Raw genomic sequence first — 72,089 nt, 5'->3', positions numbered from 1 at the left:
TCATATCGATCTATCCGATCAACAGCATTATACATTCATATATATATATACACTTAAATTAAAAAGTATTGAAAACCGATCGCGTGATCTTAGTTCGCAAATTCAGTATAATTCGCATAATATATTCAATCTTTATTCTCAACCTTTCACTGATTTCTCATTTCACGTACTTTTTGGTTCTGCTTTGTTTAATTCCGGAAATCCATTTTTTATCGTATAAACCGATCATCGACGCCGATGAAATCGGTTTTATACGCCCCATTCTCTTTTACCCCAAACCATTGATTCAAACAGAAGCGAAATATTTAGAAGCACAAATAAAAGCAAACTGTGCGGATGAAACTGAAAGCTCTGCTGCGTTCTTGCGCACCGTTTGCCTCCGTAGCCGCGGGGGAACAAGATTAATTTTTCCTTAGTCGTAGGAGGCGAAGATCGGGAGTCCCTTGGGACAAATGCAGAAACAAAAGGCGGTGCGGCACACGTGCATGTCAATGAAAGGCAATTAAGCCTTGTTTGGCATATTATACGCCGAGATCGGGGGCGCGGGACGCGCGGCAAACACTATTTGTCTCTGGATACACGCGAAGGATCGAGCGGTGATTTATCCCCGAGGGTGAAAGCCGGCAATTCGACGAACTTTTTTCCTTCCATAGTCTTTTTTTCACCATGTATCATTTATTTCGTTTAGTTTTCTTACTCTCCTCGCTGCACTTTTTCATCCCCCGCATGTTCGCCTCTCTCTCTCTCTCTCTCTCTCTCTTTCTCATGGATCGTGAATCCAGCGTAACCGGAGCAAGGTTTTTGTCCACGAACACGAGATTTTAGATCGACGGGATTTATACGTCGAAAATTTACCGCTCTAAACGTTGACTACGGATATTTTTAAACTCACGTTTTTTATTGTCAGCATAATTTAGGCAAAATTATAACCCGATGAATATGACCCGGAGGTTAAAAACACCTGACACCTATTTACCCACACTTTTTCCGCACATTGTACGAACCGGTATGATATATGCTTGCAATTAATTTCCAATACCTCAAGGCACCGTTAGAGACGAGAAGCAAAGAGACGCGTAATATGGGGTCGCTGTTCAAGAATACAATATGCGAAACAAGGGCATCGATGATTTATTTCGTACGAATCTTATTAACAGTTTTTTTTTTTTTTAATTTTTTTTTCGTTCCTTTTTCTTTTATCGCTCTCTTCATATGGTCCTCCTTCGATGTTTAATCGAGACCGTTAGATTCACCTGTTGTTTGACTACCTTCCTAAATACGGGTTTGTCCCATTTACATTTGACGATCGTTAATTCCTTATCCTGTACTTCACACCAGCCATAACGCAGTTTCACAACAGAAAGATGATTAAAAAAAAAACAAAAAGAAAATAGAATCACATATTTTCGCCGACAGATTTGAACAGAACTTTGAAGCTTGGTCCGATGACCTCCGCATGTTTGAAACTCAAGCTTTTCGGAATATTTTATCCTTGCTTGAAATCCATTCGCGGATTTCGATGTGTAGTAACTTATAATCAGTGTAACCCAAGAGGGAATTTTTTGACTGATGAAAGAATCACTTCGTGGTCGCGAAACAATACGAGGGATGTAAAAGTCGATGGGTGGCGGCATGTGCTCTGTAGGTACAAAAGCACCTGACGATGATTCCTGAAGAAGTCTGCCAGCCGCCGCGTTTGGACTTGGCCATTACCTGTAATTAACCATGACGGGTACGGCATTATCCATAGATTTATGCACTAATTACACTAATTAATTTATCCACACGATACCCGAGGCTGATATTTCTTGCGCGAACGTCGCCTGTGTGTATGTAACAAAATACGCGGTTGACGATTGATCGGTGACGACGAACCGGTGCGATATAGCCGACCGTGATCGGTGCCCGGTTTTTGTCTCCAGCCCGGCTTCGAGCCTTTTCTAAGGCCAGAGGCTCTCTGGATTTCTATCTCATCGACAGTGAGACAATAGTGATTAGCGGTGATCAAGGACCGGCATTGACTGTATGCCCGCTTTGATCGATATATTATTGACGCTGGGTTGGGTTGGGTGAAAGTCCCGATACCGAGGTGCGTATGTATTCTTCCCTAATAGAATTAACTACCGCCTATAACCCGCGACGTCGAGACTGTCTATCACGGCAAGATTTTTATGGTACCCGCGTGATAATGATCAGGTATACACATAAAGAAGCTCTGCGGATACGTGTAATTAAGCCGAGGCTATTGTCCGTTCGTTTTAAAAATCACCTGTGATAATAGGTCGGTAAAAATTCAGCGTCATGCAACGTCCGATACGCCGATGGAAAGTTGAGAAGAAAAAATAAAACGTTTGACAAATTTCAAGAGAAAGCCGAAATGGCGTAGGAATTAGAAAAATGAAATAAAAATTACAAAACACGACGCGGGTACTAACGAAGACGTCGCTTTGTTATGTTATGATATTCTGATGAAGTGTACCAGCAAGCTATTAACCGCGTCTCGTACTCCCTGTAATTTGATCATCATGCCTCATAGAATTTACGTCTCTCTTTAAATTTTACGGAGAATTATCCCTAGTCGGAGAATATAGCCAGCTGCACAGCGTACCGTGCATTATCTTCACGCGAGACTAAGGATATACCTGAAAGTATAGTATTGTCGTAGGTTCTTAAGGTTCGTCGATTTCATTATTTTTCTTCCTCATCGCGGTCATGATTTTTTGTTTCTTCGTTAATACCAATCTGCAAATGAAAGATATTGAAAAAACAAACGTTGATTTTCTAGCACCAATCTAATTCAGTGATGAAGCGAAAACTATGATTTTGATACTCACCAGTCAGTTCAATATAAGAATTTCATTGACGGTAACCGAAATTTGAGAAGATTTCCGCAAAGTTACTTTAATGACAAAAAAAATAATTTTGACATCGATAATTTCAACCATTTGTACGTGGAAACCTACTTCAAACGTCAAAATCGATCATATCGTCTTACGAGTTGAATAGTTTTCTTCATTCAATAAACACACCAACATCAAGTAGATACCACTTGATCGCTAAACAGCTGAAACGGTGTCGACACGAGTGTAACCTATGCGTCAGAGATCGAACACGAGTTAGGCAAAATATAACGACCTACGACAAAAGTGCGAACGGTATTCCAAGTGTACATGTGTAGGTACATGGGTGAAGACCGATACGTAAGAGTAAAATAATCGACACGTATCCGGAGGTAGATAATCTACGGGCGATATTTAAACCGCCCGAAGTGTAGCCGTAAAAAAAAATATACATATATGTGTGTATCCCACATGCATGTAAAAGGTACGTAACGCGTACAATGTCCGAAGCGCGAACCTGTAATCTTAATGCATACCAACGTGTCAAAAACGGGCAGATTGCGATCTTCGCTATTGAATTCCAGGCTATGGGATGGTGATCTTTGATCTCAACTTTTCTCAGCCGGTAATCAGTGGTAATCGTTTCTAAATTTAGAGGGGCCGAGGGCGGAAGATGGAGGGCAAAAAAATTGGATCACGGATCGGTTGCCGTGAGAGCTGGGAGCGAGGAGACGATCCTCTTATCCTGATCGGTGCAGCACCTCGCCAGGCCGAACGCTCCTCAACAATCGGAGCAAAAAACGTTAATTTCATTATTGTTACCTAGAACCGCGGCGGTGTGGCGAAGATCCGAGCACAACGCGATGTCGGCAGGCGATTTGGAGCCCCCCAATTCCTCTCTATGTGTATGTGTAACACCTTTTTGAAACGCGGACCTCGGCCTACCGAAACCTCGTACCTTCCACACTTGTACACAACGCACGGTCAGCCACTGACGCCTTGATTTGTTGGTGCAGATCGAAAATTAGAGGTTTAATTTTAATGGCCTGGGATCCAAGCACTTCGATACACTATCCTTCTCGTAGGCGGTGTTTGGCCTGACCTTTTTACTCCTTGCACACTTTGAGCCCGGGTACACACGTTCGGTTTCACTCCTCTTTTTGTGTATACAAGTTTTTCACTCACTCATTTGATTCCCCCTTCCCATTCTCTCTCTCGCTCTCTCTCTCTCTCTTTTTCTCATCATCGTAATTCTTACCGTTTCGGTTAATCATAAAAATTAGTTCGGCAGTTTGAAATTACAAACACTAAAAGACCAAGAAGAATATGAAGAAGAGGAAGAAGGAGGAGGAGGATGGAAAAGAATTATACCTACGACGAAATGAATGTGTAACACAAGGCTCGTTAATGCCGTTTCAAATCCGCTGATCCGTGGCTGAACGTTTTCGGTCTGTGATCCATACCCTACGTGAGAGACCATCGGGAGACACGCCTCTCGTGTGGGACGGCCGTGAGTCGTAAGTCGAATTACAGGTGATTCAGGCGGAAGTGATTTGGAGTGTAGCGGCAAGCTCTTGTTACGACTTAAACGCGGCGTAATCACATTGTTTGATGGTAATTGTATATTAATAGATGAGAACTGGGTCTCCTAGGCTATGCTCGACTCTTAACCTGCCTTCACTTGCGCAACGCGGCTTGAATTGCTCGCGGATAGAAATGGGAGTGCTCCTCGCGATGTTTTGGGCTCGGTGAAAATTGCCGATAGGCTGATTTACAGCCCATGCTCGAACAAGGTGCTACGATCGTCTGGCACGTATTTCACGTCCGGGAAATTAACGTGGAAAGAGTCCAAGGTGTCGGATACAAGCTGGGTAAAGGATGAGGGATGCTCTGCTTCTACTCGGTGGGATTGAAATCAAACCGTTTCCTATAATTAAGTGATTCCGTTGCTAAACGGCCTGGATGAACGACGCTTTCAGAGGTATGATTAGCATCCTATACCGATTCAACGTGGAAACTCTATTTGTACCATGAATGATGTAACTACACCAAGTGACGCGGTGTTTATAACCCATTAGGTGGACGGCCTGTGGCGAAATCGATAACTGCCTTTGGACAGTCCGATTCAATGCCTGATCGATAGCGCTATCGAAAACTATGGGAGTCTTACAACTGCTATTGAAGAAACCATCCACCATCGGCAATTATTGTCCAATCGGGATCTTCGTAACATCATGACTTCTTATGACGATTGCACTAATTCTTCACGTTTCTTTCGAACCATCAAAGTGCAAAAGTGCTGAATTCAGGACACATGAACACTTGTTACGGCCAAAGCCAGGTGAGATCCAAACAGATGTCTAATGATGACTACCGTGTCATTCCTCGAACATCTCTAGGATTTGGTGGCAGCAATCTTCTATGGTAAAATTGTTCATGCATCCATTAATATGTGCAGAACGACTCGTTAGATGGATCTTTGATTCGTATCAATCATTTTCTGTGTCTGTAACAAAATTACGTCTATCAGAAGTGAATCAGACAAGCACACATGTAACATACTTATATATATATATATATATGTATGCCAGTGTCGAGGACTTTTTTTACATCTTTGAAGGACGATTACATCCGATGGTCTTTAATCGCGTTGACCAATTTCATCAACTAAAAAATAGCTTCAGATAGATCAGATAATATGCTTAAACGGTAAATCGAATGAACACAGGAACGTGAGAAAGCTGTGAAATAGGAGAATAATTTTGTAGGCACAAAACGATTACCAGGAGATGACGAACTGATAACTGCGCTATGTTGAGCCCGCTGTTACGGTTCTTACTTTTGTTTATTCCTGCCAATAACGTTTCTTTCCTATTTTTTGTGTCGTTTTTTTTTTTCAACGTTGGTTCGAGATGGCTGCATACGTGCAGCAAAACAACGTCGATGGTCAGTGTAGCAAAGGCGCGAGATCGCGCGACGGGGCCATTCTAATATCAAGGACTCGCGATGGCGATGGATGCGCGCAAGAAAGGAGCCAGAGAAACAGATGCATGCGACCTATGACCTGGCACGCTGAAACCTGGAGGATATCTGACTCATAACGTATCCGCGTGCGGGTCGCTTGCTAGGTGCACGGATAATGTGTGTGCATGGAATCGAAGTTGGTATACATGTATGTATAACGTGGGGGTCGCATGCTAGATAGCTAAGGCAATTTACATCGTAAGCAATCCTGATTTTCCGGATTCCTGTTTGCTGATTGAAAGATAAATCGGCAACGCTCCTCTCTCTCTCTCTCTCTCTCTTTACCTTCCTCCGTCTCTTCCACTTCCCGTGATTCTACGACAGATTATTATTTATATTCCGATCACCGGATAATTACTGATATACCTGCCACGGCGGTGCTGCTCAGTTCTCACTTTCAGCCGATGGATTGTTTTTTTTTCCTCCTTTGCTGCTTGTTCTTCCCTTTTCTCCTTTTTCATATATTATATATATATACACATACACCACTGTTTAGGTATTTGCTCATCACTTCATCTCCCCGCGCAGTTTCAATGCCGTGGGAATATAACATCATGCAACGTTAATGCTTCTGATCCTCATAGCAGCCGTTCGTTTCATACTCTTTTGACGCTTTTATACGTATATGTAGCTGATTGCTTCACTATCCTTAATTGTCCCTCAGTCGTAAACTGCAACCGGAAATCCCAGCTACAAATTTAATAAGTTACTTACGTTACCATACGTTTCGTCGGACATCATTATACTGAAACAAGGCGCAATTTAATCCGTGATTTGAACGTCATCAAGCTGATCTCCCTTCACAGCCACAGTATTACAAATGTCAAACGGAAAGGTCTCGCGTCCCGACAGCGATAGTTCTTCGATCAGAAGAATATCGCAAACGAGTATCTCTGCAAAAATATTTCATAATTAATATTACCGACGAGTTAAAAACCTTTTCGAGATTTCTATCGGTCTTACGAAGACTGCAATCAACTTCAAATGAAGAGGTTTCAACCAATACGTCTGCTGAAATTTATTATCGTGAAAATTTCATTGAGAATCCATCAAAATTGTTACTGTTCAAACCACTTGAATTCACTACGAGCAACGAATCGCGATCCATAAGTGAAATTCAGTTAACGTTCATGCCACTCGAAGAGCAATCGACGATGATGAATGGGAGATTTGAGACGGAAGAGGAGACGACCTCGTCAGAGTGGGAGCGATGATTTTGTTATGCCTAATTACAAAAAAGCCGAAGCTATAAGCGAGACGCAAACCTGCTTTGTGGATATGTACGATCCAAACGGAGTGACGGTGCAAATATTGACGGTGGTGGGTAGGTGATCGGTGTGATCGAGGATGGATCGAAATGAATGGTTGTGGCCGATCGCGAGACATGATCGTTGCACAATCGAATAATAATTGTAATTCACGTTGGAGATAATGAGGTTGATCGCGAACAGAGAGTTGTAACGTGGATAAGGCCTCTGCAGCTTGGTCTCAGCGTCGATATCGAGTGGCGACGAACCGCTACGTCGTCGCGACGCCAATAGGTATACGAGGATAAAGAAGACCAGCTGGCCCGAGGAGAAGTACTGTGACACCGCGAAGTGTGTATAACATGATTCACCGTGGTGTGGGAAGCATCCTGATCCATACTCGAGATACCGACTTTATCGTACGGATCATCTTCCATCATCGAAGGACACCTCCATCCACCGCGTTGGAAAACAATTCGCATCTATACAGGCGCTAGTGTAGGATATTGCGCCGATGACTAGATCATGGAAAACTGTGTCGTGACTCGATAAGTCATATCATGTAGTCGAACGACTTCAGTGGCAGACACTGGAAACCTTACAAACAAGGAAACAGTCATATCATATCAGTGAATTGTGCACGACATTTGGACCCATGATGTCTATAGTGTAGTTCAATTCATACGGGCCTTCTTAAAAAAGCTTGCTGTTCTTCTGATGCCAAATTCGCGGTGAAATTCAAGTGATCGAAAGTATGAGGTGAAAATGTGATTGCAATTCCCTTCTTGGATACCAAGTTTAGGAGAAAATTTACTTCAGGCAATAAAGTCCCGCAAGCTTCGTCGGTCGTGTTTATGTTGTATCAAGGTTCTAAGCGTAAGACCACTTCAAAATCGTCCCATAATGAACGTTGAAATCGATTATTAACCACGACGGTTAATTCTCGGGGGAACGATTTTTCTTTTTCCTAACTACTTTTTATCTTGTTTTTTGTACCCCGTAAATCAAGAGGCGTGTTAATTACGCGATCAACCTGACCTTACAGGTTCTTATATGCTAACGTTTCTGAGCACAACGTGCCACAGCGCCTTAGCGATTGTGAGAATCTCTTACGCGGATGTATAAATGCGATGGTAAACGGGTCGAACAACATCGTCACGAGCAATTGGTCCATACCCGACCACGTGGGACAAATTTGAGTTAGATTTCGAAATTCAGTCTACGCAAATATCGTTGTATCCTTTTCGAAAAAGAGAAAATCTGGTATGCAAACGGGGAACCATCGCGAACTTTGCACCCGCAACAACGAGATTGGGATCTCTTGTTCGTTAAGTTTGGACAAGAAGGTTGCAGCGGCATGATGCAGGTCGAGGGTAGAGATCAGGAAGAGAGAGAGATGGAAGCGCAGATAGGAGGCGGCGAGCGAGAGAAAAGAGCTGCCGCGGCTGAATTATCCGGAGTATAAGGTATATATGCGCCCGGGGTTTCCGCGCGTCCTTTCCAAACCACTTTGTTACGCGTTCCGGGCTCTCTTATGGTTATCTCGTCTCCCAGGGTGACGAGGCTCGGCTGTCAGCCGCGTCCTGGGAACCCTGGAGCCTGATTTTATCGGGGGCTTTGCATATGGCCGGTTCGCCGCGAGTGTCACCTAGCCGTGAGCCTAACCATGCGAGCGTGCAGGTCGCGTTGGAAACGCGCGAAATCCAGCCGATGTCGAGAGGCCAGTTTCTCGCGGAAAACGATTAAGATAAAGGTTAATGTAGCGGTAAATCTTTCATCAGTGCAGTGCGACGTTCCAACGAAAACTGGCTCCAATATCATCGTACAGATTCGTTGTTCGGTTCCCACCTTTGCCAACATCTAAAGTTGCGTCACCAAGGTAACATACATTTTATCAATCATATTTGACCTGAAATCCACATGGCTATTCGGGCATCAAATGTGCCCATTCGCTTGATCCGCTCTCTGCACCCCGACGTAGACGTATGAGAGTAATTTTTTAACGAGCCTGCACGCCGCGAGTCCAGCATCCTTAAGCGCCATCGCCGATGTTTGATAATCTCTTCGACCCGTAGAGCAAAGCGTCGTTAGTATCATCAGGCTACCGACGCGTTAGTGGTTTTTTCCTCGGTGCCCGTATTCAGTCTCGGAAATAAATCTATTAAAGACGCGTATTAAATGTTGCTTAGGACAAGAGTCGCGTCGAGAGTTACAAACGTACAGTCCGGGCTTTGAATGGCAAGAATATTTCAATGAGCACAAAAGTACGCATTCGATCCACGCGGTTCTCAGAACCGCACCATGCACTCCGTTTCAGAAGAGCCTGGTACGTGTCTCTATTAGAAGAGCCTTAATTGACGCGTTTCGCTTTGAAAATTCAATCGATATCACACCTCTTCCTCCTCCTCATCCTCCTCCTCTTTTGCCGGTGACCGTAATGTTGCGCGCAGTTATTGCTCAAATAATTACCACCAGCACGAGCATCGGGTGTTGGAGGGACCTACGCGTAGAGCATTGGTGCGTTAGATTTCGCCTAGTCATCTGATCCCGTCAGTCGGATTGAAACCGCCTTTCTTGGTTTGTTATGTGATCACTTCATTCCGTACAGCGTGCCGGATGATCGGCGCAGGAAAAACGGAGGAAAAACGAGAACCGCCATCGTCGATCCAACGGAAAGTGTCCTCGCCACTCTCACCTCTGGATCAGCATGTCGTGCCCATGCCGTGCGGTATGCGTGGGATAGACCTCGCGGGGCGTGGTCCCCGGTCGTTGATGCGGAGGAGAGATTTCTCCGGGAATTTATCGTGTAAGCGAGGAAGCCCCCGCCACAACGTGAACTGTGTTGATGACGGGTTAGAGCTGGCGCATTATCTGCGTCGCCCGGGGACACGAAACATACCGGCATGGACATGCATGGACAGACCAGGATGGACCAGCTAGCCGTCCACCCCGTCTTGGGTCCGGGAGCTTTGAGCGTCGCCGACCAGCGCGATGAACTCGAGGCGAGCCTGCACCTGTTGGGCCTCGAATCTCAATTGGGTTTGGCTAGGAAAGGGTTTGGACCGGTGGCGTCTCCTGGTTTTTAAACGGCGGGTGGGTTGAACGCTCGGTAAATAATTTCTTTGTGAATTTTTACGACTCGGCGTTGTAGAACGCGTCACGTGTCCAAGATCGGTTGATAGGACGATCACGTTATTCGTACCGGTGAGAGCATTTTCATTTGACCTATTGTCTTCTTCCCGCATCTCGTATCTGTGTCGGTAGACCGCGTAGCGCGGTCCGCTCCGAAGGTACTACAAACTCATGGAAGCAACAACTGCCGTACAACGAGCTGATGAGACCTTCACTCTTGAACTCATCGTCGATTCACTTTCAACGATTTATTTTTATTCGTGGTCTCGTTGTTTCTCGCATCTTGCCTACGATATACATGCACACGTCACTTCTAAACGGATCCACAGGACGGTATAAACCACTTGTATACACGTTCGACGTGACATTTATACTCGCTCATCATCATAACCAAAAATGCAACGGCAAGCCTCTGAGGCTACGATGCGTTCTTTCCTTCAACGCACTCTCGAGGGGAAAGGATTTACAGTCGGATACATGTATACGTTGTCGAGGTCGAGTATTTTTTTACTTTCGGGATCCACGCGGTCGTCGAGTCGACTGATTGGTTTCTTCATTCAGATCAATTTCCTGAACGGATTAAACCTGCGTCTGGACTCTGATTGACCGGGAAAATTTCAGTCACGAGGAACATGTGGCAACTACGTGAGGAAAGCGAGTATCATCCACGTATAATGAAGACATATATAATCGGAAGCATCTGTTGCTCTCGATATAATTCTACATGCACCGATGGGACCATTCGTGTTCTTGATCTCCGTTAAAATCTGATCGCGGAATAGGTGAACGGGTTATATACGGACTACCATAACTGGATCGTTGTAACCGGATCATCTCCACGAGCATATCGAGTAGGTACTATAAGGAAGAAGCACTTTGTCCAGGCGGTGGATAGGCATTTCTAATAAACCCATAAAGCCCCCCGCGATTTGAAGTAGCAAGAGAACAATGGGGAGCGAGGCATGAGGTATTCCGATCACTAACGGTACACTTGACAAAGACACCCACGACTTACTCTTGCCTAAGGTCATACTGCTCCGGGAGTCACGGTAGTAGCAGCGGGAGACGACCGGCTCCATGAATGCTGAGCGGCGATGGAGGGAAGAGCGGAAGAGTCGGTCCTAACCTCGAGGCAGGTTCACCAGGTTAACCTTGATGATTAGAAAGCAAAAGGTCCCCCGCGCCATGAGATCTCAACTTCTTTGCACGGCGAATCACGACGAGATTCACGCTCGTTCGTATTGGCGATTTCTGCACCTGCAACCACGTACTTAAACGAGCACTTATCACCGATCAAACCAAATTCACAGGTGCATTGCGGCGGTTCCTGTCCGTCCAAATGGAGATTCGTCCGATGACCGTGTCGTCCAACCATCGGAACAACGACAGTCGACATCCAATGACAGAGATGACATTACTTGGTCGGTTTATCGCGACTCTGTGACCCGGTCATAAATGGATCCTCGTGGTCCCTTTCCACCGTGATCATGTGTGTGCAGAGCTAATTGAGCGTATCTCCCACTACTTTTCGGGTAGGTACCTTTCACTTTTCCTACACCAGCTGGGGCTTTGGTGCTTCTTCACGATCCCCAGTGTCTCTTACCGGTTTGCATATCGTTACATCCACATAAAAGGGGTACAAATGTCAGTACACTTGGAAAGCCAGAGGCTGTTTTCGACTCTATGAAGTTCACGATATTGCTCAGGTTCGGAAAATTGGAACTGTGAAAGAAATGCGCGGCACTGTATTCCGCGCTGCGATAAAAGCTGTGTAACACAAACGTATTACAGTGACAGCGTGTCATCGTTCGGCGGCAACGTGACCGGGATGCTTAATTAATTCGCGTGTTATTCGCGGTCGCAGTTTTAAGACCAGGTTTCGCTCAAGGCGATGTAATATTCGGTCAGACCCATCATGTGCCCATCTATCCGCTGCCTACCTTTTCTCTCGGTACTAATTCATTCGCTAGACCGCACCGGGAGGGCCGTTTAATATTTGTGGCCCGTCAATGTGCCAAGGTCGGAATGCAAGTGGGGGCGGTGCTCGATACCGATCGTGTTGATCCACGGCGATCCTCAATACATTTAAATCACCTAATTTACTCACGGCTCTCCGTACCTGCGTCCAAAATCAACCGAGGATTCTCTCGCTTCAACGAATTATTTTCTCACCTCACTCCTCCGCCTCCCCCCGATGTCGTATCGTATAACCTGTTGAAACTTGAAAAAGAAACAAATTCCGAACAACGGATGAGAAACAAATAGAAATTGACTTGATCCTCGGAACATTCGTGGATCTCCTTATTCCCTATTTCGTTTCGCAGATAACCTATGAATTGTTACTTAAGATCTTTAATATCAGTTTCGGATAAAATTGGATACGATTATCGATAAAAGGCTTCTGTGATCGGGGCGCTAATCTCGATTTCGATTGGAAAACTTAAACGAATAAAGCGTTCCTCAATCGCACAATTCTCTTGTCAGTGTCAAGAGCTGTTAATAATTTCGTTCTCCAAGGCTGCGCCTCTCTCCAATCTCGGGTGAACAGATGTGTAACCAGTTACGCATACATAAACTCCACTGTTGCACGATCAGTGTTAAGGATAACTGAAATTCGCGAAAAAACGTTTACGGGATCGATCTACATAGATCTTGAAGGTCGCGAAATCGCTGCCTCTCGTTTATAATTCGCGCGTTACAAGCTCAGCAATTATCACAGGTATACGTGATTTCATGCTCCACACACACACACGCGCGTCTCTCGGTGACGATGCGTTATAATTTATCGTCGGAACGAGCCGGGAGGATTCGCGGATCTCGGACGCTTTTCGCGTGGGCGAATTCCCCCTTGTGCTTGAGTTCAAATATTTCTCAGTCACACACCGCGTGCCTCGAGTTCCTCGCTTCTCCTTCTTCTCGTACACATCTTCTCCTTCACCCTTGCCCCGTTGCTCCTCTCCTCCGGCTTGTTGGTTATTTGTACCCTGAGCGTATATAACTATACTCGAGGAATCACCTCATCCGAGATGCAGGCAATTAATAACAGAGGTGTTCCGAATAAATTAAACCACTTGGGCGCTCCGGTCGTCCAACTCGAGATTATACCTTGGACGACCCTTTCTCCAGATCTTGCGGAATTGTTCGCCGCTTGAAACGTTCTCTGCAATCTCTGCACCTTGGTCCGAACTACTTTCAATATACGAAAGATCGCGTCATCTAGAAACGAATAATAATTGCAATACGTTTATTCAAACAATAGACATTTTCTTCTTCCCTCTAATCGTTTAGTAAATTTGTCTTTTCATCTCTTTGCGCGTGAGAGATTTTTTTACTCGCTGAATTTATACTCTTTATTTTTTTTTTACACTTGTACAATATCGTTGTATTTCTGTACTAGTTGGAAAACAGATTCTTTTCGAACATTGTGAAACTTCTTACCTCAGTAAAAACTATAAACGAAACTATTGGGCGGTGAAAATTATTTGAAAAATCATATTTCAGTCGTTCTTCGGTGTCTTGTGTTAGAAAATTTTCAAGTACAATAAATTACCTGCAAGCTCCAAGCGACATCGGACGAATCGATCATTGCCGTGAAAACGGAAGCGAAGTCTGATTTCCACCGATAGATCAAGAGTGGAGATAATTATTAGCGTCAAGGCCCGTTACGAATCGCACAATTTCAACATTCCCGTGATTCAATCTCGCCGATCGTATAATCAGTCACGGCTATGGGCGATAAGGTCTGCTTGGTGGAGGAGATCAAGCGGTTGTACGATGGGCCGGATCGGTCAGCCTGGAGAACGAATCGCGTTGTCAACGTTGTTGGTCTATCGGGCCCACTGATCAGGTTTTGATTTAATAATGCCCAGCGCGAGCGTGACATAATGTAGACGTTTCCGAGGCGACGGGACGTCTTCTGTCCGTGAGTCCCTCCTCGCGTGACTGGATAAAGTCGACGACGCATTGTAGCCGCGATCCCTCTCGTTTGAATCCTATTTTAGTTGGTTCGCGTCAAAGGGTTAGACCTCGCTCCTCCTCGAATCAACGCCTTGTCGACACTTCGTTCATTACCTCGGACCCAAATTCCCGGGATCTCGGCGAAGGAATAACAGACAAATAGACGCGTGAATAGATTGATTAGGGACTCGTTTGAAACTAGTTTCAAGTCGCTCGATTCTCATCAGACGACCTAGGAACGAGTCAATATGAATGATTTTAGAGAAAAAGTTGAATAATAGACACTTTAGTGATTATCTTGTCACTGAGAGTAACAAAAGCATACTGGTGGTTGTTTTTCGTTTCAATTTTTTATTTCAAATATCAAAGTTTGTGATGGTTTATAATTTTTTAACACTTTCCAAAGTGATCAGGAAGGATTTTTTTTTTTTCTTTCTTAGACCGATCATTTTTTAAGTCAAGTTCAACCTGAAATTATACTACTTTTTATAAACGTAACGCTTTCCGATAAAAATATCTGCTCAAAAAATGTATGAAAAGATTTTTCATCTTCTCTATACTTTCATAAAATGTGAGGATTGTTCAAAATTGACAGATGTTTTCATCAGTTTTCAAAAAATAAAGAAAGCGAAGTATCATTGACACTGTCACGGAAATAATTGAATTCATTACAAGATGTTTAATGTAGGTATTAAGGGGCAGAAAATTTTCGAGAGTAAACATTGCCCAATCTTTTCTAGATCTCTGTTGAAATAATACAAGAACGAAGAAAGATCTTGATAGAATTCTAGTTATTTTCAGCGATATATAACGACGAAGAGGAGACGTAACAAAGTTCAAGTTTCGCAGCCAAGCGATACAGAGTTATAATTCATATTTATGTAACTTTCGACAGGGAAGTTTCGATATCCCTGCGCAAGAACAGTTCGGTTAATTAGCGGCAGCCACTAATCACGGATTATAATTATACTCGGTCTATACCGTTTCTGTTACGTTCTGCTTACATACAAGCATTTGCAGCTTGCATGTATGTATGTCTGTAAATATTTTTCGAAGATGAGTATTCATGCTCGCACGTTGTTCCGCCATACTAAATCAATTCGTAATTATCGGTATAATTAGCCTGCTCGCGGAGAACTATCGTTTAAATTGAATCCCGGTGGTAATTTGAAACCAAACTTACCTTATACACGCTTCGTTTCATTCTCACCAACACGTCATGCACGAGTATAAAATTTTTTGCAGGAACATTAAAACGTTGATAAAAATAGAACCGCGTTGTATTTTTTTTTTTTGAAAATTATTTTCAGTTTTCTTGGCACCCGTTTCCTAACTTGAACTATCGCAACCAAAATCTCACTTCTTCTTATCACTGGTCACTCAAATTTAGTGTAAACATTTTGAGATTTATATTGATTCTCTGCGATTAAAGTTTATAAAAAAAAAAGAATTTCGTTATTACAAAAAACGCTTAGCAGCAGATAATACTTTACCTCATGATACATGCCCGAAATTGGTATTCTAGGTTATTTTATGCTTACGAATTGACATTGGAAGTCAAAACTGAGAAGCTTTCAAAATTCGACATGGCATGACAAAACTTTTGAAATTCGTAGGGTCAATTAACGTTTTTTTTTTTTTTTTTCTTCTTTTACTTTGGAGTTCATTAGCTATTGATCTAAAATTCAAATGTTCAAAATTGTGGATTGCATATGGCATAGGTATGAAAAATTCCGAAATTCTAAAACCTTTTGGAAGATTTTGAAATGTTTCGGACATGTTTGAGAAATTGATTTTTTTAATCTACAAAATTTGCATTTCTCTCGCAACGTGAAAATAATTCTACAAAACAAATAGCGGCAATCGATGTTTCAGAAAATTTTCACCCCTCTTTCACGTATTCGACAATTATTATTTATTTATTTATTTTAAACTATATTGTAGAAAAAATCGAATGAGTCAAACTAAATTCAAACCCCGAAAATTTTTAGGGACATGGGAGTAAAAATTTTCAATTCAACAGTTGGAAGATTTTCCCGAAGTCTTCCCAATTTCTCCGATATCGGAAACGCGTATTTCCTCCTTAGATTCACCGAATTTGTAAATCGGTTACAAAAACCGCACCGCGGGTGGTAAGCGCGCAGCGAAATTAACCCCATAAATAACAATCAGGATGAAAATAACGGTCCTGCCTTCCGGTACTAATAACTTAGCGTTAAACGTTTTAGCGAAAGAAGCGAGCTTCGAAACACCTCGCGGGTACCTACAGCTGTAGGTATATTCAGTACGGCGCGTCGTCAGGGTGCAAATTATTATCGATAAATCGAAGAGGCCCGTTCCGCATCCTCATTTCACCTCCGTGGACCGCGCGATCTTTAAGAGTGAGGACAAAGCTCGCGAGACGGCGGCAGCGTAAAATAAAAAAAAAAAAAAAAAAAACAAGGAATGGAAAAAAAAATTATGGAAACAAAAAAAAAAAAAAAACGGGGAAAAGAAACGGGCGAATGTGTCGTCGCAAAAAAGAAAGCTCGCGCTTAAATGCGCGAGGCCGCGTATGTACCCCTAATAACACGTTGCTGCCGCCCGCCGACCAATATATTAATTACCGGTCAATATATTAATTACTAACCCTGTAATCTTGGACCGAGATGCGCCGTGAGAGAGCATGATCGCTTCGCTTAGCGGACGCAACACGTTTCTCGATTATTACGGAGCCCCATGTGTGTACCTTAAACCTCTGTGTACAAGGGGGGGGGGGAGGGGGAGGCCATGAATGTGTGTATAATAACCGCGATGTGGATAATACCTCGGGCTGTAAACATCGTGATCTTTTCTCCGCTTGTGCATACACACATGTACGCGCCTTATTCTCAGAGGAATCCTCTTAACCCAAGGACGATACGCGATTTCCCAAGTCCCTGGATTATAAAGTGCAGTACCTACCGGCTGTAACGCGTAACGATCGTGATGCAGGTTGCACCTAAGCTGAGATCATCGAGCGAGTTGATCGAGTCGACGATAATTTCAGGTATCTTTTAATTGCGCGGGTCAATACGAATTTTTGGTCTGGGTTTTGGATTACAAATTTTCATTTCTTCCACGTAACTGATGGAAGAAAAAATGGTTTTATTGGATCAAGTTTGATTTTTTAGAAACCAGAACGGTATTTCGGATTTTAAATAAAATTATCCATTTTCACAAATATTTATTGTCGACGACAATTTCAGGTATCCTCTAATTGCGCAGGTCAATATGAATTTTTAGTTTGGGTTCTGGATTACAAATTTTGATTTCTTCCACCTAACTGATAGAAGAAAAAATGGTGTTTTGGATCAAGTTTGATTTTTTGGAAACCAGAACGGTATTTCGGATTTAAAAAAAAATTACCCATTTTCTCAAAGATTCATTGTAAATAACAATCAAACAAACTTCAGTTTCGCACTTAAATCACTTTTATTAAAAATAATATGATTAAAAACATACTAAAAATGTAGAAGAATTGATCAACAAAGTTCACAAATTCATTTTTTTCGTGTTTTTTTTACGTTCGTATGGACTTTCTTGTATCAAACCTCAAATGTAATCTTCCATCGTGATTTCATTACATTGCCGTTAATAACGTTGTTCAGAGTCCATCACATCTTGGTGAAAACGTTTTCCTTGTTCTTCCGAATAGGCACCCATATTATATTCAGCCAAAAAATTCAAAACTCATTCAGCAACGTAAGAAAGACAAAAGAAAATTTTATAAGTAATAAATGAAGATTTTCGTTATTATTCGATGTAAAGAATCAAAATGTATTTATTTAAATACAAACTCTTTACTAAACTCTCACTTTATTTTGAAATACAACTTGAAAGTTTCAGCTCACAGTCAGTGAACGATCCTTAAAGTGTCGCGTACAGAAGTCAGTGAAATTCGTGGGAATCACGTTAAAAGTAAAGTGTTTTTGAATGCATAGTGATTGTTTTAATTGAGGAGGAAAAATAATTAAACTAACGTAAAATATTTTCAAATCAGTTGAAACCTTTTCAAGTCCCATGATTATTTAGCCAAATCATTTGCCAGTCCCGTACGACATCTTGAAATCCACAACAAAAATCATTGAACTGAGATAAGATTTTCGTAAACCTGACGTGAAAATATAAGAAATTCTGTGTTCACATAAAAAAATTTGAAATTATTGTAGTCATGTTGATTTTGCCGTTATTTATTTGTGAAATGTCGAAGTTCATTTTGAATTAATATTTGGTGTAAAAAAAGAAGTAGAATCTTAAATTTGAATAAGGAATCGTCAACAGTTTTTACAAATTTACGTAATTGACGGTTTCGTAATCGTTCAATTTTGTGGTTATTAATGTCTTCCAATAATTCTGTATTAGTATTGAGATCAGGCATTTGATCACAGACAGCAAATCAATTCCAAAAGTTTTCGATACCCGCAATCGAATTACTAGCTTCTATTATGAAAAAATCGGTTTGTCATTACACTGGTTAATCATCAAAAGAGGAATAGAATCTTTTACAGAGATGAAGTAGGAATTAAAAATTTTTGAAAACGCAGCAACGGCTTATCCCGACATCTATTCACCAGCCCTGCTTGACTAATTTCACAATCAAGTAACACCGGTAATCTAATTAAATAAAAATTGACACTCCTTCAGAGGCCTTAATTGCCACTTAACATAAAATCAGAGAATATATTCCGGTGGAACCGAGTTGTAACTCCAAGATGCAGCAAATAATTTCTCCTTAGTAAGCTCGAAGCAAAAAACAGCAAGTCAAAAAGGCCTAAGATATGACTGCGAGATCCCCCCCCCCCAAAAAAAAAAAAAATAAGTCCAAGGAAGCGGGTCGAATTGCGCGCTGAATTCGGAGATATTTTATTAATTAAAAATGTGCATTATTTTAATGTCAAATTGTGAATCTTCGTTTCCGCAAGCGGCAAGGAGATCCGAAAAACGGTGTCCTGGAACTGCAGGACACATTTAGCAAGATCTTAACGACAGTGCGGATTAGTGTACGTACCGATGTTATGTGTACAGATATATATCCTGTATTCGTGTATACATATTCCTACCTACAATATATTCCATAATAAACTCGCCGCCTGAATGTACGACACGCAGACCGGTCAGCCTCGTTATAACTTTCAGTTCTTATTATGTTTAAATGTTGGGAAGAAAGTTTTGTCCCCATGTAAGTATGTAACCACAACTCGAGGTACACTTGACGATGATAATTCCGTCACTGAAAGCCTAAATTCCCTATAAAAATTCACTTCGTAAAATAATTATCACGTGACAAAATCTACTATATTTTCTTGTAACTGTTGAGAAAATTTAATGCTTGTGCAAGAATAAATTGATGTTAAAGCCTTATTTAACTAAAAAAGTAGAGTAAACCGAAGAAACTGATTTTGCGTTGCAATTGCCAAAAAAAGGATCGAAAAAAGCGCAAAATGGTTACGCGTACCTCGTTTTTCGTAATTCGAACAATATTCAAACAGTTTTTTTCAACGACACCCGTTTTACTGAATTTTTCTAACAATTTTTCTAACAAAAAAATCTTTTCTCTGTGTAGAGAAAAATTCTCACCGAATATGAAAATTCGTCGGTATTTGTAAACTTTGCAAATGTTTTAGAATATAACAGGGTTAAATTTACCACTTCGTAGAAGTGACCGAGAAGCTGTTGGATTTGGAAAGAATTTGGAAGAACTTGTTACTCTGTGCAAGGAAAATTTGAGGCTTTAGTTTTGTTGAGAATTTGGACTCGTTTCAGCGAAATAATAAAAAAACAGTGTACGCAAGGTGAAATTTACAGCGGTAATTAAAGCGTTACTTGTAAATCTTCGCTGCCCACGATGCTTACGGAGTTTAAGTGGCAGACGTATACGTTAAAGAGACTGAAATTATTTCACCTAGAACTTGTTATAAGCACCGTTTTCGGAGCTGGGTAATTAATTAAGCGTAATTGGTACTGCCAAATTTGGAAGACTTGAATTAAACAACGCCACGTGCTGAAGATTCGGCGAATACATTATATAAATTGTGAAGAAAAGGTAAAGTAAACGACGGCTGCAAATGCACATGTGGTGTGAGAAAAAAAGGTTGGCTGAGTAAAAATAAACATATGTAAATGATAACATGCTGCTCTTTTCAACAAAATTCTCAAGTTCAGGCTTTTGACAAAATTTTTCGGCTGGGTTTCCAAACTATTTGCCTTTTTATAGAAAATCGTTGGGGTGGAGGTGAAATTTCGAATTTAAAAGATTGTGAAAGTGCCGAGGTCCGAATTTTTTGACGGCGAAAGTTAAAGTAAGGAAATCAAACTTTGACGAAACTTCAATGTTTCGAACAATCCGGAAATTTCCGGAAGCTCAAATTTCCGGAAGTGCGAATATGAGATAATTCAAAAATCTGAAACGTCGAAATTCTGAATGATCAACGATTTTCAAGTCTGTGAATTTCTGGCTTGGTGAAATTTCACCACTTTGATCTTTCTTTGTTTTGCACCTCGATATTTTAATATTCGGAATTTTGCTCTATCGTAACTTGAATTTTCTCAACTTTGAGCCGTCGTATTTCCTACCATTCGAAACTCTGAAGTTTCGTCAGTTTGATTTCTTTACTTGAAGTTTCGCCACCAGATAATTCGTATTTAGGCGCTTTCGAAGCTTTCCAAATTCGGCGCTTCAATCCCACCCCAAATCGTTCTGCACTCATAATCAGTGAAAACTATTCTTCTAAATCTTCATGGTTATAGGAACGAATTTTTCATTGCCTTGAAAAAAGCGGATGAAATATTTAGCGTCATATTTCGATTCTCAAGGAACGCGGAGGGCAATAAACGCGAAAGATACTTATCACTGCGAGGCCGCATTCTGAAGAAGCTGATGGAAATGGCCATTGGTACAACATAACCGTATCTTCGGTAGGTATTATAGAGCCGCTTTGAAGTGCATTGAATCGAAGACAGAGCCGAGGATCCGAGAAGACAGCCGTGCGAGTGGATCTCGAGGAACGGCGATTCTCTTAGAGTGATATAATAGCGTCACATCGAATAAATACCAACTCCACCATCTCAGGAGCTGACCGCCTAAATATTCATGCTCCGGAATTTGTAACCTGGAAACAGGGCTTCTTTTCGTCCCCTGCACGTCGATACTTGACCGATGCGGAAAAGAGTTTCCGTCGAGAAAGAAAACACGAGTGGTTCTGTTCATTTCCGCAGAATTTTTAAAGTTTACCCGGAAACTCGTTTTTTCAAATTTATTTCGTAGGGCAAAAAAGAAAAAAAAAGAACACTTTGAAAGTCGGACAAGTTGATGCAGTTGATGGGTAAGAATTCATGCTTCTTTGTGGTACATGTATAACAAGTTGTAATTTTCATATCAATTTCTGTCGACGTGTTAGTAATTAGTTATTTACAGTTTCATCGGTGATTCATTTTCAAAATATATAAAAAATTTAAACTGTATTTTGTATAAAAAACAAACCGATAGTGTGATGAAAAATTTTGATACCGATATCGATGTTTGGTTCTTTGAAGAATACGAGCTTCTATCATGTTTGATTAGTTTGAAATATTGAAGAATGTTGCTTACGACAATATGAGCTAAAACAAAGTGCATATAAACTCATCGTATAGTTCGTGATGTGCAAAAAGAAGCGCAGTAAATTTTTTTCAAACATCAATTCAGTAATTTCTGACCGAAATGCTTAGCTCCGTTATTTTTTAACAACAACAACAACAATTATACTAATTTGTTCGTGATTCGAAGGAGCGGCTGTAGATGAGCGTGAGAAAAACGAGAAGGCGCAAGTAATTAAAGATGTATAGAGAAGTTGAGAAAATTTGAGAAAATTAGGTCGTAGAAAAGAGCGAGACAGAGAAAAGTTGAGAAAAGAATCGAGTCGGTGAAGTATATAAGCGGTTTCTACAGCTCCGAGATCACGGCGATCTCGCTCGGCTGCTTAGGTAATTCAATTTCATTTAATTACTCGAGTCATTAAGCAATCAATTTACTATTTGTCCGCCGCCTCTCCCCCGGACCGGATCATTAGTTGAACTATAATTAATAGAACTTGGAAGGCCGATGCCTGCACACGCATCTGTCTTCGTATCTGTGTGGGCTAACCAGACATCGATCTGTGAAATAGTAAAAGTCGTAGCCGAGTTTATGCGCGGTTTTGGATGGTCTTGAAGCAGCGCATATTCCACGTTTTTTAATTAGTCTATGTCCCCATGAATATTTGCATATTGAGAAAAATTTGATTTCATATAGCAGACTGAAAAGTTCTATAACAATGTCGGTATCGCTATCGTAACGGTGTGAATATGTCGTTACGAGTGCGTCTAATTCCGAAATATTTGGTGCTCTGAGAAGAATTTCGTTCGTTCCAGTAACTAGAAAAATTCAGTAAAACAGGTATCGTTAAAAAAAAAACTGTTTGAATATTGCTGGAATTACGAAAAACGAGGTGCGCGTTACAATTTTGCGCTGTTGTCGATCCTTTTTTGGTTATTGCAACGCAAAATCAGTTTATATAGCAACAGTGATCGTAATGAGAAAGAATATTAACGGATACTGGACTTTCCGGTAACAGCTAGAAAACTAATTTTCATTTTCTACCTAGAACTATATTTTTCGATTGTGGTAAACAATGAAAATAGTTAAGAACTGAGTGGTAACCGGAACTAAGAATTTGTATCAGTGTTGGAAAACTTAAAATGAAGAAATCAAACCTTGACGAAACAACAAAGTTTCGAATGGTTGGAAAGCCGACGGCTCAAAGTTCCGAAAAGTAAAGTTCCGATAGAGAAAAATTACGAAAAATGGAGTTTCCATAGAGTAAGATTCCGAATATTAAAATTTACTCACACAGCTGAGCTTACGCAACGAGTGGGTGTAAAAAATCAGACAAACTGAAAATCAGATTGACCAGGATTCCGAATATAAAACTATCGAAATGTAAAACGAAGAAAGATCAAAGAGATGAAATTTCACCAAGCCATAAATTGACAGAACTGAAAATCTTGGATCATTTGGAATTTCGATGTTTCAGATCTTTAAATTTTCTCATTTTCGCACTTTCGGAACTTTGAGCTTCGGGATTCGGACCATTCGAAACTTCGATATATCGTCAAAGTTTAATTGCTTCTCTTAAAGTTTCGCCACGAAAAAAAAATGGCAAATTCGCGCTTTCGGAACTTTTCAAATTCGGAATTTCAATCTACATGTACGTGTATGTATAGAATTACATGGTTTATTACATGCATACGCGTATGTGCAATTGATATATGGGTTATAAGCGGAGAAATCTTCTTGGAAGGATCATAAACGTGGGAACATGTTCAAGTCACGCGAACTTCTGCACAGCTTGACCGCTATTGATTATCCAACTGCTGCAGTAATTCTGTTGGATTGAATTAAAAATTATATAAATAAATAATAGACCATATTTCGTAAAAATAAACCTCACTTTTTATTCTTCTTCTTTTTGAGCCAACGATCTCTCAATTGCCGTTTTTATTTCTGCTTCTACTCCTTCCTCTTCTTTTTTGATTTTTTTTTTTTTTTTTCTTATTCTTCTTACTCACTTCATCATCGCGCACCAATTTCTTGCCGCTCAATTTCACGAGCGCGTGTAATATCGTCAAAGGAGAAAATTATATGGGATGTAACGAGAAGCGTTCAGAAGACTTCGCGTAATTGATCACCGCTAATTGTTCTCATACACACGACGTATCATTAAATTTTGAAGTTTTTAGCCGACCGTCCGATCTTCGAATTTCAATCTGTCGACAAAATTACTCCATATTCACGAATTGTTGCTTTCATACGCCGTGGTAGAAATATTGAGAAAAACTTTCAATTCAAATCACTTTCGATTTTGATTATCGGCATTGTGTTTTGTTTCAAAATTTTTATCCACAAGTCTGTTAGAAGCGTTTCATTAAATGAATAATCCTTTTATTATTACGGATTCGAAGTAAATTTTTTTTCTTGTCCAAAAGTTTCCGAACAGAGCATCTATTTTTCTCTCAACTATTTGGGTGAAAAATTTCCTTCAGAGTTTTGAACATTATCAAAGTATGTAATGATTGTGGAAAACTTCGTTCCCATTTCAACAAAATTTCGCAAAATTCAATCGTTAGTCAAATTTTCCACGAACGAATAAAAAATTTTCGATACTACGAATAAATAAAATATCTATCGATGTATCTTGAAAATACTTGCGTAACACTTTTCACCAACTTCATTACTCCTGAGGAAACCCGCGTGAGATTGGAACGCGTCAAAGCATTTTATACGCGTGTTTTAATTGGTTCTATCTCTATCTCTGATTTAACTAGACTCGACCTTACGTAATGTCGAGGTCAGGATGATCCCCGTCTCGACGTCGCTGCGCGGCATTCGTTAACGTAAAGTAAACGTCTAATCTGGATTTCTCCAAGACCATCTGTTCGATCGATGTGGGAGTAATTGATCATCCGCGTGGTGATGAAAAAAGTAGAATGATGCTCAATTTGCAATACAAATTTAAGTCTCGTTACGTGGAATGTGTGAGAATAAAATCAAAGATAGTCTTGCACCGTTGTAATAAAACAGCAATAACACAGAGCGCGGCAAAAAAACGAGGCTGCCAATCATCGCGTAAGCACAATAATTGCATAAGTTTGATTGCATCGATCGGATTAAAATTTTTATTTCTTTTATTTCTCCAATTATTTATCCTCTATTCACAATGATATACATACCGAGATGAAAAAAAGAGACAGAAACAGAAAGAGAGAGAGAGAGAGAGAGAGAGAGAGAGAGAAGTTAAAGATCCTGGCTATTCTCACCGATTGCTCACGTGTTCGACGTCTTCGTGTTATTCAAATTAATAATCTTGGTCGAGGCGCAGAAGTTTGGAAACGATATCTTGTACCGATTAACTAACTGCACAACTTTCTTCTTTTTGCCTTGTATCAATCTACAAAACACGCCGAGCCTCGAGTGCCGGGAGAAAAAAACAAAACCAAAAAAAAAAAAAAAAAAAAAAAAGAAGCAACGCGGTGAAAAAATCGACATAAGCGTGCAGAAGATTCGGTTGTGGAAAAAAAAAAAAAAAAAGTTCAGACGGTCGTCCCGCCACTGAAAGATTGTAGCTGTATAATGGTAAACCGATCGCGACCGAAACGCAGCTGAATAAAAGTATAAAAAAGGAGTCGGGATCGAAGACAAGTAAAAAAAAAAAAAAAAAGATACGATCAGACACGATCTCGCCTCCGCTTCTGTAAATTCACGGGTTGATGATATTACGGGTATACGCGAATCCTGCGTTTTGTGTATATGATATTATAGATACGCAAACCGTGCTTGCATAATATAGGTATATTTATTCGTGGAAAAGAAAAAATTTATATTCACGGTTGACACAAGTTACGATCTCGAAGGGATCTCGTTTAGAGAGCGAGAACCGTAGGACTATATTCCATCGATTCGGATGTGTAAAAAGGTGATCCGGCTAAAACGTGACGCAAGCTTCTGCAAATTTTGTTCGCGACTCCGCCGGCGCCGAATAAAATTATCGCAAGTCTATTATGTATATATATATATATATGCTATAGGTAAGCGTACAAGATTGACCCGAAGAGAAATCATCATCCGAATTTGCACAGTCCTAATCCAAATGCTGTGAAAGAAATTGAACGTTTCTTCGAGTACTTCGAGTTGAGCAGAGCAGAAAAAAAAAAAAAAAAAAAAAAAACAACCATTGCACAGTCACATGAATATATCAAAGATACTTAACAGCGGTAACTAAAACGAATGATTTATCAATTTCTTTATTGAAGAAAATCTTTGACACGATTGAGAAAAAATTTAATCGTTCAGTTCGTCAAACATTAACGGTATAAAAATTTTCTGAACCTGCGCAACAGGCATCGTTGGATTTTTTATTTTTCTGTTATTTTTTATTTATTTTTTTTTTTTGTTTTTTTTTTTTTGTTCAGAATCAGTGGGAAGATAACTTGGAAGCCTTGAACCGCGGTACACCGCGTGTGCTTTTTTGCTCTCAATGTTGACTGGATGTTTTTCTTTTCCTTTTCATTAGCTTTTTTTTCACCTACTGCAATTATATCTGTCCCGCATCGTGTTTTGCTCGTGTTAATCGGTACGGCTTGAGAAGACTTTAGTTGTACGAATATTCGGTGGGCACGCTTTATTGGACTGCAGAAATTTTATTTATTTATTTTTATTTTTTTTCTCCTATTAGGTGGATTTAAAATAGAATGGCGGTGATTAGACGAGCCGAAGATTCAACATCGTCTGGTTGCCATAATGAATGGACGATGAATAGGAATATAATTTTAATTTACCTCTGTATCCGGAGGTCAAGGAGGGTGATAAAAACCGAGTCAATTAATGATCCAGTGGCACGGGACTGATTTTGTACAATTTTGATTTCTCACAATTTCGTACCCAGCTAGATTATACGAAACGGGATGTTCGTCGTAAGGATCATTCGAGTTTTTCTTCACTTCGATTATTACAGAAAGCCAAAATCAAAATTGCTTTTGATCGAAGGAAACTGTGAGAAAAACTATTCGAATGTCACTAACGCTCAATAATGAAGAATGACGATTTTCCTTTGACGCAAGCTTAAATTCACTCGAAAAAAATTATGCGTATCTGTTCAATGTTTGAATTTCTTATATTTTTTCTAAAACTTTAACATTCACGATTAAAAATTGTGAGATGTATGTTTCAGAGTTAATAGTCCCTTCATATTATTCTTTGATTTTTTTATTCAATAATTTGGTCAAAGAGAAATTAAATTTCGTGTATCTCAAATCTTTCATTTGTAAAAATTTTGACAATAAAATTAATTTTCGTCATCATACGTACGAAATTGTGTATTGTGTGGTAAAAGAAACGTTGATTCGTTTCATTATTCGCCTAACATACATATAATAATGGGAAATGATAATTTGACCGAGGCAACTGTTAGAAACTCAAATTTCACACAGTATTCTTAACGGCCAAAAGCCATGCGATAAAATCGTATTACCAGCTTCTTATAACGTCCCAGATTTCTAATTTGCACCTGCGTGCAAAGGGTCGATTATAGTTTCCGAATTGGTGAAAAATTGATAATTTTCAGCTGTAACGTCAAAGATCGCAGAAGTTCAGCTCGATTAGAAAACGACGTTGGTACTCGAAACTCGAACAATGTGTGAGCAATCGATTCGGACCAACGTCCGAATGAATAACCGTCTAACTAACCGGCACTCGAATCGAACTGCTGCAGAATTTCACATCATTGCCACAAGCATTATACGTGTATATAATACGTGGATAATGATTTCTGGTCAAAGTCGGTAATAGAGACGTCTTTCGAGTACCTGCTTTCGGCTAATGATTTATAACATCCAAATACAGAACCGTGAAGACTGCTCCAGAATAGATGACCAAGCACAAGTTTTATTCGACTGACAGATCCTAGTTGATTTGGCGCATCAAGTGTGAGATGCGCGTCCCGTCGAGATGACGAAAGGAGAAAGATCGCAAACGAGCGACTATGAGAGAGATAGAGAGAGAGAGAGAGAGAGAGATGAAACATAAGGGGCAAAAAGTATCGTGGCTGAAAAGGCGGCGGCACGAACCTGGAATTGGATAATTGCGCGAACCGAGCGGGTTGCCAACGATGGCCGCGGTAACGAGATCGTTTGTAGACAAGCCTTAACTATGGGAATCGAAATGCTATTTACTACGCGTAAGCAACGCCGAATTACGCCTTGGGGTTAAATTTCGCGAGGATGTATTTTCGAGACGCAAGACTTGTGCACGATGCCTAATACAATGTTTCGCTGGGTATAATATTATCGAGGTCCTGCTCTTACTTCAACGCGTGTTCGTGTGTTTGATGTTAACCTCCGAGATATCGGTTGCATCTTCTTCCCCCTTGTCGTGCGATTATGCGGAAGGTTCAAAACTGCACGCGGCATTTCGTCGATACATGAATAACAAATGTGTGTATAACTACATGTATAGGTACTTGTATAATAAATATCCTGAATATAATAACAGTCGAGTAATCGTCCGGCGCAGCAACCCATATTTTTCCAATTAACGATCATCATGCACCGATCTCTAACGATCTTTCCCAAGGAAGTATCGCACGGTGAACCCGATCCAATTAGAAACCGGGCGCGCAAACCGGCGCATAATCAGCAATTTGTATTGTTAGATCGGCGATCGGTTCGGGAAGATGGGAAGGGAGGAAAGATCGGTACCGATCCCGCGGCTTGGAGCGAGGAAAAATTTTTAAAATCGGTCAATCCCGATAACCGCGTCCTCGGCCACTTTGTGAAATAACTTTATACACCGACCATGGATGAGATCGGTTCGAGATTGAGCTATGCGATCGCCAATTATCGGCAATTTGATACGGTTATAACTCAATTTGATGCGATTGGGCGGTACCCTTAGTACAATCTCGGTGAACGTGCAGCCCTGCGGGTGTTGGTCGCGTAATGTCTTCGAGACTTTTTTTAATCTCACCCTACCGATCGTTATGTCGGACGACACCTGTTATACGCGCTCATGATGCTTCGATGCGGTGCATTTTACACAAGTGTCAGTCGAGATCGATCGGTTCCAACGACATCGTGCCGCCTGTGTTACATGCGTTCCGTCCGGCCTTTTTTCCTGCGGAATTTTTTTTTTTTTTTCTCTCTTGCTGTTTTTCTTTATTTTTGTGGAAACCGTTCATCTTCGCAGCAGCTTGTACGATTAATATTTATGAATTTGTTATTCCACCATCTTCCATGGGATTATCTTCTCCGGGAAAATTGCTAGAGACTCGGAACTTCGAAAGTTATTCTGCTTCAGGATTTTCGAAGACTTGTTGAAACAAGTTTGACTCGCTTTTTTTAAGTCGTCCCAATAGAGATTTATAGAAGAATTTAGGAAGATGTTACTTAAATTTACCTACGATGATTCATCTTCGTCTTCTCTATCCTGTCTACAGGAGATATGAAAATTTACGCGGAAATTTTTAGTTCCGGTTACCGCTCAGACCTCAGCTATTTTCATTTTTTACCACAATTGAAAAATATAGTTCCAAATGAAAATTAGTTTTCTAGCTGTTACCGGAAAGTCTAGTATTTTTCTTGTTACTGTAACAAACGAAATGTTTCTCAGTGTACGTTTAACTGGACTTTTACTTATACATGCATATGTGTAACACACAAATTATCAATCTGATTTTTACGTTGTAATGTTTGCGTGAAGTTTGAATTGGATATATCGTGCGATGATCAATTTGTCTCATAAACTGCGTAACGAATTTCTCAAGGGACGAGTTTTTTGACAGTGCGTGTAGAACTGATTTTAATTAAGGATCTGAGTTTCGAAAGCTTGTTCGCAGTGGTTTCTGATATTTTTGAATAGAAATTAGAATACTCGATTGAAATTCATGGAATTTCAAAAGTACTGGAAGAACTCAATCTTCTTTATAACTATTCTAATTTAGTTATTTTCTCACAAATAATCGACGAGTTCATCAGGCAGAATTATGATCGTACAATTTGTATCTGTTTGATAAACTGACGAGTCAGTAAGTCAGTAACTAAAAATTACGAGAAGTTATGTACGACTGAAGTAAAAAAAAATAATAAACAACAACGATAATTCAGTTCCGTTTGCCGGCTAAATAAAAGAAATAAACAGATTCGTTTGAAGGTAAATATGAAAAACTAGTTCCAAGACTAGAATATTATCATAGCGTTGCTCAATTCATTTGTTGAATGCTCAGGCGGAATAACAGTAATCATTGAAGGAAGCACGGCTCGAGTTGGACTCGAAGTATTTTTTATCCATCAACGCGAGGCCTAATAGCCCGTAAGAACCGATTCAGTTACACTCGGGTCTTCGTCGAAGCAGCCGTGGAGAACGTTTTAAAAGCACTTGAGACATTCCTCACGAAGAAAATGCGATCGGAATACGTATAAGGTGATTTGAATGAAATCTGAATAGGCAGACGCGCGCCCTCGTTATATTTTACTTACCCGCGGCGGTTTAGACGTACATTTGAATGTAGGCACATCGACGCGTATTATTGCGAAAAGGGACCAAAGTCACCGTTTCAGCACTTCTGATCTGATCGCAAATCGTAAATTCACTCCAATTGAGCTTGCTCACTTCTGTTCGGGTGAATTATGGCGACGTAATCAACGATGGCAAAATAAAAAGTGCCAACTTCGATGATGTTGAGAAATCATTCGAAACCAAACGGTGCCTACATGGGTGGGGGTAAGAAGTCAGAAAAACCGAAAATCAGAATGGCCAGAATTCCGAATTTAATTAACTCGAATAACAAATATCAGAGATTAGATACTGTAAGAAATTTTAAGTCCCGAATGGTGCCGAACAAAAGGCTGCAGTTCACCTAAAATGTATTCGGTAGAGTTTTTATTATTATCCGAACCCACTCACTTCAGAAAACGTTGATCCAAGAATTCACAGATACAGAATTTAATAACGTATAAAGTCAATATTTCGGAGAACGAATCTGTAGAAAGTTTCATATTACCAAAAGTCCAAATATTGTAAAAATAAAAGTTAGGACTTGATCGTCTAGAAACGGCAGAAAACAGATATCCGGAACGTAGAAGGGTCATTATTCAGAATCGTACAATTCGGAAAGATCGGTATTCCGAAAGTAACCGACTAATCTATTCTGACTTGCAAAATGTTTTATATAAAGAATCAAACAAATTCTTAGGTGCATCGGGCGTATCTTTTCATCTGCAATATTTTTGTCTCATTAAAAGATTGAATACGACTTTTGATACGATAAACTTATATTTCTTGGCTTCCAATACGATATGAGTTATCGACTCTTCCGATTTATTGCGATTCCGCATTCCGACGATTCTGACATACTGCAATTCTGTATTCCGAGCCTTCTATGAGATTACTACTCGGAGTTCTAACCATTCTGATTCTTGATCCTTCGCATTTATGAATTCGAATAGACGATAATTCTACTTTATGATCCATCCGAAAGTTATTTGTTTGTGTTTGCCTGATTCCGCTGATGGCCTTTCGGAATTTTCACCAGTTGTGTATTCTAAATTGTATAACTTCAAATTTCGATACTTTTATATTCTATTTCCATTATTTCTGGCTTAATGAAGATTCACCATTTTGTTCTTTCGCGATTGTGAGTTTTCGATATATTCATGTTCGGAATTCTGACCATTCTGATTTTTGGTTTTTCTGACTTTTTACCCCTACCCGAGATCATCTCAGCTTTTCATCAATCTGGATCGCGAAACGAGTTGGATCTTACATCTTGTCCTGAGTGCTTAAAATTGGAACAGTAACGTAACGGAGTGACAAAGTGACTTTGGATCCGTTTGTGAAACTGTCCAATCGTCGAGCCAATGTCAAAGGGAGACTGACGTTGTACGAATGTCTGCAGACGTACCCAATACCAACACTTGTGAGCTTTCACTCAATGGGTGGAAGGTAGCAATCATCGGGATAATATTGACGTGCCGGTATAACCACTGAAATCATCTCGTCAAGTATTATCTATAACAGAAGCATCGGCACCACGGCAGCCTTAGCTGGTGACAAATTTGACGTGCCTACATCATTAACACGGCTCGTACAACTCCTTATCCCTAATTAATATACAGATCGAATGATTAGGCGAGCTTGTACGTCGGTCGCTTGTTCTCGGCTCATGTTCAATCGCTTCCGTTTCATTTGACGCTTCGAACCGATTGGCTCTCGCCGCCTTCAACCGTCATCATCGGTTAGTCTCTGATTAACCGAGTTCTCACGGAAATCACTCGTCGCCTTTCTTTTTCGGGTCTCGTTGGCTGCTCCGTGCGGGAGTTTCATTCGGACGGATTAACCAACGAATCGCAGCCTTGATGATTTCACCTCATTTAACCGCGTGTCACTCACTCGCTTCTTAATCCTACCCGCTTCTGTATTCCATAAAATCTTTCGATTTCTTTAGGGATTACAGTAAGTCAGCTAATTTTGACGGATTAGGAGAATAAACGTGTACTATTCATCCACCGGGTATCTTAATTGGTTGTCTGGACAAAAGAGTGGGCTACGTGAATGAAACCTTCATACCATTCAACAGCTTGTAGCAAATGCCAATTACCGTCAACTTAAACCAGTTTCGAAAGATCCGAAGATGGTTCTGTTCGTCTTTTCGTTGATGCAGAAATGCTGGAATCATCTTGACAGTTCGCGACGGCGTGTACGTCGAAAAGCTGCAACTGCAACGGAATGTTTCCAATTTCCTAGTCAATAATAATCCAATGCCCGCAGACCGTTGGTTCAAGATGCTCCTTGAACTCGTTGAAACGATTACAAAAGTCGTATTCTTTTGCGCCTTGTTGCATCGCTGTTATAAACGTTCGACGGATTGATTCGATGCACCAACGATAAGCGCGTTAGTAGGTCGAGTTTTTCTCATTGACGCGACGAGACGGTCTGAAGAGCGGGCATAACAAACGTCTCTTCAGAGACTGCAATGCCTCGTCGTCACGTATAGAGTATGGTTATCAGTGTGCCCACTTAGAGAATGGGCATATATATCCAAGCGCTGCACGCGCTGAATGACAAGGACGATAGCCTGCTTCTGGACTGCGGAGGCTCGTGCCCAGGCTCAGAGCGATTGCCTCACCGTACATCGGTGCACTTAATGGTGCATGCTTGACGGTCTTAATCGGAGCACATCCACGCGACTACCGATCGGCTCGAGGAAACGGTATTGACACCGTGCCAGAGCCTGCGAACTAGAAACGTTTCCCCGTTCTCGGTTAGTTTTTCCTTCTCATCGACCGCACTCGACGAGGTACAATGAGAATAATTTCATTTGTTACGGTAACTAGAAAAATTCAGTAAAACAGGTATCGTTGAAAAAACTGTTCGAATATTGTTGGAATTACGAAAAACGAGGTACGCCTAACCATTTTGCGCTGTTGCCGATCCTTTTTTGGTAATTGCAACGTCAAATCAGTTTGTGAGGTTTACTCTACTTTTTTTAATTAAACAAGGCTTCAACGTCGATTTATTATTGCACAAGCATTAAATTTTCGCAACAGTTGCAAGAAAATATAGCAACAGCGATCGTAATGAGAAAGAATAGTAACGGATACTAGACTTTCCGGTAACGGCTGGAAAACTAATTTTCATTTTCTACCTAGAAATATATTTTTCGATTGTGATGAAAAACGAAAATAGTTGAGAACTGAGCGGTAACCGGAACTAAAAACTTCTCTCAGTGTAGAATTATCGAAACTAGCATCCGCGCGGTTTTGCAGAGATGAAAACTCGGCATTGAATGCTCGGCAATATCGTAAACGCGGACGTTTGGACAATGGGATGAAAAACAAAACTGAGTACTAACGGAAGAATCGAGAACGTATAACGTGATGAAAAACTACCCCATAGTCGTTGGAATGAAGACCGTTGAAATGCGTCACGGCACGCGAACAGCTCCCCGGGGATCGGTTTCCTGGCCCCCGTAATGCCCGCCTCATGGGAGCCACTTGAGCCAACGATCCGACACAATTACCTAGGCTACACACGAATGGAATAAGAAGTCGGTTTCCCCTTGGACGAGGCGGCTCTGGACTACTCGAGGAGTTCAGGTAGCCGATGGTGCACTCTCTTCGTAGGAAGAGATCCTCTCAGTGCCGCGATCTTGAGGCGGAAAACTAGTCCGGATAAACGGCGCTACAGCATGTCGAATCAGCCTCGGTTCAAGTCGATCAGTTTGGTTAATGCGCGCCTATTCTCGTAACAATTTAATCAATTGTTTGGATGCGTAATGAAAACTGGCGTATTCCTTTTGCAAATTGACAGCGAAACGGTTTTCAAGAGTCGAAACTGGTGCACTGAGAGAAATTTTTAGTTACGGTTACCGCTCAGTCCTTAACTATTTTCATTTTTTACCACAATCGAAAAATATAGTTCCAGGTAGAAAATGAAAATTAGTTTTCTAGCTGTTACAGGAAAGTCTAGTATCCGTTACTATTCTTTCTCACTACGATCACTGTTGCTATATTTTCTTGCAACTGTTGCGAAAATTTAACGCTTGTGCAACGATAAATTGACGTTAAAGCTTTATTTAACTAAAAAAGTAGAGTAAACCTCAGAAACTGATTTTGCGTTGCAATTAGCAAAAAAAGGATCGACGATAGTGCAAAATGGTTACGCGTACCTCGTTTTTCATAATTCCAACAATATTCAAACAGTTTTTTTAACGATACCTGTTTTACTGAATTTTTCTAGTCACGATAACAAATGCAATTTTTCTCAGTGCAGGATTTTCTATGCAACAATAGTATGCTACGCGTATTCCACGAAGCACGAAATTGAGGTTAGAGTCGCGTAATGTCAGATCTGATCGCGACGGCGCATGCGCGCAGTACAGAAAATACCACTTTCAACTCCTAGGCATTAAAAGTGGTCTTTTCTGCACTCTGCGCATGCGCATTCGCAGACCAGCTCTACCGTCGTAGAAACGAGCGATCCGTGTACGGAAAAACACGCTAAACATGCTCGCGTTATATAAGAATAATTTTTTAACCGACAAACTGTTCGCTATTTAGTCGAGTTCGAGTTGAGGAAAGGCTGGCGGCTTCGGTTTAATTCAGCATGTGAGCTTGCGGACGGAACGAAGGGAGCTCGGCCGATACATAACAGCCTGGTATCCGATTGCTCAACTTCATGCATAGAGTCATGACGCGCGTTTAGCCGACTACATATTGCTCGGTGATGCGAGCTGTGAGGAGAGCTCCACGGTTCCATGCCGGCAGTGACACATCGCTGTTCAACTCAACTCCGCTGCACTACAAGGAGAGAGTCAATGAGCTGATAAACTTCAACCGCGCTCAACCCTTTGACGGACAAGCCTCAATCCCAATGAAAAAAATCGTTTTTCTCAAAGAAAATGTTCGAAAAACTATACTTTTTAAAAAATGGCCTTTCTCAATTTTCATACCTCGACAAAAACTTTTTCTATCGAAATTATTCAGCGAAAACTTTGTTCTAGAGTGCGTTACTATCTGTCAAATTATTTCAGAACGTTCAGATCGATATTGAGGATATTTTTACAAATTTTGCAATGACAGTTAAGGGGTTAAGATTTTGCTACAGATACACTGCACAACTATTCGGTCTACGTCATCGATTGGAACGTTACGTCGTGTTCCTCACACGACGAGAATCAAAGGCCATCTCACTATGCTCGCTTTTTTTTATCACATCTCACGGATCAGACACAATTCATCATCGTTCGGTATAACATCAAGTACTTGAGAATAATTATCTTAGATCGTTACATCGATGACTCCGTGTACAATAGCTGGCACGTGGCGAGAGGCGCCTGATCAGAGTCTTTGCAATATATGTTGCCAGACCAGTAATTCGCTTTTAATTATCGTCTGTAAGAGAGAACGAGAAAACATTGCATCCCAGAGACTCTAGTGTAAATATCTTATATATTTTATTTCGTTTAAATATAAATTGAAGAGTTATAAAACCAAAAAATGAAAAAACATTATTTTGAACTGAAAATATTTACGACCAAGGATACGGTTCAATTCAAATAAATTTATTGCTTGTTTTATGTCATGTTTAATATGAAGATTGTGAATATTCAATTTTTTATTATAAATTTTTCAGTTTTGTATCATCAAATTATATAGCCATTCATGCAGCCATCCAATCATTAACTCACATTGAAATAGTAATTAATCACAAATACAAATTATCTGTTTAAATGAAAGGTACGAAGAATTAAAATTGTACATGTCATTCGGTTTTCTTTATATTTTATTTCAAAAACATATCTCCTTAATTTATATGTCAAGATGAAATTCGTTTCTATGATAGAAAGTTGAATTATACTCTTCTGTCGATGATTTACAACAGTGACGAGTTCGTCGGAAATGTTCATCAGTTGTTTCGTTTTAAAAGAAATTTCGTAATTTTTCATGTAACACTTCACCGTATATTTTATGATTTTGAACATACTTCATAAGGGCATTATTATATTAGAAAGTTATGATAATCATTATTCAAATTATATTTCAGATAGATATTTTATGCAGAAATGATTTAGCACGTTATTCTTCGAAGAGAGTTTAGCAGAGAGAGAGAGAGAGAGATTCCGTCTCCGAGAAGACGGATGAGAATTACGTATAGATGGAAACTACGTAATCCATTCTTGAAACTAGCTTGTACTTGATCGTGTCTCACATTCGTTCACTAAAAACTTTACAATCGACTCTTAGTCTGCGATGAAATTAACTGACTTTTCCCAGTTTTCCGGCATGGTGTTTTCGATCAATCCAATACTCCAAATCCATTTTTGGTACACAATAGCAAGCAGAATTGTTCCAGCAAAAGTATTTCACTCGATAATTAGTCATTGGTTGATCTGATATCATCGAAATCTTGATCATTTTCATGTTTTAAATATGTTAGGGAGTAGTGTAAAAGTACCATCAATTCAGCTGAACTAAATTCTATGTAAAATTTGCAAACTAAAAGTGTTTGAATCGAAAACCGTACCTTGTCTACGGTACGGTGGTCCTTAAAAAGGTGTTTTTTGATTTTCAACCAACACACCCATCAAATGGATTCCAAATAGTTCAAAAATAATTCATCAATTTTTTTAAATTTTTACTTCAACTCTAACCCGTGCCCGTAAAAGGGTGGCTTTTGCCATTTAACCCTTTTAGGGTCACATCAAATCTAACAAATGAATTTCGATGAAATTTAGTATAGGAGTGTTACTTGGGTCACTGATTACGAATCTGAACTCAAAATTTAAAAATTCAAAATGCCAGATCTAATATGGCGGACCAAAATCCAAAAAGTCATTCGGTCTTGCTGAAACTCGGTGCTCGGGAGATTTCAAGGCAGAACTTGAAATTCACAAAATTCAAAACGGTGAATCCAACATGGCAACATCAAATGACTTTTGGGATTTTGGCCCGCGATGTCGAATCCTCTATTTTGGATTTCGTAATTTCGAGTGCAGGCTCAAAATCAGTGACCTCAAAAACCGTTCAATAATGAGTTTCACCGAATGCGGATGACTTTTTGAATTTTGGTCCACCATATTGGATCCGCAATTTAAATTTTTCGAATTTTGAGTTCAGATTCATAATTAGTGACCCAAAAAAACCCCTTCTACCAAATTTCATCGAAATCCGTTCGACAGATTTCTCACGGTGACGGGCTAGAGTTGAAATAAAAAATAGGAACAAAATAGGGAATTATTTATGAATTATTTCTAGCCAATGTAAGCAGTAAGTAGGTCAAAATTAAAAAAGATCTTTTCATTGAATACCCTAATCTACAGATGCATTTTAAGGGAAAAAAATAGATGGTTGCCTAAGGCCTTCCACACTGTCTGACTACAATACTAACAATAACCTCTACCACTGAAATCACAAGAAATTTCTATATCCCGAATTTGGATCAATCACCATCCCGTCGAAATTGAGCTATTGATAACATATTGAATTAAAGCTAAAAAAAAAAAAATACCGCAAAGCATCTACTAATCGATGTAATCCTCATCTGCACCGCGACAAATGTCATAAGCTTGCACCTTGTGAAAAACACATGTATATATAACCCAGAATACCTGAAATGTAAACTTATTACCAGATCCGGACACGTCTGGACTACATGCGCCCGATACAGATGTGTTACTTTCTTGACTCTCGTCCAGCGATTGTTCGATAGGCTCGAGACACATTTATAAGCTCGAGTAGTACGTGCCTGAACGGAGCACGGAGGCTATAAGAAAAACCGTGAGTCAGTGGAACAAGTTGTGCATTTCCAGTGTGTTTTTTCCCTTTTCTCTCTCTCTCTCTCTCTCTCTTTGTCTTTATTTAAATGATTTTCGATTTGTTTCAAAGCGTTGAATCGACGCTCATCAATATGGTAAGTAATGCGATCGGCCTTCTTAGTTTTTGGGAAAAACAAAAATAGAAAAAAAAAAAAAAAAACAAACAAGGAAACACCTTTTCCCGTACACATTAGTAAGCTTCCTCCTTCGAAACTCGATTGCGCGCGTTCAATTCCAAATCGTGACTCGCGTAATTTGCATCCTAGATTATGCATGCGCACGAGTTTTTCCGCAGGCGTTTTCTGCCGTATGTGACCCGCGACACGTTTACCCGGAGGTGAATTCCGTCAGCTTGCAAAAAACGCTTCCGATCACCGAAACCCGTTTCGCCCAGTTTGCGTTCAAAAATAACGCCACAAAAAAAAAAGGAGGAAGAAGAGAAAAAAGAAATTACGGAAAAAAAATATGTTACGTAATTGTTGTGAGATAAATCGATTCGAAATAATTTTCACACAAACACACACACACACACGGGTAAACGTATTACGACTCTGTAATCTGAAATTTATTCAAGGTCGCTACGTGTCTCTACGGGATCCGAGTACTTTACACGTGATCGGAAACCGAATATTCCGTTTTCGACAAAAAAAAAAAGAATAAAAAAAAAAAGCACTCGGCTATTTTGTATCGCGTGAAATCGGAATTGTCGCTGAATTGCGAAACGCTTCGCGAGCGGATTAGGAATGATGTTAACGTATATCCGCTGTGAACGAACCGGATTCGATTTTAAGTACCCGACAGACAACGTTGTATTTGGTTTTTCAGTTCGATGCGAAGAGAGAATAATATGGATCTAATTGTAAGAAAGGTGGGTTGAATGAAAATCACAGTGAAATCGGTTTTTGATTGAACAAAAATATTTATTCCATTGATATACACGTACTGGCCTGCCACTCATAGTTTTTACCGCTTAATATCTAACTATTTACAGATTATATTATTGAGAGGCTCTTGGATTAATTGGAGAAAAAAGTATTTAATAAAGATTCGTTGTGGAGAAGGTGAAAAAAATAAGAATATGGGGGAACGAAATAGTTGTAAAAAAAAAATTGCAACGAAATATCAAAAAAGTCGGTTTCACCAAGCAAGTATAAAAAAATAATCTATGTACATATGTATATCCATCGATATATATATATATATAAACTATCGGCCAAAAGTTTGAGTACACCAGTCAAAATCTCTTGCCGCACTAAAAGTTGCATAGCTGGCTAAAAAATGAATATAAACAAACGTTCCAGGCGACGTTTTAAAGAGGACAAGTTTATCTTAATTTTGTTTTCTTAGAAAATTATCGATATTTTTTTTCATACCCCAGAACGTATTTTTTAACCTTTTTTAGACGCCGAAAATTGACTCTACAACCTGTAGAAATTTTTTTTTCTTGGTTGTTTGTGTGATGAACTTAAAAAGAATATCAAAATCTACATGTTCGTTTTTTAGAAAGTTTTGTACGATTTTTGTTCGCCCCAGCATTGCATTTTCAACTGAAAAAGATATTTTTTTTTTCTAAATGCTGTGACTGAATAACTGGGGGGTTTCAGAGAAAATGTTGGGAGGGATGAGAAGTTGTAAAAAAAAAAGTTTAAACAAATTGTCAATCACGTCTCTTACCTCATGTATCCGAGTTTTTCGTTAAAGAAAAAAAATCGCCTTTGTGCCGATCAGACGATATTTATCGATACATTCAATTTTTCGCGATAATTAAACGTAACATGCCTTGAGTACGTTGAATAATAATTATGCCTAGTTTTTAAATACGAACTTCTTTATATTCAGTAAATTTTATACGTTAAAACTTTGAAATAATTACAAAATAATTAAAAATATGAAAAGATGTGGAAAAATTGTTGGAATAATTTTATTTTTAACCTTAAAAAATTGCAGTTGATTAAAAATGAGAAGATAAACAATAAGTTTTCTTTCGCGATAGATTGTCTTAGACCTCATAATTCCATGGCCATGGTCAAAAATACTTACCGGGGTGAAAAAAAATTGTAGAGAAATTTCTGCAGAAGCAAAATGAAGATAAATTTATGTTTTTTAAAACGCCGTTTGATTTCTTTGATTATGTTTATTTTTGATTTCGCTATCTAACTTTTAGTGCGGAAATAAATTTCGTCCGGTCTAACTAAACTATTGGCCGGCAGTGTATATTTCGATGTATATACATATGTTTATTTATAGCATTCGAAGATTATATTTACAACTGCAACCACTCAACCTTAGGTATCTACTGGCCTTGCATCATCACAATAAAATAAAATAAAATACAATAATAATTAGGCTATACGTAGAATCAATTCCAAATATATCCTTCATTCATACCGCGCACTCTTTTCTTTTTCCTACGTCGCATTCAATATTTTACATATATGTAATGCACATATGCGTATATCAAAAATACACATCCAACGCTGAGAACATATAAAGTTATCAAACCAAACAGCTAATTTATTTGACTCTCAGTTTATTTGATTCCAAAAATTTCTCATTCAAATCAACCACTTCTTGGTTAAAACGGTTTACTGTTTGTAAAACAAGTAAACATTTATTTCGTAATATTAAACTGGAACTTTCGGAACGACAACTTCGCTTGAATCAACTTCAGACTTTCAAAATTTGTAATGTTGAATCCATTATAGTCGTTCAAAATAAGACAAATCGTGATAATTTCATGTAATACGATAACTGAGGGCTTTTGAATCGTTAATCACGAATCTGAATTTGTAGTTCGAAATTCGAATTGGATACTAATATTTATTTTTTCTCTCTGCAAATTTGGAACCTGCAGTATGAAAATGGATAGCTCGATGGTTGAATCGTGGACAGTTTAAAGTCGCTTGTTTTGGTCCGGAATACGGATTTTTTAAAATCCAAAACCACATAAACAGTCGCATTGAATAAACGTACTCTCAGTACTGTGCAAACGCATGGATTATTTAGATCACTTAACATTGATCAAATCCAATAACTTATTTTCCTGGTGTAGAATGAAATATAAAAAATATACATTTGTTAGAATTTATGCATAATGGTTAAATATCGACATACCCACACATTTACATATATGTAATATATATGTATAATATATTTATATAATATACTAGATTGAGAAACAATATATTAAGGCACCGAAACTATTATATATATACTGGCCGATATATCCGCAATATAAATTTCTTCAATTCTCATAATAACTTTCTATTATCATACCAATTACGTATTCCTCAATATTACGTCTTTTAATTATAAACACATACATATTCAACTACGTATTTACGTCTAGATAACGTATTTTAATTTTCGGGATAATAAATTAAAAGTGGACTCGCACGAGAAAGAAAAATATAGGAAGAAATTAAAACACGAAAGAGGAAGAAGAAACAAGAAATAAAATTATAAATCTCGCACTACACGGCGGTATTTACAAATTGAACACATGTTTGCATAAGAGGTTAAAAGACCACCGATTCCTCTAGGATCCGGTCTTTTCCCCATGTATATCATAAAAAAAAAAATATGTATATATAAAATAACCTTGTCAATAATAATGATAATCATAGTGATAGGTGTAATAATGATAAAAATAATATTAATAATATCAATAAAATTGTGTTACGATAATCGGGACCGATCCCTGGGACCCTAAAGCGACATAGGTAACTCCGCGGGCCTCTTGACCCCGAGGGTGAGGTCGAGGGGTTTACTTTTGACAGCGGGTGGTTCCTCCTTGGCGGTACTTACGCTGCTCGAGCTAGCCGAGTCCTCCGCGGAAGTTTGGGAGGCTCGGAGTCCCGACGAGGCCCTCGAAACGGGCCTGACGCTGAGGTCGATAGGTTCCTCCTGTTCGACGGCAAGACCGCCGGGACTCGGACTGACGAGAAGGAGATCGCCTCCCCTCGGCGAGTGCTGGGAAGTCGTGGGGGTGACAAGGCCCAAACTGTGGTGGGGGTAGCCGGTGGTTAGAGTTACGGTGGCGTTTATCTTTCGGGGTGGAAATTCACGCTCGGAAAGTGGTGGCGATGCCTCCGTTTTGAAGTAGCTCATCGCCGAGTTGCTCCGCGAATCGTCCTGGTCCTGTTCATCGGCCGAAGAGGCGCCACTGTCGCTCGGCGTTTCGGCAGCCCGTTTGTAAGGCGATAGAAAGGGCCTGCAGACCTCGGGACTCGACGGTGGCTCCCTCTCGGCAAAGTTTGGCGGGAATATCGGGGGCATGGATGCCGGGTGTTTCGCGTAAGCGAAAGAAGGGGGCGTCTCGTTCCTTGGCGGGGTTCCCGGAGGCTGCTGACTCACTCGTTCGCGCTCCTTTTGCCACGCCAAAAGTCGGAGCTGATTTTGTAGCGCGATGTCGTCAGGGTGGGGAGATTTGTTGCCCCTCTCACGTTCGTGCTTCAGCATCGCCACGTGTAAAAGGTGCGACTGCAGCGCCAAGTCCTCTTGGCTCGGCGATGCGCGCTCCTTCGCATCCTTGCCGTAAAGGCCCAACTGGCTCTGGCTCGGTGGCGGTAGAAAACCAGGAAGAAAACTGGGAGCGAAGGGCGCCGTGCTGTGAGCCCCGCTAGCTTGCGTACTGTTGGACTGCTCCTGGAGGAGGCAATGAATTTTGAACCAGTTGGAACGACGACCGTAACGTGAACCCGATTTTGACATTCCAACAAGCAGGCATTTTCGCAAACGGCACGCTTTGCACGCTGTTCGGTTTTTTTTGTTTATTACGCAAACGTTTCCGTTCTTGCACTCTGATATGCTCCCCAGGTTGTTGTATGTCCGGCCGAAGAACGACTGTAATCAGAAAATCGTAAACTTGAGGTTAGAGTATCATAAACCATGCGAAGTAGCTGTAGGGTAGGTGACCCAATCACGGAGCACGTAGTAGTTCATTACTTCGTTTTCCATTCAACATCTGTTACATCGTGATTTTAACCCTTCGTATGAACACTGGGACTTTTAAAGAACAGTTGTTTTCCAAACATCAATTTTTATGAACAATACTTCAAAAATTTTTAATCAACCAACGTTTGGATAATGTAGTCAACACTTTGAGAAGAAACCCTGAATTTTTAATAATTTATTGATAACCTCGAGCACGTCGAAAAAGTGTACAGACAAAAGTTGTAAAAAAAAAAAAAAAAAATAAAAAAACAAGTGTTCGTACGAAGGATTCAGATCGCTTACTTACGAAATAATGATTTTTAAATCGAAAGAATTTTTTGGAATATTTTAAGGTTGCTTATTAGTCAAAAAATCAGATAAATAGAAATCGATGCCTTTGTTCCAACTACGCAGCTCTCGAAAAATATTGTATTTAAATTGCCGATTTACTAAGTGCGTTTCGTTAACACCTTCGCTATGAAAATTATGCCAGTGATGAGAAATTCGCTAACTCGATATTAATTTGAGTTTTTACGACCCAACTCAAAGTTTCTATGCCGATTGATTATGTTTATCAGTCAAACTTTATAAGAAAAATTTGTTTAACGTTATGTCTGCTACTGGTTTTTAATAAATTGAAAAAAGACCAAGGGAGGGGGGGTCCGTAATTGGGATACCCTCAATCAATTTTTACCGTCCTGCCAACCCGGAACTTCTACTCGATATGACGTAGATTAAAAAAGATTGGCAGATTTGATGGATTCGTAGAACAACAATAATTTTTTTGGATCATTCATCTCAATTGAAATAAGAAAAAATGATACTCTCTTTAATTCTTGTCCGTCTGCCTGAGATCGGTGTTTCAAATATCATCGTTTTGAAGTCAAATTCGCAACAACTCATTAAGCCGCCGATTTTATTAAAAATATAATATCTCTTTACATATTTTTTTTTTTAACCTTATACACATTTTTCTTAATTTTTTTTTTTTCACCGTAATATTTGTAGTTTTCGAGTTTTCACTCGCGTCCCCAATTGGTGATCGGTAGCGAAGTTTCGAGAAACTCATGAAAAATGGTGCCGCGAGGACAACTCTGACCAAACCTGAAACCAGTGCATAAATCGGCTCATTTTACCGGTTGTTCTTAATCGGGAATATAAGTTGTCGTTACGATGCTTGCGTTAACGGTTTCGGTATTTATGCGTTCAAATAAGTTTATGCCGACTTGGTCGTTCTTGCCATTCGTTGCGAGTGATAATTTCACGAGTAATTTCAACCACCGGAAAGCGAAGTTTTTATTATCCCATAAGTTTTCACGGGCCAAAAGTTGCATCGGTGAAAGCAGTGTATCGATTACTTTACTGCACGCTATTGCTTTCGATGCCATTTTTCGTGAATAATATTATTTGGATTGCACAACCGGAAGTTGAAAGTCAGATCCGGTTTTAACACCTTGAATTACAAGACAGCAGCCGCGATTTGCCGACGTAAATTTGATGATGATAGTTACACGAACTATGTTGTTACGCACGCTTGAATTACATTAATCGCATGCGATGAATCTCCCGAGTATTGCAAAAAAAAAAAAAAATAAATAAACAAATAATAATAATGATAATAATAATTCCAGTGAGCAACAAAACTAAGTGTTAAAAACGTCCGTTAAATCCCCGTACCGAGAGACAGGTAAAGAGAAAGATGATGCGGAATGAAGCAATTGAAATTAACGCGCGAAACGATCATTAGTTTTACGCAATCGTTAAGAGTCGCAGAAAATAAAAACGGACTGGTTTGAGTGATAATTAGCAGGCGCTCGTGGTTCTAACACCTCGATTTTGTAACGCATTCGTATAGAAATAAACATAACCGTGAAATTCGTGGGACTGTGAAAGCGAAATGTCGTATTCAAAGAAAAGACGTGTTAAACATCTCTCGACCTATGCTTAATATTCAAACTTCCAAGAATTATTTCAAACGCTCTACGTCTGTCCGCTAATTGCAAGTCGAGGATAAAACCTCTGTTTAAGCAAAACCGTTTCTGCGATAGCAAAAAAATCTGCTCCGTAACTAGGTAAAGGATGAGGTAACTGGCTTTTTGAGTCTCGCAACATTCGATATTGAAAACGACAGTTCGATTCGATTTCTTTGGGCTACCGCCTGAGATCGGTAAGATCGACTATCCCGACGGTTGGTCTAATCTATCGGAGGGCTCGAGCAAATTCGATCGTAAAGTTAAACGGTTGTTGGGCAGCGATAAACCGCGGCTTACAAGCAAGTGCGAATAACCGAGACCTCGGCCGTTCATCGCCGGTTAATTTACGATCGGCTTTCGGGACGCGTAGCCGATCTCTTTGTACGCGGCGCGGCGTTGCGCGGCGCTGCGGTGCGCCGTGAGGATCTGGGCCCGGGCCCAAGGATTCCGGGCCCCGAGGTCCGCGCTGGGGTCGCGACTTCAGCGCCGCGTCACGGTCCGCCGGGCGCTCGCTTGTCCCTCCGATATAATTGAGATAAGCCGCGGGATAGAAACGGGGCCCGTTTTACGCCCGACGATCGTCAGCCTAGCTAAAAGACGAAAGAGGGCAGCAGTTCCCTCGTGGCATGCTGACCCATTTCACACACTCCCGGGCAACCTGCGAAACCCACAACTTCCCGACAGCTTCGCGAAAGCTCGACGCGAAATCATCCTTGAAAGGCCTTGCAGAGCTTTGTTCCGGAAGCCGGTGCGATTTGAACCTGCGTCAAGATTTCTGTCGTGATTTGTTCACCTTTTGAACATCATCGTTACAAAGACTTTCAATATCATCTCAAAAGTTTCACCCCAGACGACGATTATTTTTCGCCATCTTGAAAAGCGAACCAATTTTCTTTGCGTTTACTTTAACAATTTTGTAGACTTTTGAGCTAGTAAAACAAGCTTTCAGACATGTAGGAGTTTTCGTTTTTCTTTTTTTTTTTTTAAATTTATATTCGAATATCTCTTTGAAAGAATTATTCGACTATCAGATATGTATAATATTATCGATTTGAATTAACGATTCATCGATCGTTTCTACATCTTGAAAAATCACTGGACTATTGAGTAATAGACAGTTTTCCGAACGGAAGTTTTTGCCAAGATAATTTATACAAGAATCACAACGCAATCAAAAGATATTGCTTACTTTGGTATTTGGTTCTAAAGTGCAGTGAGCAGAAAGCGAGTTTATTTGCAACGTGCGAAATTAAAGCTGGTGCGAAAATAAAATTTCCACTCTTCTAAACGAGACGCCTTTTCCGTCGTGGAATGCCGACTGATTTTGGTTCTCGTGAAAAAAAAAAACAACGGAATTCCTGTGTCGACAGGCATTTTTCCAATTTTATTAACCGATAGCTTCTCACTTCGTGGAAAATGTCACAGATCTCGAATACATGCTATCCGCAGGTGTAATACCGACTCGTTGCTCAACTCGAGGCTGGAAATAATTGTCCTCTCATTTGGACGGAAGTTTGATTCGCACGTTTTGAAGTTCACCGCTATTTGAAATCGAAAAATTTATTTCAGCAGCATAAGGCTTTTTATTCTGAAAGTTGATTGACCTCAAACCGTCAAAAATCAAATCGCAAATTGAAAAAGTCTTTCGCACTTGGCTGACCGTGGACAATAAATATACTGGTCAAGAAATCGCGTCTTATGGCGTTACAAATCGGTCCAGGATTCCGGGCAAGCCAGGCTGTTCGATTTAAAATATAATCCAACAACCCGGTTGGGCACGAGAAATTTTCCAGATCAATGCGACAAATTTGTACCGATCGTAAGTACCGATCCGTAAATGGTCCTGCGGCTAGAGTCGTTTTAAGTTTGGAGCGTTTTACACGAAACTTGATCGTCGCATTGCTATATATCTGTCTGTATCTTTACCATTGAACAAGAATTGCTCAAAGCCGTTTTTCCGTTTACTGTACGTGGCATTACGCTTCGCCTAAAGCGATTTAAATCATTATTCACTCTTCCGCCAATCGAACAGCATTTCTATCGTTTCATTGACCGTTTTCATTGGGCTTCAATTTTCGATGATTTTGTTTTGTCAAATTTTACAGCTATTTTGACCGATCTTCCCAAAAAACGTTCTCGAAAATTTCAAAAATAATCTCCATGATTCGAACTCACTTGGCAAAATTTAAAAACAAATATCTGATAGTACGTAGAATATTCGAGAAATTTCGTTTAGTCTCACTCTCAGTGGTCGGATTTTCGGACTGAAAAAGTGAATGATTTTGAACAATGAATCAAGAAAAATGATTCAATCCATTCAACTGAGTCATCACTCTCGAATCATCTTCATATCTGTTTACACACAACTGATTTGAGATTGAATAAGCCGACGTGAGTTTCGTTCGACTGAGTCATATTTATTTTAATGAATTATGAAATGAACACGTATCACATTATCAAGTAGGCAACGAATCAATCATCAACTTCTCCTCAGCACAGTCCGTGAAATCTTTTCTTCGATTTCGCTACATCAAATATTGCCCACACGATATGCTTCCAATTCCTAATTCAACAACGAGTTTACATTGAATATTGGCCAATTTCCCCCCCTAGAACTTTAAAAAATTATCGCTTCTCGATACGACAAACGGGGCAATAAAATCCCACGGTTTTCCATCAAGGACAATCCTCCTCTCCGAGTGCATCATCCACTTACTTGGGGACAATGAATCTGAGACGGCTAATTTTTTACACTAGACAGTTATGTTGGCAACACCGAGAAACCTGCAGCGCCACAGTCGGCCGAGCGCGAAATAAACTCAATCTCAATAAACAACAACATAACCCATGACCGTCGAATCTAACCTTAGAATACTTGTCGACGTGTTTCATTTGTTGTAACAACTAGAAAAATTCAGTAAAACAGGTATCGTTAAAAAAAAACTGTTTGAATATCGTTGGAATTACGAAAAACGAGGCATACGTAACCATTTTGCACTGTTGATCCTTTTTTGGTAATTGCAACGCAAAATCAGTTTCTGAGGTTTACTCTACTTTTTTAGTTAAACAAGGCTTTAACGTCAATTTATCGTTGCACGAGCGTTAAATTTTCGCAACAGTCACAAGAAAATATATCAACAGTGATGGTAATGATAAAGAATAGTAACGGATACCAGACTTTCCGGTAACGGCTAGAAAACTAATTTTCATTTTCGTACCTGGAACCATATTCTTCGATTCTGGTAAAAAATGAAAATGGTCAAGGACCGAGCGGTAAACGTAACTAAAAATTTCCCTCATTGTCAGTGTAGGTTTTTCTGTGTCGCCAACACAACCGTCTAGTGTAAAAAAATGATCCCTCTCAGATTCATTGTCCCCAAGTTCGTCGTCGATCCCGAGTTCTCTAATAGATCGGCGCAGTCCTCCGTCTCCCTCTTCGGCACCTGTGCGCCAGGCAAGATATTCGCCTCCTTTCCTCGTCCCTCCCACGCCGGATAAAATAGCGGCGTCCTCTTCCGTCTCTCTTAATCCCCGGCGTCTCTCAGCCGCTGGACCCGCGGCCTCCGTCCTTTTCTCTCGCCAGTCGTTCCGCCCGTATCCTCTCTCTCTCTCTCTCTCTCTCTCCCTCTCTTTCTCTCTCGGACGCGTATCAAGAATCTATATTAAGGTCGTGGGAATGTGAAACGGCCGTTTGAACGGTGTGTGCGTTCTACACGTATATATTACACCGATTCGCCTATACGCGCGGCTATTCGCACATAGCTCTTCGTCACACACACACACACACACAGCAATATGTAATGATCTATCAGTCGTAGGTGGAAGTTGTGTGTTTTTACGTTTAATTGCGTAAGTCAAACATGAGGATATTCACGATGACGTTTCCCATGATCGATTACATTATATTTCGTTTGCTACTTTTTCGCTATTTTTCCTCATTCGAGACAGAAATTGCCCGTTAACCGACATTCCTTTGCTCTGATAGTTTCGTGTTTCTTTTCATTGTTTTTTTTTTTTAATTTATCGCTTCGTTTTATATTATACGCAACCGGAAATATTTTTTCTCTGATCGACAAAATAACGCGTGCTTCGATCAAATAGTAGCTGCAATCTCCGTAGGTTTGCAAAATTTGAATACAATGGAAAATTAAATCGAAAATTTTTTCACCGCGAATCAAAAAGGTAAAATCTTTGCGAAATTGTACAGCGGGAGAATAAAACCTGTTTGATTTGCATGCTTGGCGGTAATTATAGGGACACAGATTTTTCGGAGTAAAAATTATTGGGATTGCGGTATTCGACAAGTTCAAAGAACATTATAGTAAATGTAACTTTAACATGCTAATGTGTCATTTTCACAGAAATAACTGTAATTTTTACTACAAAACAGTGCGTCTGTAGTCCATGTTATAATTATCTTGGTGAATATAAATTCAACCAAATATTTTTATGCCTCATTTTTGATAATCCATTTCAGTTTATTACATTACACAGCGATCGAATTAATCTTTTTCCCGTGTCAATTCGTGCGAACGTTTTACGGGACGCGTTTCGCGTATCTATTATGCCTTAGTCATACGTATCCAGATGCGGGAAATAACGCTTTCGCGGAAGTCATTTAGTCCGGGGAACTCGCGTGGATTACGACGTCCGCATGACAATTAATCAGTGCACGAGGATGAGACTGGATGATTATTATAATTGGCGCGATGAAGGTTCGAGGAAACACACCGCTGACGTTTAGGTCTTGATTTAAACGGTTTGAACCGCGTTGCTTGAGCGGTTTTGTTTTTCTTTCCTCCGTTTGATTAAGATCTTTAATTATTTTTCATTCTTCATTTTTCATTTCGATTTCTTCTCCCCTTATAGTTTTTGATTATTTTAATACCGAGTCGTATTTATTTCTTGTTTCCACACAGAGCCTTTTACAACAAGTTTCGTTTTTACGAGAGATTAGGGAAAGAAAAAGAGATTTGAAACAACGTTTTTACACGTACGAACATTTTCAAGCTTGCGAATTAGACAGAAAAAAAAGAAAAAAATCTCGTTGACGTCACGCGTCGAGGATTTTTTTCTCGACGTAATTTTATACCCTGGTAAGAAATAAAACAGTGTAGGTACAGTGTGGGGGAAAAAAAAAGGTATGAATATACGTAAGCAGCGATTAATTCTTGTAATGATTTAACGAGAATTTCGCGAATAGGTAAACGATTATACGTATCACGAAATTCTTCGCCTAGCTCGCCAATTCAGGTTGTCTCAGTCGGCAATAAAAAAGAATCGCATATTTATTGATTCGAGATTAAATGTTTCATACGTGTCTGGACTTTGGATAGTATTTTTTTTCCTCTTCATCTTATTCTGCGATTATATATAAACGAAAGATAAATAGCCTATTCTTTTCACTCCGGTGCTGCTTGAAGCAAAAATCAAATATTTGTAAGTCGAGAACGAGTGGAGAAAGAAGTAAAAATAAGCCACCGATTTCTATTCATAATATCCTTTTCTTTCTTCAATTATAAGTAGAAAAAAACATGTTCCATACGAAAATTAACGTTCCAGTAATAATTCGGTTCAATAAAGACGAAGTAATTGGTTGAAGCTTTAACGCTCGTGTGAATGGCCGTTCTAAACGTTGCTGTGGGTGTCGTGAATCACGTTGTGAAACGTCGCAATTTGTTTTTGCACTTAACAATATACGGCCAACTCACATCATGTCCAAATTGGAAGCGAAACTTAAGATTATTAACCCGATGTTACGAGTTGCCTATCCGAGAGTTTAAACTTTCCTCCTTAAGAATTTCGCGTATGTACCGCCAATTTGTTGCAACAATCCAAATCCCTCATCAATCAACTGCAAAGCAAGATTGAAATAACAAACGATTAACTTGTAAACTGTAGTTGAAAGGAAATACGGCCTCTTAAATCATCGGTGCATTGTCGATCTACCAAACAGCGATTACTCAAAATCCTTTAGAATATTTTCTCCGTATGAAGATAAACTTGTTTTTTTTTTTTTTTTTTTTTTTTTAACGAAATACGGATATTGCAACATAGATTCGACTTCGATTTAGCAAGGAATTTTTATCGCCTTACAATTTGCTGCCAGCTTTCGACCGACATTCGAAAATCTTACGTCGTATGGCTTGGTCCACGTCAGACAAAAGCCTACGTGAGTGATTCAGAATCAGGATTAGTCGCGATTCTGTATTCCAGTTTTCATGCCGGCGTTGCCGATCCATTCAAACGGTCCGCTCCTCGTTTCGGACCCGTACAAAACAGCGTTATAACAGTGTGCGGGGGCCTCGCGAGCAGCTTAGAAATCATATCAAGTCGTTGACTTGAGTCGCCTCCGCGTGGCGGCATCGGAAGAAGAAAAAAAAAAGGGTTACGAGGATACGAAGAGAAAGATCACGAAGCGAATTTCGGCAATGTAGAAAAATCAACCAACGATATGTGAAAAATTTTTCGCCAACAAGCTTTATACTTTGTCCCGAAACAAAAAGATCCAAAGATATTGTAAGCATACCGAAAAAAGAGCGATAGTTACCGATGCGAACCACTTGGATCTTTTCGCAACTCAAAGACCCCAATCACACTATTCATACCTGTACGTACGTTATAATATATGTATACCACAATATTATGTATACCTATGTATGTAGATATAACAATATGATGTCATCGGTAAAGAAGAGACCTTGGACATGCCGCGTGTTGTGTGAGCCGAATGCCAATATCGGTCGCAGCACCGATTCACTCTTGTTTTCGTTCCAAAAACTAGGCGCAATACGGGGCCCGGTGGGGCCTGAGAGGCAAAACGGAGCGGGGATGGCAGGGTGATGCCCCCCCCCCCCCCTCGCCCCCATCGCCACCTAATTTCCGAATCAGTCCCGCTCACGGAGGCACTTAAAGCGGTAGGTATTCGGGGGCGAGAAGGACGTGCGCCGGACCGAATACTGGAGCGTCGTTAGAGGCCCTGGGCCCGGGAGGGGTGGGGGAAGGGGCCCAAAGGGGGGCACGTAGGCGCCCTAGATCACGCTCAATGAGTTATTGTTGCCACAATCGGAGGCGAACCGAAGCCGCGCCGCCACCCGGCCAAGGGCGTACGTCCGTTCGGAATCGTTTAAAATGCGCCGGGATACACCGAGCGGCGCAACCCTAATGGCCTCACGTTCAGGTTCAAACGCGAAACAACGATCTTTCTTTGAACGATCAACGCGCGCCGTGCCGCCACAACGTTGGGTAAGAAGAACGATATTGAGAAACTGCGACGGGTAACACACACACAAACATATATATGTATATATTATTATAATCCGCGTATCACTTGCGTAATAGAGATTCCCTTTTCCGCCATTGTGTGACATAACCTCTTAGGTAAAAATTTATAGACGCGACGTCTGAATCATCGCAGATGCAATTCGGTCAACCGTTGGCAGGTTTTGAATTTTTGGATTCGTTGAGCAGGGCTTTCGGTGAAATTTTTATGAGTCGTTTGTTTTTGATGTTGTTCGAAAGAAGTTGTTGTGAAATATTTCTTTCGGAAGGATTCGGATCACAATAGTAGATTTGATTTTTTTTTTTATTTTTCTCAGGACAAAGACTATTTTAACCTCAATGTTGTTGGGAGGAACTTTTGAATACACCGATTTCGGTCATTTTAAAAACGAAGAACTCGGTATTATCAAAAATTTACCTCAAGTTTATTATTAATGTAGCAGTCGTTTTGAAAGGAAGAATTTAATATAAACTGTCGAGAAAGTTTATCTTGCAATTAAGTATAGCCGACTTTTTGTGGTTTGCAAAAATCAAGTCAATCAAAGAGATGACGAGAAAAAAATTTGATGCCTCCAAAAGGGTGATAAAAGTCTTGGAAAGAAGTCACAGCAAGTACAATAAATGTCATATTTATCAATGTAAGCTAAGGAGAAGCTTATTTGTCTACATTTACTCGCAAACGAACTTCTTAAGATACATGAAACCCGTAAATTGAATGATATGAAGGAGAATTTTTTTTACAATTTTGAAATCATCTTCAGCAAAGATGTGAAACCAATTTCTAATACCGGTTCAAGCATAAGCCGTCGTGGATAAACTCAGACTCGTTATAACGCATTTTGTTGGGAGGAAAAAAAAAAAAAACAGTTATTTTAGTACGAGCGAAAGAAGAAAAATCAATCCTGCAAAAGTTTGAAGGTGTCCATTGATCCATTGATCATTGTAGGCAACTATTAATGTAAAAAATTTGATTCGCACCCAATATGCGAATGATGCGAATCAAATTTGAAATTGGCCGTGAGAACTCTGAAATGACATTGCTTACGTCAAATGTCATTCAAAATCGGCGCGCTGCGACAGCGGCACTTCTGCCCTCTGGTGGTAACTTTCGCAACTACACAAGTGTCACTTCGCATGGTTGTAGAGCCGAAAATCAGCGACCGAAAATTAGCAATAACTGACAAACGCCAATTTTTTACTCGCGGTACCTTTGTAGCCAAGTTGCGCTTAACGCGGGGGCAACGAATCGTTGATTCGATGCCTGAAACTGCATTTTAGGTTAGAATTCGATCTCGGAACGCAGCGCGCAAACGAGCATCGAGACCCGCGTCGTGAACCGGCGCCCTCTGGCCGATGGGTGCGCAGAGAGGAGAGTCTAATAATTTAGCTTTCACTCGGAGAGATGTGTCTTGTAACTCCTGAACGGACGAGTTGATGTCTGTCCCTCGAACGACTCGGTTTGAAATCTGGCATCCTTTCCCAGCAGCTATTCAACTTGGGCATCCTTGCTGAAGCTTATATGGATGCTCTTTTCACTCGGAAGAAACGAAGCCTCGTTGTCTTAAGTTGCGAGTAGAATTGCAGGTGCTATGAACGAAATAGGTTGTCATTACACGCCACTCAAACAATGTATCGTTAGTCTGAGTATGTTGTAACATGGCAAATCAGATTGTTGTTGGTGGTAGTATTTTTGCTCGTGGAGATGTAACTCAATTAGTCAGTGAGAAAAGAATGCTTCGATAATTTTCTACCGTTTACATCTGACAGATTTTATACTTGTTGCAGGAATTCGGTGGAATTATTCAATGGAATAATTTGTATAATTAGGTAATTGGATTCGTTTGTAACATTCCGAGGAATATTTAAACAAGTATTCGATAAATCGAAAGTATGTTCGATCGTAAATCGGAAAATTATCATAATTTGTATCATTCGATTCGAATTCCTGGATAAATTTTCGTAACAAGCTTTGATAACCTCTGTAAGATTTTTTCGGTAAAATTTCATGATTTCAAAACTTGAGCCGATCGGTAACCGATTCCTCGAACGACTTTGAGCATATATTTAAATTGAATATAATTTCATTCCCCGCGCACGTGCCCAGAGTTTTTTTATTTTTTTTTTCTCCTTGATAAATTCCGCGGTGAAACGAAGCGGCCGCATAATCAGTTTCAGGCTTAAATCGGTCGCCGCGTGAAGGAGTGGTTTACACGGGGAAAATATATCGGCGGGGTGGTTTTGAGTTTACGACGAAGAAGCAGCCGCCGTGCTGTTATGACAGTTTAACGAGGGAATAAATCGGCGAGCGAGACCGGCGAGCGATTTATACCGATGAAGTCCGCGCGCTGTGTTCGCAACAAATTGTTGCAGGTACGATCGGAACGGCTTCCTGTCCACGTCGGGTTCTTCGATTCCTCCGGATCGCAGCCGTCGCCGATCGAGACAACAGCAGCTGGTCGAAACGATCTTCGTAGGTTGCATGAATACACGCGCGTGAAATATCGGTCAATCTATCCACGGCTCTCGGGCACATGGAAGCACTCCGGGTATTCAAATGGCGGGCAATTAGAGCCGTAATGGCAGCAGTTAAGCCACAGCAGCTCCTCCTGAAGCCGATCGCCGGTTTCGAGTTGGTAACTCAACCTGCAACAGCGCACTATGCGCAAGAGGAACGATCATCATGCGCGAATCCGATGCCCAGATTCTTGCCGTGTGTTGAACACGCGTCTCGCGCTAATGTCTCTTTATGAGGGAGCTAATTGTACCGAGAAGATATCACGGGGAGATTTGCTCCGCGGCGTAATCGACTTTACGACCCTCTTAGTTCAACGCAAAAACATCGCAGCGCAATACGATCGTCGAAAAGTTAAAGAAGGGGAAAAACCGTTCGACCCCCGTAACGATACCCGATTTGCATCGATCCTCCAACGATCGGTATCCGTGGCGCCACATGTCCCGACTTGCCGACTCCTCGTTTCGTGCCGCTTCTCATTGTATCGAACGTACGTTTCACAGACGTTAAGTGTCCCCGATACGTCGATGTTAGCATTGTCTCATCGCGGTAGCTATCGGTACGACGAATATGTCATCTTCTGAATCACACCAGCCAACCGGAGGCTCGAGTACCGTCCGTATCGAGGCATCCAGGGGTGTGGTCCGGAATTTTGACAATGGAAGCGCATAATTTCGTGCATTGAAGCTGGTGCCGATGGTGTTGCTGGAAAAACAATGTCCACTCACAGCTTCTTGGCTATTTGCATGACAAGTGGCATTCGCGACCCGGATAACCGATGCGAACTCTGTTGTAATGTTCGGATTTTGTCCTGCTTCGAGTAGCTCGCTTGACCCGCGGCAAGGAACCGCGCTAAAGCCTTGCAAATTGGTTCAGAGAGTGAAGAGGCTCCTTTCATGCCCCTAAATATTCATGCGGTACGCACATTTCGCGTCATATTATATGCTGCTGCATAAACGGAAAGACTGGTAGCTACGTGGCAACGAATATGCGGGGAAGGAATGTGAATAACAAAGTAACCCGGAGGAACATACTTTACCAAATAAAAGGTTAAGGTTTCGAAAGCCACTCCGGACGTTTCTCGCCTCGCACTTATTTCACGCGTGACGCACAGTTTCGAGTAGTAGTTAGTATGCTAATGAAACGCGTAACGCTACTTCACCTCATCGCTCGCGCTGTTCATTTTCGTTGAATTATTTTGAATATTCTCAAATGTCATTCTAATTGGCGTTGACCGTCCCGCAGGAGCAGCAATGCCGACTATCGGCCCTTTTACCGGGCCCCGAGAATGTCTCAAGAGATTGGTTAGTTCCTTGTGAACGACGTCGAGTTACCGTGAATGGACGATATTTCCCACTTATAACCACCGCATGGTCAAGGCTGTTGAAGTTCTGTGAGGAGCGGTTGATTACGCACTGCACCTATCCGAGCCGAAGGTGTAAAGGAGTGCTTCTCCAAAGTCGATTAACTCCGGTTGGTACCGTTCGGATTTCATGACTCCGGAGTTTCGTGGCTTCGAAAGCTCATGACGAATGGGCCTCATCGCCGGGGGAAACTGTCCGGACACGAGTAAGGCAGAGGTGAAAAATATCCCCTCGGTGAGGCGTTGGGCGAGGGGTTTTCAGAGGAGGGAAAGAGGACAAGAGGCAGTTGGTCGTCGGCGCGGTTCTACTCGGGACGTCGAATGAGAACGCGGAGCGGGTATAATATTTATGGTTCCAGAGTGGCGGACAACGCTGGGAAGCGTAGAGTCTAATTTACCTAAAACGCGTTATCTGAGTCCTACGACTATCCAGGAAATGGATGGACGTAAGGTATTGCTCGTTGTTGCCCTAATGAGGTCCAATTACTATCGGCAGCTCTCGGTCGCTTGGTATTCACAACCGATATCCGACTCGCTATGTGTAATACATTGGTATTTGAATATAAAGAGAGTCGAGGTGAACACCCTGTTTCTGAAACCACAACGACGCCGTTTCACTAACAGCGTTCGCTCTACGTCCTGGTCCAAATTTTCGTTATCACCGACCGGAATCATCGAGATTTTCGTTCCTGAATGGGAAAAATTTACTCAAGGAACACCGAGATATCATTTTTCCTCGAAACTTGGACTGTTCGGGACACTTTAATGACCATTGGTATTCATCTTAAAGACTCTTGACTTTTCGGATTACACCGATGACCATTGCAGCTTTCACATCTCGAATTTCAAAAGGAATTTTCACTCTCCGATCGGACGAAATGGTCTGCTTACATTTTTCACGATTTTCATGTAGAAAGTCAGAAAGATACGAACTGCTGCACTGAGAGAAATTTTTAGTTACGGTTACCGCTCAGTCCTTGACTATTTTCATTTTTTACCACAATCGAAGAATATAGTTCTAGGTAGAAAATGAAAATTAGTTTTCTAGCTGTTACTGGAAAATCTAGTATCCGTTACTATTCTTTCTCATTACGATCGCTGTTGCTATATTTTCTTGCAACTGTTGCGGAAATTTAACGCTTGTGCAAGAATAAATTGACGTTAAAGCCTTGTTTAGCTAAAAAAGTAGAGTGAACCTCAGAAACTGATTTTGCGTTGCGATTACCAAAAAAGGATCGACGATAGCGCAAAATCGTTACGCGTACCTCGTTTTTCGTAATTCCAACGATATTCGAACAGTTTTTTTTTTCAACGATACCTGTTTTACTCAATTTTTCTAGTTACTGCAACAAATGAAATTTTTCTCAGTGTGGTACGAGTTTCCGTTACCCATCGAGTCAATGGATCAACAAGTGTCTAAGAAGCCGATGTTCTTCGTGGGATCCGAGAGCCGATGCAATCGATCTTTTGCGGATGGTCAGAGCATGATCAGCGGTAATCGATTGGACGCGGTCGAATCTCTCTCTCCGTGTCCATACACACGCCTTCAATCCGCCCTCTCGGATCCCTCGGTATTCCACTTACGGATTCGAGCCGGACTCGGGCCTCTTCCTCGGTGTACTTTGACGATTCGCCTTGGCCTATCAGCTCGGGTTCTTTAAACTGGAGTAACAGCCTGCGTGCCGATCACCGGGCGCCTTTCGTTCTTCCCTGGTTGGATGTGTGCCACGAATCGCGGGACGATTTCTGAGTCGATAAACTCTGGATTGGTCTCATGGAGAAAAGAGTTACCCGCCAATCCGGCGGGAAATGGGCCAAATAATAAAATTGGACGGCTGATTGTTGCTCGGGCACCTTTGTCCCGTGGTTCGTTAATTCGTTGCTAACTACAGACTGCCTCGAAGAGAATATTCTCTTCTCGAAGGTAGCCGGGACTTGTCTCGTCGCTTCGGTGAACCGATTAACCGACTTCTTCCAGGAACGTCTTTAATTAATTACCAGCTTAGCTCCCGCGAGGTGATCTTCTCTTCTCTTCTCCTCTCCTCTTCTCTTCTCTTTTATTTTCTTTTCTTTTCTTCTTTGCCTTTTTCCCAACAGTCGTGATTCGCAGGTCGGCGCAGCTCGGTTCGATCGATGGAAATTCATCGGCGTCACCCAAGTTCCGTCGGCAAAACACCGACCGAGGAATAACTCCAACACGCCTTCTTTCGCCCGGTGAGTATAAACGTAAAATCATTTTGGAACACTCGTGTACTTTGGGCCAGTTTATGTACCGCACTTTCGGCGCGTGGCAAAATCGTGTCGTACACGTGTGCGGCACTGGGAATTCCGATTAATGCATCCAGCGTCATTTACGCCTATCGCGGTTTGGCGATAAGCACGAAATTCCTCGACAATTTAACCGAGGTGATAAACATTGGTGACAAAATAACACAGCCTCTCTTACGCGAAAACGAAATTTCTCAACGCCGGATCGTTAATGAATAACATATGAATCGAAACATGGTTTTTTTGATTTTCAACAAAGGATCAAATTGCAACGGTAAAAAGTCTGGCGCGGATTACTTATTTTTTCGTAATTTGAATTCAGAAATATGGCATCAAGAAGCCAAACGGTAAATTATAACTAATAAGTCAGACGGAGATTAAATTCTGCCGATATCAGTTTTGTTTAAAATTACATTAAAAGTTTTCGCTCTCTGATCAGTTATTACACAAACTGTTTGAGAGTCTTCAAAATTAGTTTCTCTCAGTTTCAAAATCATTCATAAACAAACGTTCTGTAGACTAATAATATATACCAAGTTTCACACGCGTCTGTGTAAAGATAGAAGGATAACGTCGATTTTGTCATTGCTATGCGATGGTTTGATTTGGAGGCACAATAATGTTTTCATAACATATTATTTAACTCGATGAATCTTGAAACTGTAATAACTCTCACTATTGCGTAAGAAAAACTTTTAAAGGTTGCCGATGAAATGTTCCCGAATATTGGAAATCGCAATTCAGAATTGAGACCTGTTTTCTTAACACCTGATGACTGAGCTTAAATAATGTGAGTGACTTTCATCACTGTTCGAGATTGCAATCTCGTTGGAATTTGCGTTGCGAGTTGTTTTAAAAGAAAAAAAAAAAAAAACAAGGAAAGTATATAGTTACAATACGAAGCCATAGTTTTCGGCGACCATAATTACGATTCGCAGTTTTTTAGTTTTTTTTTCAAAAAGAAAGAAACACTGCATCGAGTTTGATTCCGCATACTAATAATTTCCTCGATCGGTAATTAGTGCGAGTGGTGATCAAGACCTGATCTCGGGTATAATTTACCTTGCATCCTTCGCACGTAAAAGCTCCAAAGTGGAAGCCTGCCGCCGGCTCGCCGCAGACTTTGCACTGCTGGTTCATCTGCAACAAATTAAAAATGGACATTAAAGGGGGGGGGGGAAAGAAACAACAACAACAACAAAACGCAATTATGTGATAAATGTGTGCCTGTAACACGAAAGTGGTGAAAAATATACGGCTCATGTCGGAAAACCCAAGCAGGCTGCACATATGGGATGACGGCAAGCTGCGTGCAAGCTACGAGGCAACTCGATCGTCGTTCTTGCGAAGAGTGGAATAAAATTATCCCCAAATCTGATAAGTCTAATTTACCGGGTCCAACCGCGTTATTTGACATTTTAAACATCTGCCTCGCGCAGTTTGTTTCCGTCTCTTCTAAATTGTCCCACTTCTGTCACGCGCCTCGCTCCTCATTTCCTATTCGATGGTGGCGATAAAATACGAAATTAAAAAAAGAAATAAATGATTAATAAAAACAACGAAGATCAGAGCTACGTAAAGTAACGCGTAACTAACGCTGCCCCAGCTAATTACTCCCGCCTAGCTCCGATACAACGATGTTACATTATCGCATGTATATATATATACATATATATCTGTATATATATATATATACACGCATACATGCCTTTTGATTTATCATCGGGTTCCCGGGGCATAAAATACGCGCCGATAACTTAACTGCTAATTTATACGTTAAATCCGAGTTAATTGGAAATAAAACATGGTGGTTGTCAAACGCGCGTCGCTCCGCATAGGATAACATTTGCTATTTAACCGTTTAGATCGATCCAAACGAGTATACTTATTTCGATATTAAAGGTACCCTGCAACAAAGTATCGATACATTCGTGTATCACCGGCTATATTGTCACCCGTGAACCTAATGGATTTGATAACGTGGGAGAAAAAACAAACAAATAAAAAAAAAAAAAAATTTGTTTTTCTTCCAGCTCTCTCTCCAGAATAAAATTCCAATCCGACGCTACGTTCCGAACTATTTTAATTAGTCTGACGTAATTGGAGCTCGGTCAGAGATCCGGTCTCGCGTTGAATCGTCGCCAGCGCTCATTTATGCACACTCGGTACAAGCTCGTGCGTTTGTCGCAACGCGCGATATGTGGCACGAGCTGAAATTCAAACGGTGAAACGTTTTTTGGTTAGTTTTTTTTTTTTTTTTTTTTACCTCGCCCGCGACATCCCCGACTTCATTTCAGACGAAGAAAGATTCGGTAAAAATTGACGTGGAAACGTGGAAGCTAAGTCTTTTCGACGAACTATATATACACTTAGCTACGCTCGTAAGTTTCACGGGTATATATCTAGACGGAACCGTAAAGTCAAACAACACCCAGTAGCCCAGTTTTTCGAGGCGAGTCAATATTTGCCAAACACTCGACCGTTAATGAAGTTGGCGACGCGTTCCTGCCTCGCTTTTACCTGCTCCAAATACAAGACCGGGTCAGGCAAAGCGATCTGATCCTATTATACCTCTTGTTGTATATATATATACATATATATATATATATACCCTGATGCACAATGCACTTTACCCCGTTTTTACACCGCTGCTCGAGGCCGAAGGGTGAAAAGGGCAGCAGCCCCTGTTTACGCGTCATTAAACTCGTGGGTTCATCCGGTTTGTCTTCGGGTGTTGAAGACTTGTTCTTTTTATCTTATTTTTTAGCCCTCCCTCCTCCCCCCCCCCCCCCTTCCCTCGCCCTTCGTCCGCTTGTTCTTTTCTTCGGACGAACGAAGGGCTCGAGCCCTTTATTCAATTCCTTCGTCAACTTTTTGCCCTTTCAACTCCTCGGCGTCTCGAGGATTCGCGACGAAAGTTTAGAGAACAGAGAATACGAGGGAGAGAAAGACGGTAAGACAAATTGCGACCTGCGACATATTTCGATTCTTGCACAAGTATTATATGAATAGGTATGCGAACACGCCAACGGCACGAAATTGGGTGATCGGTGAACGGGCAAGGATCATCGTGAATGGAGGGAATCCATTGTGAAAATGTCTTGAACGAGGATCTAAGGATTATTGTGGCAGTTTTTCTCGTTGACCTATAATAAAAAAAAAAAAAAAGAAATATGGAATAATGGAATTCATTCGTGAAGGTAAAACGGACCAACGGAACTTGTGCGTGAATACGTACAACGAGCGGGTTCGATAATAATGCAAACCTCGAGAATGACTTTCAGTTTTGCGCAATTTGTATTCTGGGATTCGGTTTTAACGATCAGCCTGATTGATGATCGCGGACCAAGGCGGGTTCCGAGGAGCGGAGAAGAAGAGGTCCCTCGGTTTCTCGGTACGGTAAAGTTATACCTAGAATCTCTAAGACTCGGTTCATACAAAGTCCTTGAAAAATGATCCTCAGCTCCCCAGGGACACGCGGGACTTCTTCAAGTTAATGTTTTCGCAATCTGCACAATACCCCTGCTGCCGGGAGTCTAAAGACAATTAATATCCTTCCGAAGGATCATTTATACCCGCCGTTTAAGCTCCCGTCGCTGCAAGGACGACAAACCCGCTTTATTCCTATCCGCGCGGCATGACCGATCCTATTTTTAACGCAACCGATCTCCTACCAAAGAAACTACGACGATGCACCCTTTAGCTCAGCCGCTTTATTCACTTGTGGGAATAACCGCGCAACATTTTCCTCGTACCGAATACTCGAGAGGAATTCGAATTTCGGGGCGCGTCGAATTCACGTTCTCAAAAATAACAACCGACCACTGAAACCGATCGCTTCACCCCCGGCAGCCTGAAATCGGATATCGGTTTTGAATCGAAATCGATCTCCGCATTAATCACGATCGCCGTCCGACCTATCGCATCGTTACGGAATTCTCCCGTGGATGATGATTAGGAACCCCAGTTAATATAACGATCGGCGAGTCTCTGTCCGTTTGTCACGTCACACTCGTCCTTGTTTCTTCACGTTTCTCCTACGTTTAAACGCCTCGATTTTACCACCCTTGGTTGGAAAACCGGCGGAATTATCAACGTTCGTGTCCTACCTTAATCACAGTTTATTTCCAACTCAAAACGATCTTCGTTACTTCGTATAGCCTCAAAAAATCATCGAATTTCGATTGATTTTTTATATTTCACATCCGCTATGTTGCATCCATCGTCTTGGATTTAGAAATGATCAAATTCGGATTTCGAATTCGCGATCAACGAGCCCGACAGCCGCCGAATAACAAAATTCCGACCATAATATTGACTCGAGAAAGTGGTGACCGAAGGAGTTAATCGGCGTATCCGAACCTTTGGCGCCCTTTGCTCAGTACCACGACCCTAAACGTCACCCGGTTGATTGTTCTGCGCCCGATTTGCCCCGAGGACTCGTTACCAACGTCTGTATCAACGCCGCAGGAATTATTCTATCCGCAGTCAAGCACACGAGGAGGAGAATAACACCGGTAGGTACGTAATAAACCGTAAGAAAGGTCGACAATGGTTCTTGACATACCGCAGACTTTGGGGCGCGCGCCAAAAAACAGGGAACGGGGGGGGGGGGGGGGGGGGGGGGCAATAAATATATTTTGACATGGGAGACTAGACGCCGTAGTAAGAATAGTCTCTCTCTGTGTTACATAGCGGCGAAATCATGCACGGCTTATTCTTATTCATTTCCTCGCCAAGTTGTTTTTTTTTTTTTATTTATTACGGGGTTCTATATACGCACCGTCCGTGATCCTTATTCATAGCATCCGTGCGGTGCTACAATTTCGTTTTGACTAGTAGGCAACGCCCGAGGTTGAGTGGACTGCATTGTCATCAGATGCAGGGCTTTTATGGGGGGGGGGGGGGGCTCCACAATGTGAGAATAAGATGAAAATATTATGGGGATTATACGTTGTGCGGATGGTGATAAATATCGCGATATGTTTTTATTACGTTTTCGTCTCTGTCGTTATATGTTACGCGGTGTGACGTTTCGAAAAAGAGTTGAAAAAAAAAAACAAAAAAAAAAGTCATTGTGAAAAAGAAAAGTATACACCACGCTGTACAAATTACGTTCGCGATTAATTGCATGTTATTGAAATTTACGATCGATTCGGAAATATGTATGCAATGTTTTTTGTTTTTTGTTTTTTTTTTTTTTTTTTTTCTCAAAGAATGAAGAAAATTTCGACCAATAACAATGTTAGAAAGTTGCGAAGTATGAATTTTTTTTCCAAATTTACGTCGAGTTCTTTATACCCCCGACGACATTTCTTTCAACTATGTAAATCGGTGGAATACGTTTCAGCTGAAATAACGCGAACGGTACTTTCAATCATTCGGCATTGTGTCTTGAGAACAAAAGCTGTGTGTAAAGTGCGTCGCGAATATTCACGTGTTGGAAAGAAAGAAAATGGAGAAAAAAAAAAAATTGGGACGACAGAGAGGCGGGGAGGAAATTATTTAAACAATGAGGAGAAAATGAAGAGAATGAATTTCGCAAAACACGAAAGAGAGAACGATTCGAAGTAACGACGGTGAAAAGCTCGCTTGGAACGGGATTCCATCGGGAAAACTGGAGACTTTAATGCTCGCTCATAATAAGACACGCGCCGCACGATCGAGTCGCGATCTTGAGAAAAAGGGATTACAAGATATTTTTTGGTTTCGTCGTTACAAATTATCGACGTTATCTAACGACTATTAGATATTTAAAACAATTTCACCGACCTTTAACGACACGTATTCCGATGGCGTCTGACTTGGGATATTATATTCACCGGTAACAACACACTGAACAGTCTGTCTCGTTCTATTAGACACCCAACCAAATCATCAAGTCATTGGAAATATCGTCTATAAAAACATCTCGCCTCATCAATATCCGCCACTTACGTAGCTCCGAACAAGCTTTCTTCCGATTATTATCACCCGATTTTCACCCACAAATAATGAGCAATTATTAGTTGAACTTTTTTGTTACGGTTTAAAAATATCATTCTAAATAAACACTGCAACAGTCGTTGACCAACCCTGCAAGGTTTTTTTCTTCACCGGTTATTAAAAACTCTCCTCGAAGAGTTTTCTCTCTTCGAAGCACAACAAGAGCGAACAATGTTTAAAATTAGAAAAACAAACAACGGAACTGTGTACCAAAAAAAAAAAAAAATATAACACATGCAAAAACGAAAAAACAGTCTCGTACAATCGTGAAAACTCTGTTTTATATATCGCCTCCGTTTGAGAATTCCGATTTCCTCCCCCTCCCCCCTCCCACTCCCCCCCACCCCCACCCCACCCCCACCCCGATTAAAAACGACGATACTCCAGGTGGTCACTGCAGATGACCCGCGTGCACGCGTGTGCGTGCAACAATATCCAAGTGTCACGATGACGCACGTCTGGGCACGCGTGTTTGTGCGCGTGCACCGATGACGTTGATTTCCGGTTGTAATATTTTAATCCAAAGCGCGCAGGATGCGACGATCCTTAAGCGCATGTAATCCTCGCGTCAAGTCGAGCGAGTTGCGGAACGGGAAAAAGTTTACGCCGACTCGAATACGTCCAACCGATGAATAAACAGCACCGTGTCTACGTTGATCCGATTTTCGACAACGAACCGTTCGGTTTTTACGAACTTCTCGTGGCTGCGTCCGATCGATGTTATACATCTAATTTACTTTTTGATATTGATTTTTTTTACCCGTATCCGTGATCTCGTGTTTTCGTCTTTCCTCGTTCAGGTTTTACCGTTCCATTATCCGACCTACCCGAGTTTTCTTTCCCGTTGATTTATTTCCTTTGTTTAGTCGTTTCGCTTTGTATCGACGGTTTAATTCTATTTTTAATGTTATTGTTTTTGTTTTTTTGTTTTTTTTTTTTTTTCTTTTTTCTTTTTTCCTTGCTACCGATAGTGGCGCGGAATCGGTGCGACCACGTCGGTGGACGGGAGAAGACTGGCTTGTTTAGATCGCCGACCTGTTGGGCCGCACAAGGTGCTATCCAGGTGAATCGGCCCAGTGGTGGGGGTACGACACGCCCATCGGGACCGCCCATCATCGTGTCGACCAATCGCCGTCCGCCGATCGCTGCCTTTCCGCCAACGGTTGGAGCCGATTTTGCCGGACTCGGTTCGGGGCCTTACTCCTCGTTCTGGTGGGGACCGACGGCCCGTTCCCCAAACCATCTGCGGACAGCAGTTACAACCACTCCGGATATGTAACAGCTTAAACCTATTTCGTACGCATCTATTAAATCGGTTCAACTCACGCCGGCCAAAGTCAGAAACCACAAAATGGTTTTGCCCCTTTCGTAAGCTACTTATTGTCCCTGATCCTTTTTCTTCTACTTAATCTATGTTGTATGCAGTGTGTATGTTTACCGGCAAACAAAAACAGAATTTCAAACCGCGTTACAAACGATCATACTATTATTTGTAGCGGAAGAAGGTTCTCAGCGATGTTCCGAAAAGTGAAAACATCATTTTCTCCATCTTCAGAAGCAGTCGGGACTCGCAACCCTAAGATTGTAAAATTCAAAATCAATTTATTACTGAGAGGAATTTTTAGTTCCCGTTACCGCTCAGTCCTTAACTATTTTCATTTTTTACCACAATCGAAAAATATAGTTCTAGGTAAAAAATTAAAATTAGTTTTATAGCCGTTACCGGAAAGTCTAGTATCCGTTACTATTCCTTCTCATTACGATCACTGTTGCTATATTTTCTCGTAACTGTTGCGAAAATTTAATGCTTGTGCAACAATAATTGCCGTGTTTAACTAAAAAAGTAGAGTAAACCTCACAAACTAATTTTGCGTTGGAATTACCAAAAAAGGATCGACGATAGCGCAAAATGGTTACGAGTACCTCGTTTTTCGTAATTCCAACAACATTCAAACAGTTTTTTTAACGATACCTGTTTCACTCAATTTTTCTAGTTACTGTAACGAATGAAATTTTTCTCAGTTATTACGTATAACAATTGAAAAATTGAATAAAGGAGACGGTGTATTTAATTTCGAAACTATCGTGATCAGAGTATAATATATATGTGTATATATATATATATATATGTTTATATAACGTAGACGTATCCAGTCGCCATTGGGGCATTACAAACGGGAAGATCGGCGGCAGTAGAATGTCGAAATGCGTTCACTCCGGGTATAACGGTAGGGTTTAATGTTGGACCGGTGATAAATTAGCGAAGATGTCCTGGGCCGGGACGCCGGTTGAAATTATACGGAATGAAGAAACAGGTTTCGGTCCCGCGTCACAGCCTCCGGCTATGGACTGACAATCAGCTGTGAACCAACGCAGCGTAGATTCGGGTGCACATCGATACGCGATATCGATCGTTGCGAGTTTCTCATCGATTTCAACGCTTCTTATCGATTTTCGCAACGGCGAGAGTATTTGTCTTCTCAAATTCCGGACTGGTGAACAGGAAGAGAGGATCTAGCTTGCCGCAGCGTTTCGAAGAATGAGTTCATCGGCGGAGGGCCGAGTCAATATCAGGCCCATCTGCCCTCAGTAACGCCGTTTCTGCATCAACGATCAAACACTAAACACCCCGGATACCTTGGAGAGCTTCGCGCTTGGCGTGTTAACCACGGCCAATTGACCACGAATCTGGAAGGCGAGAGAGGCGCGCCACTTGCGTGTTGGCACACATCTCGAACCTCGAGATAGATTTATTTGTGTATATATCGGGCCCTTTCATTCGACGCGACCTGGCCCCAATAAATAACATAGAGTACATCCCTTCTGTGCTGATTCGCATGAGTTACTGCCATTAATCCCACGTTTTCAACGACCATGTTGTTGGTCTCTCGCCTGATCGATACTCTGGTTGGATCCTCCGCGAGACGTGGTACGATTTTCAGAAAAATACCGTGATTCCGCATTTCGATTGGAAAATTGGAAAAGTGATGAATATTTTTGCTTGATCGTATTCTTTTGGAAAGCAAACGCCGTAAATACTGAAACGCATAAGTAATGCTGCAGATTAGAGCCGTTCTTATTTTTGTCATGTAGGAATATCTTCGTGCTCACTCCTCAAAAGTTATCGACACATTTGTAAAAATGTTTGGCCAAGTTCTCGAATTTTTTCGAAAAATCTGACACGCCCGGCAAGCAGTCAAATATTTATACGGAAAAATGCACATATTTGAAATTTTTTTTTAAGAAAACCGTTAATTACTTTAAAACTGTATGTTATAAGAAAAAAAATTTAATTCTCTGCAAATAAGATCTCTTGTAAAATTTTCGATAATAACGTGATAAATATGTAATTTAGGAAAATTTTGCCAAAGTTTTTTTTTTGCAGAGCATTAAATTTCTTGCAAAATAGCCACAGACACTCTTTTTATAATATACATTTTTCTATAATAAATAATTGACTTAAAAAAAATTTCAAACGCATCCATTTTTCCATACAAGAAATATCGAGACATCGAATTTTTCTTACCAACAGTATACAAAAAGTCGCATCAAACTTGCCCATCGTTGCGAGTGATAATTGAAAAATTGTTTCTGCTCGGTCAATACGTAATCCTGAATGCTAACTTTCTAACGATCCTGATCCACTTGAGATTCAACGAACCATAGCAACTGACTTGCATTGAAATCGCCATCGACCCCTGCACTGTTTGTTGTTTCGCCACACATGCATGGATGTATTAATTCGTCACGGTGGGTGAGAGGGAAGTTACAAACAAAAAAAAAAAAAAAAAAATAGAGAGTGAGAGAGATGGCGAAAGAGACGATCCCCTGATTCCCCTGGTCGATGAATCGTGAAGCACAGTTATAAGTGGTGGCCAACGCGTAACCGAGTGGGCATTTGACCGAAGTGACCGTGTCCAAACAATGTTTGACCACACCGGCAAAAAGGGGTGGATGGTAAATTGGTGCGTTCGTCCACACGTGTGTAACGAAGGTGTTTGTCCATGAACGAACGAATATGTTCCAACGGGAGGATTTATACCTGTGCCGCAGAAGCCGAAAGGTGTAGACCCAATCACAGATACAAGGGTGCGCGCATTATGACGGTGGATGGTTAGAGGTTTGGGTTACACCTTCAGGGAGTAGAGGAACTGGAAATATTCTCGGGCAAAAATAGGGCCCCAGTTACCAAATAAATCGGATCGTTTTTATTGCCGAGAGGATTCTCGCTGCCGCGGATATATTTTTAGCCTTTTTCCCCGAGTGGTTATCGGTTTTTATTAAACCTCGAAAGGTTTTACGATGGTCAGTTCGAACCGCGATCCTTCGCGATCAAATAACCGGGCTCGTATAGACGAGAGATGAGATGTTAGATTTTGGTGCACAAATTCGAGTCTCTTCGCATGGGACTAGGTATACGGGCCCCCGGGTACCGGGACCAGTTTTGGTCCCCCGTAGGATTTAGGACTCATAAAATCTGGAGGACGCGGACGCTGACGGAGCATCTTGGGTCCCGCGCTCGTTGTGCAACGCGCATTCCTTACGAGGATGATTCAATGCTCCCATTCGTGGTACCGGAGGCTGCAGGAAAGAGACCGTCCTTCTAAAATCTCGTATCTTTTTAAACTTTATACCGAGCCACCGGCGTCTTCCTCAAACTGGGTTTATCGCCATTTTCGCTTTCTTGGAATCGTTGTTTTCACTAGTACACGGACTGATCATTCGGTTTAACGCGCATGCCCTAGAATTCGAGAACAGTTGTTTACCAGTGCGAAAAACACTGCATTGAAATTTTTTAGGTTATGTTCCTGACGGTTGGTCATCCTGGCGAAGAACTGCTATCAGATCTTAGCGCATGCGCAATTAAATCACCGTAGACGATGGAGTATTTTGTCGACAGGTGATCAATTTGTATATTTATCATACTCATTGTCAAAGAGACTGTTCGAAGAGTATAAAAAGATTGTGTAGTTGTTCCGAATCGAAATTCACTTGAACCATGTTGTATTGTAAAGAAAATAACATTTTTATGATCCATTTTTATGACATTTGACCAATTTCAGTTTATTTATTTCTCGGGTTATTATTTGTCACATCCTCGATGTCCTCTGGCTCTAGATGTCAGGTAGACCCCACAGTTTATTCTCAATTGTTTCACACTTTTTTTTACCTCGTACGTCATAAGGATCCTTTAAATATATGCTAAAGATCGAATAAATGCCTGAAAATGACGGAAAGTATTTTGAGATTATGACACCTTGAGCCCGTGTCCAGTGCAATAAACCACCAACAAGGAGACATCGTTTCGGGTAGGCAGGCGCACAATAGAATAAGTACAAACAAAAGAGAATAGGGGATTCTTATCATTTGCCCCGTTTTACCGAGCCCAGGGATTATAAATAAATGAGCAAATTAAAAGGGGCGAGGCACTTTTGCTTCTTTTTCATTGGTCTAGTTTTCCATAAATGGTGGGGAGCCAATCAGGGAATTCATTATATTTTTCCAAATTTTAAAGGAAGCCTTGTTCAATAACAAACTTCAATTCCACTTCTTCATTCGAATAGTGCAGTCCAAAATTGTCTCGTACACTTAAAACTTGCGCCCCTCTTCAATCAAGTTAAAGGTGTTATTGCGAGTGTATATAATCTAATTTTTAAATTATATGCATTTAAATTTTTGTGTAAAACCAAGTATTTGAGTAAACGTTTAGTTTTTGAGTTTCAAATCTAGAACGGATAGTCAAAAATCAACGAAAAGCGAACGGCACTCGTTTATTACAAAAGCTCATTTCCTCTCGACACGAGCTTAATCAAGACAGAAAAATTCAGTGTTAATTTCAAGTGATCGTTTACGATACCATTTTCTTTGCGACCAAATTATGTGGCGAGTCGACGTTTTCGTATAACGTAACTAATGATAAGACCGCATCCGTCTCATAAAATATTGTAGAATTGTTTACTAATGTTTAATCAGGCCGAAACGTGATTGAATTTTTATCTCGTGACTCGAAATTCAGTTTGTAAACCCATCGCCTGGTTTTAGTACCAAACGGAAATTACACCGGTATTTGAATGTCGTCAAGCACTTCCGTCGCTAAAGCACAACGTGAGTGAATATAGTAAGTCCAGTTTCGACATTGTTGAAATTCACTGTCGGGAAGATCGGTGATCCCAGTGATTAAAATTTCTGAAATATAACCCTATTAAAATGAGCAAAATAAACCAAATGGGAATAACGAGCCGACGACACGCTCGAGAGTGAGACAGAGAGAGAGAGGCAGAGAGAGAGAGAAGAAAAGAGAGGCGAAGAAAGATAAAGTAGTCGAGAACGTATTTCTCTTGGTCAAGGATCAGCCGTGTCGAAAGATAGTATAACCGGGTAACGTCCGACTTTGGTTTTGTGGCGTGTAGTGTAATGAAATTTAGAAACGTATCATGTGCGTTCTCATCAGACACAACTCTATATATTATGCAAGAGATCGGAGAAAGCTGCAATATCATGGCTGTGCCTTTAATGCGACGCGACCAGCGGGTTACCTGCTGAGCAAAACCCTCTGAAAACGTACGAAATAGCGAGGCGTTTAAAATCTCAGCGTGGAACCGACCCGGACAAAGAGGATACACACCCACGCTCGTTAACTCGGCTCTCGTATAAGGCTACACGCGATTTCGTCTTCCGTGGTGAGCGCAGGGCGCAGGAGGAACTGGAAAGTGGTCAAGTAGTTCAACGGCCAAAGTGGTACGACACTTCCTCCGTGACGGATTGTGTATTAAATACTCTAACGGTCTCGAGGGCTTACACGAGGTCGGAATTTTTGGAAAATTTATAAAAAAAAAAAATTGATTCGTTGGGTTCTTCTACATCCAAAGCTCGTAGTTTGCTGCTTACGTACGCTTGATGTGATGTCTCTTATCTTTTTCTATTTTACTACTTTATATCTTTAATTGGCTTGTATGTATACTATGTTTATGCACTGAGAAAAATTTCATTTGTTATAGTAACCAGAAAAATTCAGTCAAACAGGTGTCGTTGAAAAAAGTGTTTGAATATTGTTGGTATTACGAAAAACGAGGTACGCCCAAACATTTTGCGCTATTGTCGATCCTTTTTTGGTTATTGCAACACTAAATCAGTTTGTGAGGTTTACTCTACTTTTTTAGTTAATTAAGGCGTTAACTTCAATTTATTCTTGCACAAGCATTAAATTTTTGCAACATTTACAAGAAAATATAGCAACAGTGATCGTAATGAGAAAGAATAGTAACGGATCATAGACTTTCCGGTAACACCTAGAAAAATAATTTTCATTTTTTACCTAGAACTATATTTTTCGATTGTGGTAAGAAATTAAAATAGTCAAGGACTGAGCAGTAACCGAAACTAAAAATTTCTTTCAGGCGGTATTTTTTGGTTGTATTTCTTGTTGTACTATCTTTATTTTTATTATATTACATTATAGTCTCATTTTTTGTCACATGTTTTTATATATGATGACATTACGATTGTGGTTATTTCGTGATTCTTTATTGTCTCTGAGAAAGGGTTAACCCCCGTTGAACTAGTAAAAAAAATTGATTTCTTTTAAAATTTCATTTTTGCAATATACGTACATTCAAGTATTTACACAGAAAGTTTCATGCCGATCTTACAAATATTCTCGAAGTTACAC

The 72,089-nt window shown here is 40.7% G+C and overlaps 1 protein-coding gene across 2 annotated transcripts; it reads right to left on the bottom strand.

Annotated features, from left to right (window-relative positions):
• Positions 1-39,366: 39,366 nt before the first annotated feature.
• Positions 39,367-64,729, bottom strand: LOC124300412 (protein embryonic gonad-like). 2 transcript variants are annotated; one of them, XM_046754498.1, is made up of 3 exons: positions 64,208-64,729; positions 59,498-59,575; positions 39,367-42,948 (listed from the first exon to the last, which is right to left on the bottom strand). In XM_046754498.1, exons 2-3 carry the CDS (start codon positions 59,573-59,575, stop codon positions 41,812-41,814), a joined length of 1,215 nt encoding a protein of 404 aa, XP_046610454.1. In that variant the 5' UTR covers positions 64,208-64,729; the 3' UTR covers positions 39,367-41,811. The 2 variants fall into 2 exon arrangements, with proteins under 2 accessions (XP_046610454.1, XP_046610455.1); XM_046754499.1 differs by lacking the exon at positions 64,208-64,729 and adding an exon at positions 63,219-63,448.
• Positions 64,730-72,089: the final 7,360 nt, after the last annotated feature.

The sequence above is a fragment of the Neodiprion virginianus genome, chromosome 3 (genome assembly GCF_021901495.1).
Source record: "Neodiprion virginianus isolate iyNeoVirg1 chromosome 3, iyNeoVirg1.1, whole genome shotgun sequence".
In the NCBI taxonomy this organism is placed as follows: domain Eukaryota; kingdom Metazoa; phylum Arthropoda; class Insecta; order Hymenoptera; family Diprionidae; genus Neodiprion; species Neodiprion virginianus.
The sequence above is the reverse complement of the archived record's forward strand: the minus strand, read 5'-3'. Positions and strand labels throughout refer to the sequence as shown.

Excerpts from the sequence above, each read along its gene's own strand:
- LOC124300412 (XM_046754498.1), bottom strand. The coding sequence starts at position 59,575 with ATGAACCAGCAGTGCAAAGTCTGCGGCGAGCCGGCGGCAGGCTTCCAC. Across the intron at positions 42,949-59,497 it reads TTACGTGCGAAGGATGCAAG|TCGTTCTTCGGCCGGACATA; the intron begins GTAAATTATACC and ends TTCTGATTACAG.